The sequence below is a fragment of the Balaenoptera acutorostrata genome, chromosome 15, assembly GCF_949987535.1.
Source record: "Balaenoptera acutorostrata chromosome 15, mBalAcu1.1, whole genome shotgun sequence".
Taxonomy (NCBI): Eukaryota; Metazoa; Chordata; class Mammalia; order Artiodactyla; family Balaenopteridae; genus Balaenoptera; species Balaenoptera acutorostrata.
In genome coordinates, this window is record NC_080078.1 from 15,983,410 (window position 1) to 16,035,478 (window position 52,069).

At 54.4% G+C, this 52,069-nt stretch overlaps 3 protein-coding genes across 14 annotated transcripts; 1 reads left to right on the forward strand and 2 right to left on the reverse strand.

The window, feature by feature from the left end:
* Positions 1-5,419: 5,419 nt before the first annotated feature.
* Positions 5,420-24,349, forward strand: STX1B (syntaxin 1B). 2 transcript variants are annotated; one of them, XM_028167691.2, is made up of 10 exons: positions 5,420-5,716; positions 14,560-14,634; positions 14,833-14,932; positions 15,021-15,095; positions 17,600-17,673; positions 18,079-18,187; positions 18,381-18,454; positions 20,357-20,494; positions 20,596-20,706; positions 20,963-24,349. In XM_028167691.2, the coding sequence occupies exons 1-10, from the start codon at positions 5,687-5,689 to the stop codon at positions 21,041-21,043; spliced, it is 867 nt and encodes a 288-aa protein (XP_028023492.1). In that variant the 5' UTR covers positions 5,420-5,686; the 3' UTR covers positions 21,044-24,349. The 2 variants fall into 2 exon arrangements, with proteins under 2 accessions (XP_028023492.1, XP_057385048.1); XM_057529065.1 differs by having other exon boundaries at positions 23,418-24,349.
* A 90-nt stretch (positions 24,350-24,439) lies between these two features.
* HSD3B7 (hydroxy-delta-5-steroid dehydrogenase, 3 beta- and steroid delta-isomerase 7) lies at positions 24,440-28,159 on the reverse strand. Of its 6 annotated transcripts, none has more exons than XM_057529061.1 (7): positions 28,044-28,159; positions 27,496-27,615; positions 27,130-27,285; positions 26,723-26,831; positions 26,546-26,645; positions 26,028-26,190; positions 24,440-25,494 (listed from the first exon to the last, which is right to left on the reverse strand). In XM_057529061.1, exons 2-7 carry the CDS (start codon positions 27,578-27,580, stop codon positions 25,079-25,081), a joined length of 1,029 nt encoding a protein of 342 aa, XP_057385044.1. In that variant the 5' UTR covers positions 27,581-27,615; positions 28,044-28,159; the 3' UTR covers positions 24,440-25,078. The 6 variants fall into 6 exon arrangements, with proteins under 6 accessions (XP_057385044.1, XP_028023480.1, XP_007186498.1 ...); XM_028167679.2 differs by having other exon boundaries at positions 26,546-26,591; positions 27,496-27,663; XM_007186436.2 differs by having other exon boundaries at positions 27,496-27,663.
* Positions 28,160-28,697: 538 nt separating this feature from the next.
* SETD1A (SET domain containing 1A, histone lysine methyltransferase) lies at positions 28,698-51,678 on the reverse strand. 6 transcript variants are annotated; one of them, XM_057529442.1, is made up of 19 exons: positions 51,539-51,678; positions 50,592-50,756; positions 50,281-50,376; positions 48,242-48,512; positions 46,810-46,931; positions 46,348-46,577; positions 45,214-46,063; positions 44,280-45,065; positions 43,581-43,757; positions 43,359-43,446; positions 42,489-42,646; positions 42,245-42,332; positions 39,793-40,134; positions 32,392-33,426; positions 31,800-31,972; positions 31,597-31,707; positions 31,285-31,404; positions 29,600-29,737; positions 28,698-29,516 (listed from the first exon to the last, which is right to left on the reverse strand). In XM_057529442.1, the coding sequence occupies exons 2-19, from the start codon at positions 50,739-50,741 to the stop codon at positions 29,343-29,345; spliced, it is 5,109 nt and encodes a 1,702-aa protein (XP_057385425.1). In that variant the 5' UTR covers positions 50,742-50,756; positions 51,539-51,678; the 3' UTR covers positions 28,698-29,342. The 6 variants fall into 6 exon arrangements, with proteins under 6 accessions (XP_057385425.1, XP_057385424.1, XP_057385427.1 ...); XM_057529441.1 differs by having other exon boundaries at positions 51,500-51,637; XM_057529444.1 differs by lacking the exon at positions 51,539-51,678 and adding an exon at positions 51,334-51,466 and having other exon boundaries at positions 39,793-40,080.
* Positions 51,679-52,069: the final 391 nt, after the last annotated feature.

The window sequence follows — 52,069 nt, forward strand, 5'->3', positions numbered from 1 at the left end:
TGCCTGGTTTGAATCCTAGCTCCTGTCTCGAGTAAGTTACTTAAACTCTTTTACTTCAGTTTCCTTATCTGTAAATGGAGATAATAATAACAGTAATCCCAGATGGTTTTTGTGAAGATTAAATGAATTAACACATATAAGACACTTAAACAGGGACTCCCCTGGTGGCCCAGGGGTTAAGACTCCGCCCTTTCAATGCAGAGGGCATGGGTTCGATCCCTTGTCAGGGAACTAAAATCCTACATACTGTGTGGTGTAGCCAAAAAAATTAAAAAACAAACAAAAACACTTAAACAGAGCTTGACACATGATAAGCACTATGTAAGTTATTAACATTATATTCACTTTTGGGTTCAGGATGATTTTAACAGACAGTAGGAACAGTGTGGAGAGGGATGTGTGACTAAATTCCAGGGCCTTAATGAATATAACCTGAGCACTGGATTTGAGGGGTGGAGGAACAGGAAGGGGCACACACCAGAATAACAGTGCTTTTCCACATCTGCTTGAATTGAGATTTTTCAAGTTTATAAATGGCTTTCATGCTCGTTTTCTCAGTAAATCCTCATGCTGTGCCTGAAGGGTAAGGATTAGAGCCCATTTTACAGATTTGGAAACTAGGGCTTAGAGAAGTTAGATAAGTGACTCCATGGGGACAGGTTGACGTTTATTTTGCCCTCTTCTGTGTCTGTAGCCACAGAGCATAGTCCTGGCACAAAGAGCAGGGCCTCAATAAATACTGGTTAATGGATGAATAGGTCAAATGGGTATTCCTTCTTTTGTTCCTGAGCAAGCAGGTGTGATAGGTCCTGTGCCAGGTACCATGGGGAGGCAGAGATTAATCAGATGGGGTCCTTGAATATGAGGCACTCGGAGTCCAATGGGTTGTTAAGCTGCATTTAAATTTTGCTACCTGAAGCACTGAGTCTTCCTTGAAGGATAGGTGCTCTGGGAAGTAACCCAAGCCCATTACAAAAATAAACCTTTGTTGTATTAAATCACTGAGATTTGGGAGATACTTGTTATGTAGCATAACCTAGCGTTAGCCTTGCCTATCTGATATACTGTGGTTCCCAAACTTGACTGAAAATAAGAATTGCCAGAGGCAATTGCTAAAAACCCAGATCTACTGACTCAGAATTTCCAAGGAAGAGACCTGGTCATCTGTATTTGTAACAGGCTTGCCCTCCAGCTTCGGAAGGGTCTAGAAAGACTCCTGCAGCTCACCTTGAAAGGAAGAGTAGGAGTTGGACTTGGAGATGGGAGAGGGAAAGGTATTCCAAGGGTCAGGAACAACATGAAGAAAGGCATGGAGGTGGGGAGACGCAGGAACTACCTTGGGACCAGAATCTGGTACATGGGGAATGGTGGTACGTGCTAAAGTGGGAAGTCAGGTGAGAAAGTCTGAGTTTTATCTCATCAGCAGCGGGGAACTGGAGAGGTTTTCTGAGCAGGGGCTGACCTGGTGATATTGATGCTCTAGAAAGGCCACTCAGGCAGGGAGACTGCATAGGAGGCTGGTGTGTGGTCCAGGCAACCCACCTCACATTGTTATTGAGTGGACTTTAAGTGATCATGGATGTATTGAGCTCAAAATCACTGACCCGTGAGACGGATTACCATTGTCATCACATCGTGTGTGCCTATATGTGTCCTTAGAGCCGCAGCCAGATTTGAATTGTGCATCTTTCACACATTCACTCATTTAATGAATATTTACTTTTTTGTTTTGTTTTTTTTCATTTAACTAATATTTATTGAGCACCTACTATGTGCCAGATGCCATAGTGCCACTGGAGAACCAGCAATGGACAAAGCAAGCAAAAACCCCTGCCTTGAAGACCTGAATAAACACTTCTCCAAACAGGATATACAGATTGCCAACAGGCACATAAAAAGATGCTCAACATCACTATCATCAGGGAAACGCAAATCAAAACCACCATGAGATACCACCTCACACCTGTCAGAATGGCCATCATCAAAAAGAACACTAATAGCAAATGTTGGCGACGATGTGGAGAAAAGAGAACCCTCGTACACTGTTGGTGAGAATGTAAATTGCTGCAGTCACTGCAGAAAACGGTATGGAGGTTTCTCAAAAAACTAAAAATAGAACTACCATATGACCCAGCAATTCCACTCCTTGGTATATTTCCAAAAAACAACAACAACAACAATTTAAAAAAACTAATTCAAAAAGATAATTGCACCCCAATGTTCACAGCAGCATTGTTTACAATTACCAAGATATGGAAGCAACCTAAGTGTCCATCAACAAATGAGTGGATAAAGAATATGTGGTATACACACACACACACACACACACACACAACAGAATACTACTCAGCCATAAAAAATAATGAAATTTTATCATTTGCAAAAATATGGTTGGACTTGGAGGGTATTATGCTAAGTGAAATAAGTCGGGCAGAGGAAGACAAATACTGTATCACTTATATGTAGAATCTGGAAAAATACAACAAACTAGTGAATATAACAAAAAAGAAGCAGACTCACAGTTATAGAGAACAAACTAGTGATTACCAGTGGGGAGAGGGAGGGGGAGGGGCAATATAGGGGTAGGGGATTAAGAGGTACAAACTATTATGTATAAGATGACTAAGCTATGAGGATATATTGTACAACATAGGGAACATAGCCAATATTTTATAATGACTACAAATGGAGTATAACCTTTAAAAATTGTGAATCTCTATAGTGTACACCCGTAACTTATACTGTACATCAATTATATTTCAATTTTTAGAAAATCCCTGCTTTCATGGAACTTATTTTCTTTGTCTTTATGCTGGGATAAAGGTGTGAGGGAATATGCCATTCATTCATTCATCTCTTCATTCAGATTTTTAGTGAATGTCTACTTTGTGCCTCACCTGGTGTTAGTTGCTGGGGAGAAGCAGAAATGAGTCAGCCCCATGGGACTCCCATGGGACTCTAGTGGTTAGGACTCCATGCTTCCACTGCAGGGGGCACGGGTTCCATCCCTGGTGGGGGAAGTAAGATCCCACAAGTCGCGGGTCAGCCAAAAAAAAAAAAGGGAATGAGTCTAGTGTGGAAGCAGACTCAGCCCACGGCTCATGAGTCTGTCAGCTTGGACTGCTGGCAGAGGCTTGAACTGGGTCCTGAAGGATGAGAAGCCTGACTGTCAATGAAGGGACGAAACAGTGTACCGGGCGGAGGAAAAGACACAGCAAAAGACTCCAGGGTGTTTGGGGTCCATGATTCCTTGGTGTCGTTAAGGCCTGGGGTCCATGCAACAGGGAGGGAAGTGGTAGGAGAGATGAGGTGATGGTGACCAAATGCCAGAGCAGCTATTGAGTGTAATCCGGGAAGTTGTGGGGCGTTGACTTTGTTGATGTAGGGGACTGATATTATCTCATTTCTTTGGGGGGTAATCACACTAGCACCTGGGTAGAAAACTGGACGTGAAGGAAAAGGGCTGCAGGCGGGAAGACCAGAAAGGAGGCTGTTCTTTCTTTCTTTCTTTCTTTCTTTTTTGGCCATGCCGCACGGCTTGCAGAATCTTAGTTCCCCAATCAGGGATTGAACCCTGGGCCATGGCAGTGAAAGTGCCAAGTCCTAACCAACCACTGGACGGCCAGGGAATTCCCCAAAAGGAGGCTGTTCTGATGGCCCAGGTCAGTCACCCCTAGACTGACCAGGGGTGGTGGGGATGGAGGGGGCCCAGGAGACAGCTCTGGATTTGGCAGTTGAGGGAGGGGCTAGAACCTTGTGGTCTTACAAGAATGAGCTTTGTAATCAAAAGATGCAGGCAAGAGCCCCAGACCTGTCCTTTACTAACTGTTATTTAACCATTCCAAGCCTGTTTCCTGATCTGGACACTTGGGATAATAGCAGTAGCTGTCCTGAGGTTGGAAGGATTATGGGGGCTACTCAGTGGAGCACCAAGGACTTGGCGGATGCTCGGAACATGGTAGCATTCTTTGGATGGGGGAAGGAGCCAAGGACAGCTTTCTGTGTGCTTTGAGTGACTGGGTGGACGGAGATGCCCTCTTTGATGGAAAGCACTTTGGGGGAAGGCGAGGCCACCACAGTCTTTGTGGTCAACGTCAAAGCCCTGGCCTCGCTTACGATAGTTATGGATCCACACGTCTCCGAGTGCATCTTTGGTCTCTGTTCTTGGTGCTCAGCTCAGTGCTCAGGCATACAGCAGGTACTGCCCTTGAGGAGCAGGGCCTGGCTTGCAGGTAAAGATGTGGATATTGTAGGCATGTAGGCACGGCTGAACCTGGGGAGGTGACAGGGTAAAAAAAGAAGAGAAACTGGGAGGGGGCCCTGGAAACCCTGCTGCTGCGGGGAAGTGGAAGAAAGGGGGGTGGGCGGTCTGGAAGGAGGCTGGGAAACAACATCCAGAGTTTGGAGGGGGAGGCATGGGAGGCAGGAGGCAGGTGGAAGCCAAGGTGGGAAGGATTTCAAGAAGAGAGGGGTCATCAGTGTCATATATCCTCCAATCACGGAGGATAAGGCCTGGCAAGTGGTCCATGGATTCGGCATAGAGGAGGTCACTGGGTAACTTGGCAGAAGCAGGTTCAAGTCCTGTTGGAGGCCAAAGCCCCATTGCGGGGGTAGAGGACTTGATGTGACGTTAAGACGTGGAGATGGGAAGAGGTGAGGCAGGCATTAAGGAGAGGGATGCAGGGTACTTGGACCCTCGGGGGGACCAGAACTCCCCTCCCAATAAGGACAAATTTTGTTTTGACAGTCAGAGCCATCTAAAGATAGGCCAGGAGGTCCCCTGAGGTGGTGAGCACCCTGTCCCTGGAGGGAGACAAGCAGAGCTCTGTGACCCACACTGTCCGGGGACTCTCACACTTAGAGTGGAGAAGGCTGTGCAAAAAAACAAGCCCCGTGTCCTTCTCAGCTAGGCTTGGCTGATTCCTTGCATCACAAAAGCCACCTAGAGGGTCACTCTTGCTATTTCTACTGTCCAAAGAGCCTCCCGCAGGGACACACACACAGAGGTGGTCGTGCACAGACTCACACAGATACTCCCAAACACAAACTATAAAATCTATCTATATCTCCTGGTGTAAAGGGGTCCACAGCACCTCTCCCCAGGCTATTCCCTTAATTCATTCCCTTACCCCTTCTTTCTGCCATTCCACCGTCACCCCCGTCCCACAGCAGCATCTCTGTGCCTCCAGCCACATCTCCTCCGTCTCTCCGCATCTCTCCCTCTTTCTGTGGCTCTGCCCTCCCCCACCCCCTCTAGGCCTCTCCAGTCTCCCTCCCTCCTGGGTCCCCCTCCCCGGACTACAACCCCCAGGCGCCCCCAGCCCGGGGCGCTGCGCATGCCCCCTGCTCCCCGTCCCCTCCCGGTTCCCCCCTCCCTCCCTTCCTCCTTACCTCCCTCCTCCCCCCTCCCCCGCGCTTCAGCTCCCGCATCCCTCCATCCAAGCCTGTGCCGCAGCCGCATCGCCACCGCAGCCCCGGCAGAGCCGAGCCAGGCCCAGGCCCCTGCCCCTGCCCGGCCCTCAGCCCGCCGCCCCTCACCCCGCCCCCGCCCGCGGGCCCCCCTACAGCGGCCTCGGCGCCCCCCCGCCGGCGCCCCCAGACTCAGGACTCCAGCACCGAGGCAGGAGGCAGGGAGCAGCGGAGAGGCAGGAGAACGAGGAGGAGGAGGAGGAGGAGCCGTCGCAGGATGAAGGATCGGACTCAGGAGCTGCGGAGTGTGAGCTTGGGGGTGGGGAAAATGGGGGGGCGGGACCCCAGTATTTGGGGAGCGCGTGGGGGTGGAGTGGGGGAGGTGCTGGGACGTGGGGGCAAATGATGAGACTGGAGGTTGGTGGCAGGGGCACCCCAATATGTGAAGGCACCTGATGTCTCCAATGAACCTGCATTTTAGGGACAGTGGCTAGAAGGGTTTGGAGGCCATTAAGGCACAAGGGGGCAGGAGAGGTCTCAGGGGCCCTGGACACCCTACATTCCCAGGAGGACCCTGGGGTCTAATCTGGGGATGGGAAAGAGTGAGTGTGGGAGAGAATTGGAGGGTGCTGTCATCCGCTGGGCAGATTTGCTGAATTAGAAGGATGTGGGCAGTTCCTGGGCCAGGCTGAGCCCAGCGAGACCCAGATTTGGGGGCTGCTGTGGGGAAGGACACACGTTGGGACTGACTGAGATGCCAGCACCTGGCAGTGAATGAAGTGTGTGTGTGTTGCTCTCCGTAGGGAGGGGGCACCTCTCAGAGACTAGGAGGGAAGGAGTGGCCTCTGGAGGTAGCCAGAGGGCCGGGGCCTGAGATAGGGTGACCCCAGAGGTGGGAGAGGGGGTTGCAGGGGGACAGGAAGGAGGTTCCACGCACAGGGCCATGGAATTGGGCTGTATGACAGAGATCGTGCTCCACTGGGGAGAACTGGGGCATCCTAAACTGCCAGGGGCGGGCTGACGTGGGCCTCTGGTCTGCAGGCCTGAAGAGGCCCGGCTCCAGGAGTCGGGCCAGGCAGTTAGTTGTGTTTGGGTGACGGGGGAGGAGGGTGGCACTGGTGTCTGCAGTGAAGGCTGCCATTTGGAGGGGCTGGGGAGTGGGGGCTTGATAAGAGTGGCTTCTGGGCCTGGGGGGATGCGGTGGGGTGGAGGGTTGTAGACATGACCTGGGGCCCCGAGGAGGCAGAGCTGACAGCCTGCTGTGGGGTTATGTTAATAAAGTACTAGACCCAACTGATGTAGCCTGACACACTTCACCAGGAGCCTATTGGTTATTACCCTGGGGTTGTTATCCCATTTGACAGATGAGGAGATTGAGGTTCAGCAATGGGCAGGAACTTGCCCAAGGTCACCAAGCAAGTGGCTGGGAAGATCAGACAGGAATCTGGGTTTCCCGTCTGCCAAGTTGACATGCGTCTCTGCTTTTTTAGCCTTTGAAAGAGAAGTCTCAATACTGGGGGTAAAAAGCTCTGTCTTTGGAGAGCCCCCTGGATTTAGGGGTGGGTAACCTGCTTACAGAAAGACAAGAGGAAGGGCCTTAGAGGCAAGTGACTGTTGTCTCTGGGAGAGGTGGGTTGGCAGGTGGGAAGGAAGGAGGAACTGGTGGTTGGGGGAGGGAATTTTGAAGGTTTATTTTTTTTAATTAAACTTTGAGTGAATATACGCTTAGGCATCAGGAAAATGACGGTGATAAAAATAAGCAACACTCATGTGCCAGGCACTGTTCTAAGTGTTTTATACATATTAACTCATTTCGATCCTCACAGCAACCCTAGGAGACTGGTACTAGTATTATCCCATTTTATAGATAAGAAAACTGAGGCCCAGAGAGGTTAAGTAACTTGACCAAAATCACACAGCTAATTAAAGGCAGGCAGGCAGGCTGACTCCAGTGTTGGTGCTCTTAACTCCCCTTCTCTCCCCGTTTTCATCCAAAGCAGGTTGCCATCCATAATCTCATTAGACCCTCACCTGGTAAGGTAGGGAGACTGGGAGACTACTTCATTTTATAGTGAAGGAAACTGAGGCCCAGTGGTTGAAACTTGCCCAAGGTCACACAGCTAGCAAGTGAGTAGCCCGGATTTGAACCCAGATCCACTGCTGCCAAGACTATGCCATGACTCCAAAATCCCAAGAAATGGAAAGTGGGTCAGGGTGAGGTGGTGGTGGAATTGTGGTGTGATTAGAGAGAGGGGGAGGGAAAAGGCGAAGACAGGGGTACAGGGAAGGCAGGGGATGGGAGTCCTCATCTGAGTGGATCAGGGACCCCCTGCCCAGAGGGGAGGAATCCTGTCTGCTGGGGCTGCTGGGGGCAGCAGATGGGGGAGGTGGGAGGTGGGGTGGAGGGGCAGAGGGGGCTGAGTGAATGCTGATGGCTCTGGTGTTAGTCACGGCTCAGGGAAACTGGAGATTTGGGAGGGCATGTGTGGGGCGGAAAAAAAAGCTTCCAGATACAGGGAGTACGGGGATCTCCCTGCCAGAGTTGAGAATGAGGAAGCTGGGAGGCAGGAGAGACTGGGCAGGGTGTGGGAGGCCTGGGAAAGGGGTCTCTGAGAGGCTGAGAGGGATGGAAAGGCGGTGATGGGTGGGGATGTCAGCCCAGGGGGCCTGATTGTCTTTTTCCAACAGTACTTTGAGTTCCCGAGGGTTCTCACATCTGTTCATCACATAGCTGTCAAGGGCACAGATTTGGGAGTCAGACTGTCTGGGTTCAAATCCTAGCTTTGCTACTTCCTGTGTGACCTTGGGTAAGTTGCTTAACCTCTCTGGTCCTCACTTTCTTCATGTGTGTATTGAGAGTAATAACGGGACCTGCTTCAGAGGGCTGTCCTGAGGATTGAAATTATGCTGGAAGCGCCTAGAAGGAGGCCTGGTGCTCAGCATTGCTCCATGAGTGTTTTTTTATTCCACAGGTGACTCATTTATTTCTCTTGAGTCTCACATCAGCCCCCTGAGATGGGCAAGATGGGACCCCTAATTTATTGGAGTAAATTGAGGGCCACAGCGGTAACCTGACTTGCCTAAGGTCATACAGCTGTTAACGGCAGAGCCAGGGTTGAACCAGGGTTTTCTGTTTCCAGTTCACCAGGCACTTTTGGTTGGCAACTGGGAGGCACTGGGCTGGAGCAGAGGCTGCGGTGGGGAGTCAGTTGGCTGGATGGGTGTCCCAGGGTCCAAGAAATGGGTCCAGAGATGGGGCTGAAGAGGAGAGCAAGGGAGCAAGTGAGGTGGAGAGGAAGGTTGCGGAGAGAGAGAAGCCACAAGGGGACGCGTTGTGGGCTGGAGCCTGAGAGGCAGCTGTGGAGTGAGAAGGCGGGAGTGGGGGTGGATGGGAGACTGGGAAGTGGGTGGGGGGAGGCCTGAGGTGAGGGAGGCTGGAATTTGAGGGCGGGTGGAAATGGAGGCTGTTCTAGGACAAGTCATGCACCCTGAGGGCTGGGACTGGGTCCCAGGTGTAGCCCTCAGGTATAGGATAGGCACAATAGGCGCTTTAGAAATGCAGAAGGAAAGGGCAGCCTCGTGTTTGAGGAGAGCGGGCACGGACCAGGAGAACCCTGGTTGATGGGTTGGTATCCCCCAGCTGCGTGGGGCTTGTTTCTGCCATTCAGACACATCACGTTCCCCCTGCTTGAGGGCCTTTGCACTTGCTGGTCCCTCTGAAGGCTGTTCTCTCTGCCTGGACGCTGTTCCCTCTGCCTTGAATTCTATGTCCTCCAGACTGTGGTGCAGTTAACTCCTCAGGCCTTAGCTCAGATGTCAAGCCCCTCCCGAAAGGCCCTCCCTGATGCCCATTTCTCTCTATCACACCTCCTGCTTTATCTCCCTCTTGCTAAGTAGCACCATCTGAAATTGTCTTGTTCATTTTCCATTGTCTGTCTCGCTCCCCTGGAATGTCAGCTCCTTGGAGGCAGGACCCCTTCCTGTCTTGTTCACCACTGTATTCTCCGCAGCAGCCAGAAGAGAACTGGACACTGATCAGAGATATTTGTCAGATGACTGAAGGACTCAGTGGGGCAGAGGGAGGGTGAGGAAGGGAGTCGGTCGGGGAAGGCAGGGAAGGCGGAGGAGAGAGGTTGGGGTGGGAGGACTGGGCTGGATGCTGGGAGCGAGCAGAGGCCTGGGTCAGGGAGACAGATGGACAGAAGCAGGGGGTGCGGTGGAGAGAGGCTGCTGCCTCTAGATCAAAGGATGCTCATGCCCCTGAGAAGCAGGTGTGAGCACGTGTGTGTTGTCTGCGTGGGCATGCATGTGTGTTACACACACACACACACACACACACGCACACACACACACATGCGTGCACACACATACACATACACGCGCGCACACACACACATACACACGCATACACACACACATACACACGCACACACACACACATATATTCTGTGACTTTTTTTTTAAATTTTATTTATTTATTTGTTTATTTGTTTTTTGGCTGTGTTGGGTCTTAGTTTCTGTGCGAGGGCTTTCTCTAGTTGCGGCAAGCGGGGGCCACTCTTCATCGCGGTGCGGGGGCCTCTCACTGTTGCGGCCTCTCTTGTTGTGGAGCACAAGCTCCAGACGTGCAGGCTCAGTAGTTGTGGCTCATGGGCCTAGTTGCTCCGCGGCATGTGGGATCCTCCCAGACCAGGGCTCGAACCCGTGTCCCCTGCATTGGCAGGCAGACTCTCAACCACTGTGCCACCAGGGAAACCCTGTGACTTTCCTTTTTTTTTTTTTGACCGCACCACGCGGCATGCTGGGATCTTAGTTCCCCTACCAGGGATCAAACCCGCAGCCCCTGCATTGGAAGCATGGATTCCCAACCACTGGACCGCCAGGGAAGTCCCCACTCTCTGACTTTTCTATCACCCAATTCCAGTCTCTTTCCACCTCTGCTTTAGTCACCCTCTCGTTTGTCTCTGTTGATTTCCTGGCTCACGTTGTCCCGCTCCCTCCATCCACGCATCTGTCTATGTTGTCTCCCCGCCACTGACACTCCTATGAAGACCTCCGGTGTCTCTGATGGGGAAGGACTGAAGCTAGAGGCTTGAATCTGATGCCCCCTCTCCCCAGGGCGGTTCCAGAAGGTGCCCAGGGCCTCCACGGTCTCCCATTTCATCCTCCTGAGCGCTCGAGGAGCTGGCAAGCCGTAAAGAGCAGCGTGCCTGGGTTCCAATCCAGCACCATCGTGTCAGCACCCCATCAACTGTATGATCGTAGGCAAATTACTCAATCTCTCTCTGCCTCATCCATCAGAGGGGAATAAGAAGAGTATCTACTTCATGGAGTGAGTGGCTGTAAGGATTAAATGAGAAATGCAGAGCACTTGTAACAGAGCCTGACGCATGGTAATTGCTACCTACTTGTCGGGTATATATGATTCTTACTTTCTTCATTTCGCACAGGAGGAAACTGAGGCTTGAATTGTCCATAAAGTGGATGGGAGCACATTTGGTCATCTTTTCTGAGGTAGTCTCATATGCCCTCAGCCTGTTTTCTTTTAGGCTGGCCAGCTTCTTCCAGAAATGGAAGCCGTGTTCATTATGAAATACACACACCTCAGAGCAGGGAGGGCCCGCCCACTTCACAGATAAGCCGGGGCCCAGAGAGGGTCTGACAGTCACACAGCAAGTCAAATGGAGGCTAGAACAGCTGGCTTCCTGTCTGGGCTCTTCCTTGCAACCTGGCACGTCTTACTGGTATTCTGTCCCAGCCACAGGAGTTCAGTGGTACTGAGGGCACAGCAGAGCAGACTCTTTAGGGGCCAGGAAGGAATAGAGAGACAGAAGGGAAAGAGCCTGAGATTTAGCACCAGGACAATTCAGGTCCCACCTCTGGCCTTACTTCCTGTGAAGCCTTAGGCAGGGTCAGGCAACCTCTCTGAGCCTGTTTCCTCATCTGTAACATGGGAGAGGCAGTGGGTAACAGCCAAGCCTCCCTGAGCACTTATTCTCTCAGGCAGCATCAGGCATTTTTACTGCCTCGTCTCTCTGGCTCCTTCTGCCCACCATTTAGGGAGGACTTTCTCGCCGTTCAGCAAATGCAGAGACTGAAACTCAGAGGGAAGAAGGCGTGTGGCCTTCCAGCTGCTGACCTGGGCAAGCTCGTTAGCCTCTCTGTGACTCAGTTTCCCTATCTATAGAAGGCAGCTATTGTAAGAATGAAATGGATAAATAAACACAGTATGCTTTACAATGGTGCCCAGCACGTTATCAAATGCTGTGTAAATGTTTTCCACAATTATAGTTATGTTGACCAATGGTCCTTACAGAGTTTTAATGAAGATTAAATGAGATAACAAGAATGCAAGACCTAGGCCAAAGGTGCTATCACACGCTAGTATTTTGCTAGGTTTTCGGGGCGCAGAGCCTCGCCCAGATTGTGCCTTGTCAGGAGGGGACCTGAGAAGGGAAATCTCTGGTGGCAGAGTGGCCAGTAGGAGGCAGCCTGGTCTCAAGCCTCAGAAGGGGCTATGGGAGGGACTTCCCTGGTGGTCCAGTGGTTAAGATTCCACGCTCCCAATGCAGGGGGCACAGGTTTGTCCCTGGTCAGGGAACTAAGATCCCACATGCTGCACAGCGAGGCCAAAAAGAAAAAAAAAAAAAGAAAGAAAGAAAGGAGGGGCTATGGGAGGAGGCATGTCTTAGATGTCTTTGATTTCCTGGCCCCTTTCAGCCTGGGTGCCCTTGAGCAAGTCCATTTCCTCTTCCCCCTCAGACCTCCCGTTCCCCTCGTCTGTGAAATGGGGACAGCTTTTCTTGAGGGCTGTGGTAGTGAGGATCAGAAGAGATTATAGATGTAAAAGTGTCTGTCAACTGGAGAGGATTTTAGCTGTCAGCTGTCTGTAATTATTACACCAACTAAGTCATCCTTGGGCACTCTACCTTTCCTCCTCTCTCAAGGGCAAGTAAACAGGCAGCCAGGGATGCCCCAGGGCAGAATCAGGGATCTGGCCCTGGGAACCAAAGGAGAGAGGGAGAGAAATGAGACTTGAGGAAGTCTAAAGTCAGCCTGGGGAGGGGAAAGAGAGAACAGGAAAGTTCCCCGATACCTGGGCCAGCAAGAGGCCTCATGACCTGTGGGCAGCCAAGCTGAGGGCCAAGTGCTTGAAGGCAGAGAAGGGACAGAGGCGGTGGTGGCGGTGTGGGTGGGTAAATCCCTTGTGTGTCTCTGAGCCCTGGGGGGTGGAGGGCTGAGCAGCTGCAGGTTGGCTCTAGGGGAAGGGGAACCTCGTGAGGCACATGGGAGGCCGGTGGGTCCTCAGAGATGAGCCGAGCATCCCAGAGCCTCATGGAGCCAAGGTCTATTGGTGTGGTTCCAGAAGCCAGAGGTCCCATCAAGGTCCCCAAGCCCCACCTGGTACCGCCCCTCCTTCTGGGGGCAGCTCAAATGGAGGCTAGAACAGCTGGCTTCCTGTCTGGGCTCTTCCTTGCAGCCTGGCATGTCTTACTGGTGGGCAGAGAAAGAAGAGCCTCCCTTTCCTGGGAGATCTTTGGAGCTTAAATGGAAGTGCTGAAGGCATTCCCCAACATGGCGAGGGGAGGATCCCTGGGGACCATCTGAGCTTGGGTGGGAAGCTGGGGTACCTTCGAGAGGGTCCAGCTGGACGTCTGTGTGCTCACGGTTCCTCGGGGTGCTGTCGGGCCCCTCTGATTCCAAGTTCACTTGGCTGTCTAGGTCACATCTAGGTCCCATCTGGCTCTGTCTAGGTTCGATCTGAGCTGCCTCTGATCTGTCTGCGCGGAGTCTGGTCCAGTCTGAGCTGGCTGATTTCTGTCGGGTCCTGTCTGCGATCTGCTCAGACCCTGTCGAGGCCCTGTGCACGCTCTTCTCTTTAGATCCCAAATGGCAATACCCCCCGCTAGACGCTGTGTGGATCCTATCTTGATTTCATTCAGGCTCTGGTCATGAGATTCAGTCTGAGTTTTGGCTCGGTTTTTTCTGGAAATCAGGGTGAACTGTTTTAAATTTCCATGGAGGCTGATTAGGGCCCCAGATGTAATTAAGCTTGATGGGCTCAGCTTTTGCCCTCAGACTTCTGTCTCGAGCAGAGTCTTGAGACTGGAGTTTGGAGCACTGGGGACCCCTTCCTAACCCCCTTTCCTCCTTCCCAGCTCTGAGTGAGTGTGCAGACTGGATGCTCAGAGAGGCTGGGAGAAGAGCCCCAGAGGGCCCTCCCGAATGTCCCTGGGGGCAGAGGGGCCGCTGCACGTCTGTGTGTCCACATGTGTCGGCAGGCAGCTTTGCTGTGGGTCTGTGTGGGTGTCCGTGGGCCTATTTCTGTGTGCCTTGTGTGTCAGCCCTTCTGTCTATGTCACTGGCCTGTCTGGTGGCGGCAGTGGCGGTGTGGGTGGGTAAATCCCTTGTGTCTCTGAGCCCTGGGGGTGGAGGGCTGAGCAGCTGCAGGTTGCAACTGGGAAATCCAAGCAAGTGAGAGTAGGTGGGTGTGAAGTTGGAAGAGGCTGGATGAAAGCAAGTGAATACACGGAGGAGAGTGGGGGGAGGGGAAGAGAGTGGGTGGGAGGAGGGAGGTCGGGGTGCTGTGTCTCTCATCCAGCCCTCCCCTGGCCGACTGCTTGCTTAACTTGGCGCCTGCCGCTGGCAGTGAAGTGACCTTGCATAGGGGACGTGGCTGGTCGTGTTGGAGGCTGGAGGGGAAGAGAAGGGAGCAAATTGAAGCCTGGCAGGAGCGGCTGGGGGGATGGTGGAGGGGGGGTCAGGCTCCTGGGACGCTATTCCAGACCCCTTCTCGCAGCCCAGAGCCAATTACTGCAAGGCTGACATTTAGCTGGTTGTTACAATATCGAAATACTTCCATACTGGTTGGTTAAAGCATCTGTCCAGAGCTCCACCCGCCTCCAGGGTGACTGCACTCACAGGACCACTTCTACCCCTGAAACGGTGCCTTTGGCTAATTCCCTCCAAGGTGTCCTTTGGGCTGTCAGGTACCCGGCCTCCGGGACTCTGTGCCACAAGACACCCAGTGTTCGTTGTGACTGCTTGGTGCCCTGGCCCCCTGTATGTGACCCTTCCCAGGACCCCCGCTCTGAGCCCAGAGCTGGCAGCATCGGGATTGCACACAGACTGCCTTTCTTTGCCTCCCAGGCGAAAGACAGCGATGATGAGGAGGAGGTGGTCCATGTGGACCGGGACCACTTCATGGATGAGTTCTTTGAACAGGTAACAGAACCTGGCCCCCAGCCAACAACTTCCTTCTCCCCGGCCCCCGGCCCCCGCCCTGCTCTCTGCTCCTCCATCCCCTTGGCCTTTTACCAACCCCTCTGGGTCTGGCCCGTTTCCCTGAACCCTGACTGAGCCCCCTGAATCCCTTTGTCTGGCCCGACGACTTGGCTGGGTATAGCCGATTTGCTGCCCCAGGTGGAAGAGATCCGGGGCTGCATTGAGAAGCTGTCAGAGGATGTGGAACAAGTGAAAAAACAGCATAGTGCCATCCTGGCCGCCCCCAACCCGGATGAGAGTAAGTGCTGCTGCCGGGTGGCTGGGGGCTGCGGGCAGGAGTCTGGGGTCCCACCCAGACATCTCACCCGCCCCTCCCCTCCCCTCAGAGACCAAACAGGAGCTGGAGGACCTCACTGCAGACATCAAGAAGACGGCCAACAAGGTTCGATCCAAGTTGAAAGGTGAGGAATGCCATCCCCTGCCTAAGGAGGAAAAAAACTCTGCCCTCCGTTGGACTAAACAGGCCTCTCTATGAGGAATGTCTACAGACTTCCAGGAGCCAGATTCCTAAACACTGAGAAAGCATAAAACCCGAGATTTCCCAACTTGCTCCAGATGCCTTGGAGAAAGATACAGATATGACAGGGAAATGAGAGAGAGGAGGCTTTCTGTCCAAATTGCATCTGAGCTCTGCTGCTTCCATCAGCAGGAAGGTCCACCAGGAAAATACAGTCTTCCAGGTGGTTTTAGTTTCACGAAGGCCTCATTTCTCCAGAACAGTTGCCGGACATAGCGCTAAGCACCCAGTAGGTGGGCTCAGCAAATGCTTCTGAATTGGTATCCTTAGCTCAGGACAGATTGGACTGTGCGGCTGACATCAGGGGCTGGCAAACTTTCAGGAGGGACTTGCCAAATGCTCATGTATTCACTCTAATTTAAGGACTTGGGTGCTGGTAATAAGCACCTTCCCCCAAATCACTGTGGGTTGGGAACCTCCTTGTCTGCTGGTGCCAGGGGAATAGCAGTGTTACCGTGATGCTAATTTGTATGCTCATGGTAATTCAGCATCAGAAAACATTTGCCGAGCACCTTGAGGCACATTGCTGGGCTTTGGGGGAAAGGAGTCATGTCAGATGCCTGGCCCTGAGCACAATGACCTTGGTCCAGAGAGATGAGGACAGGGACTCCGTGCCCTCCTGGACTCAACGGGAGGCCATATGTGAGCCTCCAGTGCTGATCTGTAAGCCCTTTGCACTCAGGAGAGCGTGCTAGAAAGCAAAATGATCCAAACTGGGAGCACACTGATTGCAAATCCAGACAGAGGGAGCCCACTTGCATCACCAGCTCATTCTGGACAAGTACCCTACCCTCAGTTCCTCATCAGTACAGTAAGAACTACTAAAGCAATTTCAAAGCTAGATGTTTTTGTTGTTGTTGTTTGTTTTTGTTTTTTGGTAGCAAAATCTTTTTTTCCTAAGTGAAATCTTACCCCAAATTCCAATACATACAACACATAAACGTCAGGCTGTTCTGGCTGACCTGGGGTTGGGAGACCCAGAGCCCTACCTGCCTAGCCTCCTCATCACTCCCAGCAACAGACCCCTCTGAGGTTCCTTCTCAGAAGCAGGGTTCTGTGGGACACAAGTTTAAAAATCCCTGGGCTCAGCAATTTCTTTGAGCCCATTGAGCTCTGACATGAACAGTCTTTATAAGACCATGAGGAGGGCTGTATGGTTTAGGAGTTCAGGAATAGACCAAGAAAGAAGCTAGGAAAAGTGGCAGAGGCTTAGAGAAGCTGACCCTCCAGAGCTCCAGAAAAAGAGAGATCATCTCCATCTTTCTCCAGCTCTGTGGTGGCATGAGCTCCGGCATTGTGTGTGACCTTGAATGAGTTGTTTTCTCTATTTCAACCTCAGTTTCTAGTCTGAAACCTGGACTGCTATCACTGAACTCCCAGGATTACTGTAAGAAGTCAATAAGACCCTGTAAAAGATCCCTTCCTCCTGGGTTTGGCCCCAGCCCCAAGTCTGACAACAGGGTCCCCGTCTGGGCCACAAATTCCGACATTCCTGGGTGTGTGTTTCTGGACTTTTCCCATAATAGCTGGGCCAGAGCTGTCACTCACTCACTGGCCCGCCATCGCTGGCGGGGGAGCGTTGGGGTGCCATCCAGCACCGTACCTCCACCACTGCCAGGAACGGAGAAGCAATGTTCTTGGGAGTGGCCTGTAGGCTCTTCCAGGTCTGAGAGGGCCTGGTGATTCATCCCTGCTGCATTTTCCGAGCACAGTAGATCTTACCCTCAAGCTCTTTTTTAGAAAATCTGAATAAGTGTGGGGAGTGCATGTTCTAGAAGCAGTAATCCCAGTTAATCTGTGTGCTTTTCCAGAACATCCTTTAGAAGTGGGGATTCCTGGGACAGGGATCACTTTGTAAGGCAGGGGGGGAGCTATTTTCTCTGTTGGAACATCCATCCACTTACCCTAGAATTTTCCAAGGAAAGGGCGGCCACTAGAACCTGACCCACTTGAAAGTACTTGCCCTCAACCAGAAAATTCCCAGGGTGGGTTCCTGACCTTTTTCTGAGGCTGCAAAAAGCAGAGAGTTCTCCCGCCCCCCATACAGCGGATGTGGACTGTGGGGCTGGGCAGGAGTTACAGCTGTGGGACTTTCCAAGACGCAGTCCTTCCACCAGAACAAATAGCCCCCTTCTGTCTGGTGACCAACTGACCCTCAATGTCCCCTCCTACCTGGCTTCCAGACCCCCTCAAACATTGGTCCCTTTATTCGCTGGCCTCCTGCCTCCCCACCCTAGAGTCTTTACTGTCTGCCCTCGCCTGGGTATGACATCCGTTCACGGGCCTGGGGGGCCTGCCTCGGGGTGTCCACCCTTCATATGTCCCAGACCCCCGCCCCACATGCGCCGGGTCTCCTGCCCTCCCATCACTGCGTCCTCTCTCCCGCAGCGATCGAGCAAAGCATTGAACAGGAGGAGGGGCTGAATCGTTCCTCTGCGGACCTGCGCATCCGCAAGACCCAGGTAGGAGGCAGCGGCCAGGCACGGTCAGGGTCGGGGCCGGGACCAAACCGCACTGGACCGGACGGGGGAGGGGCCCAGGCTGGAGCCCTGCCTGTTGGGCGTGGGCGGGCCCAGAGCAGGCACTAGCGTGGGGCGTGGCCAAGGGGGGGGAGCCTGGGCAGGGGCGGGGCTTGGGGCGGGACTACAGCGGAGGTTGGAACCCGGATACATCCCAGAGCCCTAGCCCGGCCTTGGCTGGCTTGGGCGTAGGATGGGGGTGCTGGGGTACGGGACTGCACACTTGCGAGGGCTTGGGATCGTGGCACGAGCTGAAGAAGGGGCCGTAGGCTAACTCAGCCCCTCCCGCCCACTCCATCCCTCCACTCTGCTCCCTGCCTCCTGATGTGTCTGTACCCCCCACCGCAGCACTCCACACTCTCCCGGAAGTTCGTGGAGGTAATGACTGAATATAACGCGACCCAGTCCAAGTACCGGGACCGCTGCAAGGACCGGATCCAGAGGCAGCTGGAGATCAGTGCGTGTGACATCTCTCCCCCGCAAACTCCCCAGACCTGTCCCATACTCCTTCCAGGCCTTTCCCCTCCGTGGAGGGGACTCGTGGCCTGAGGCCGGATGGGAGGGTGGGCTCCTGGGTCCCTGCCACATCCCACCACCTTAGGTGTCCAGGCTGGCCCAGTCCCTGAGCAGGGAGTCCTTTCTCCCCACAGCTGGAAGGACCACGACCAACGAAGAACTGGAAGACATGCTGGAGAGTGGGAAGTTGGCCATCTTCACTGACGATGTGAGCCCCGCGTGGGGGTGGGGTCTGTTTTTGGAAAGCATTCGTCTTTCCTCCCCAAGCGTAGGCTGAACTCAAGGTCCTAAGTCCGCCCTGAAATAACAAACATCGGGAAGTCTGAACCTGGAACTGGGGAATTCCATGGGGGCAGAGCAGGAAGTACCCTCATAAAAATGGCAAACAGTAAGGTGCCAGGCACCGTTCTAAGCACTGAATGTATTCACATTTACCTACTAAACTCATTTAATCCTCACCACAAGCCTCTGAGGGAGTCGTGTTTCACAGATGAGGTAATCTGATCCAAAAAGGTTAAATGATTTGCCGAGGTCACACAGCTACAGGCAGAGCAAGGATCTGAATCTGCAGTCAGGACTCTTCAGTGCTAAGATACACTTCTCCCTAGTGATGCGGGTCATTTCACCAAGTGACTAATTTGCCTACATTTTGAAGGTTTTCTAAATAATCAGTTTTAGTTTTGCTGAAGTTTTGCACACTGCCCTGCGCTTGTCATCTTATATGTGAAAGAGATGGGCTTTCCCCAACTGTAGTTCTTCTTTCTCTTTCTTGACTTTTGCCCTGGCTGACAGGTTCTGTCTCCCTTTCTGCTTCTGGTGGCAAAATGACTCTGGTTTAGGTTTCTAGACCAGCATTAAAGTACCGTTCAGTGACTGTCTAGCAGTTTTCAGCAAATTGTTATTTAGAGAATTGATCTTTGTTAAATTAGCTTTGAGCAAATTTATAATGGGCCAGTTAGCCTGGAGCCCTCCCAAACAGCTCTGCCCAGGCTGTCAGTCTGTCTGAGAGTGGAGGGAAACCTGGTGAGTGGTTCTAAGGGGATAGAGCTGATCCCTGCCAGTTAACCCACCATCATTACAATGCAGGGTGGTCGGTACCTTGCCTGAGGGCTGAACAAGATGCAGACAGGCCCTAAGGTAGTAGTTAACTTCTAGGGTCGGGAAAGGCTTCCTGGGGGAGGTGGCATTGAGTTGTGTGCCTTAAGAGACAGGGAGCATTTGGACACGGGGAGATGGGTAAAGGGCATTCCAGACAAAGGGGACAGACTGAGCAAAAACAGGGAGAGTGGACCACTTGCCAAAGAGCCATTGGATGATTTGGGCTCTTAGGATTTAGGGAGATGAGGACAGAAAGGGAGATGGGGCCTTGACTGCTAAGGTAAAGGTGTGTAGCCTGTGGATGCGGGGGAGCCTTGGAGGGCTTTAGAGCAGAAGAGTGGCTGGATGTGGTCTAAACAGTGAGTGGTTTGGAAAGTGAGTGGTCTGGCTTCCGTGGGGAGGAGGTATATCTGACTGTGGGTTAGAGTCTCTCTCCCACTGACTCTTGAGGGCTGCAGAGCATTTCCTTATTATTTCTCCCCCGGCCCGTATCATGGGGGCTCCAGGGCACACTGCCTTCTCATCTGGGCCTCCTTTTCTGCTTGCCACTCTCTGCTGTGCCCCCTTCCATTATCCTGTCTGCCTTTGACCAGATGGTGACCCCCAATCCTGATAGGGGTCCAGGACCCCGTCTCCCTTCCCAGGGCCTCCCTGGTGTGTGTGATAGAGACAGCCCTGGGCTGAGATGGCGGACTCAGGGCAAGTTTTCCTTCTTGTAATTTAACAAATGTCTCTTTAGTGCTTCCTGTGTGCCAGGTACTATTCTAATTGATACACACATAATCATTCACTTAATCTTCACACAACCTTGTGAGGTGTGAAGTATCCGTATTTTCTAGGTGGGGAAACTGAGGCCTGAAGAGGTTAAACAATTTGCCCATGGTTACAGCTAGTAAACGCCAGCCAGGTTCGAACCCAGACGCTCTGGCTGCAGAACCCAAGCTCTTCTGGGAGTGAAGGGTGGTCTGTAGCTCTCCTCGCTCTTCCCCCCGCCCCTCCCCTTTCACCCTAGATCAAAATGGACTCACAGATGACAAAGCAGGCGCTGAACGAAATCGAGACGAGGCACAACGAGATCATCAAACTGGAAACCAGCATCCGTGAGCTGCACGACATGTTTGTGGACATGGCCATGCTCGTGGAGAGCCAGGTACTGCCTCTGCCACGGCCCTCGGGGAACCTCACCCGGGTCTCCGGGATCCCTTCTTCCAGCCCAGCTCCCACCCCGTCCTATGCGTGTGTCCTCCGCAGGGCGAAATGATTGACCGCATTGAGTACAACGTGGAACATTCCGTGGACTACGTGGAGCGAGCCGTGTCTGACACCAAGAAAGCTGTGAAATATCAGAGCAAGGCCCGGAGGGTGAGCCGGGGCAGGCGGGCCTGCGGAGTAGGTGGGCTGGAGCCGAGCGGGCGGGGCTGGGCTCAGGCCAGGGCTGAGGTGAGTGATGAAATCCCGCGAGAGGCCTTATCTCTGGTTCTGACCTCTTCCTTTTTCTGTTTTCTCTCCCCTCTTCTTTTTCCTCACATCCTCCTCCCCATCTGTCTGTCGGTTTGTCTGTCTCTTTACCTCTCTGTGTCTCCGTCTCCTCCCTCCCTATCGCCCTTCCTGCCTGCAGAAGAAAATCATGATCATCATTTGCTGTGTGGTGCTGGGGGTGGTCTTGGCGTCATCCATTGGGGGGACGCTGGGCTTGTAGGCCCCCCACCCCTATCCCTCCCAGACCCTTCCCCACCACATCGGGAGCAATACCCCCACCACCCCTTCACTCCATCCCCTGCTCCAGGCTCACCCTCAAGACAGACCCGGGCAGCACCCGCAACCTTTACCGCCCGTCAGACCCTGGAGTCCCTGGACCTCCCCCCGCCATGGACCACCCCCTGCCCCCGCACGTAGATAGCAGCAGGCGTGATTACACGTGCACACCAACATGCATGCCGCCGGCACATGCTCGAGATGTGTGGACACCCCAGCGTGTGTGTGTGTGTATGTGTGTAGATGTGTGTAGAAGCACCAAATCGCCCTTTCTGGCCCCCACCTCAAGTCTGTGTGTTGTCTGAGCTTTCCCCCTTCCCCTGGGTTGTTGTGTAGACTGTGGCCGGGTGTGACACAGCAGCCATCAAGCCCCACTCTTCTGTCTTCTGTGAATGGGGTGTGTGTGTGTGTGTGTGTGTGGCGCCACAGATCCGTGGACACACAGTTTGCGTACATGGAATTTTGTGTTTGAGTGTTCAAATCCAATGTAACAGCACCTCCTCCACTGACACCCCCCTCCCCCATGTCTGCTACAGATGGGGCAGGTTGTGAGTGTACAGAGGCTCACACTAACATTCCCAGAGGATCCAGGCACAATACACACACAGGCCATGGCAGACACCCCAGCGTGATGTTGAGCAAACCCTCCTGGCTTAGTCACCCTGGGACTGACATGTCCTGGGGAACATGTGTGTGTGTGTGTGGAGTTCACTCGAGGCGAGTGGAAGCATACACGTGTCAATAACCTAGCTCGGCCTGTATATCCATGTGCATTTCCCCCAACAGGTGATGTGAGGGACGTGTTTGTGTGTGTGTGTGTGTGTGTGTGTGTGTGTCTAGGATGTGCCTGAAGTGTCAGTAGGTCTTCTCCTGAGACAGAGCCCTCCACATTTTGCACTGGACACCTGTTTTGGGTGGGCACAGAAATCTATATTTCTACGCTATCTAGAGTACACCTGCGTGAGTGTGTGTGTGTGTGTAGAGGATTTCTGCGTAGTGTGTTTCTACCCTCCTGTGTATTATACACACACACGTTTACCTTCAAGGACCTGTGCCCCATCCAGGTTTGTCTGTCCAGATTATTTGCCTCCTCCCTTTCTCCCCGGAGCTGCCGGCCGCTATCTGATGTGGTCACACGCTGCTACGTCAACATCATGCAACTGCAGCTTCCTGCCCTGCGTGGTCGGATCCCCTGTGCATACATGCCCACATGCTTATCTTTCTCGGTCAAATAAGCCTGCACGTGTGGAAGCTGGGACACCTCAGTGTGCTCCCACCCGCCACGGCAGATGAGGCCACACCCAGGCACACACAAGCACACAGGAGCCTGGCGTATGCTGACGCTGGCACGGTGCCTGTTCAGGCGGGCACTCGTTTGCACATGAATGCCTCCCAGATGGGCTATTGATGGGAAACATTACTGATCACGGGAATGTCAAGGGCTGCCCCAGGCTCTCAGAAATGAGAACATTCTTGAGCACTAACCTCAGAACTGAGAGAGGCCAGCGATGGTCCCCACCGCCCCATCTGATGCTCTGGCCTTTGCCTCAGGAACCTTGGATTTAGGGAACTGTTTATTTCAGACGTACTGGAGTGGGCTAAGTCCTGGGGCCCATGCCCTGGACGCATCTCCTGCTGAAATGTCACCAGTAGCTGTTCCCCTGCAGGCTGAGACTGAGGGTGGGACACGGTCCTGAGTTTCTGATGGTGAGGAAGCGGCCGACTCCTCCCTTGCTACGTAGACAACATATGCATGCGTGGGTTTGTGTGTTGGGTGGCAGGTGGGAGGTATGTGGGCAAAGGACAGTGTTAGAAGCCTCCCACTCCACTGGCCCAGGAACATGGCCCCACATATACAGGATTGAACACACAAGTACAGGAATGCGCCCTGCCTTGGGGTCTGACATCCGTGTGCACAGGGTGGAGGACTTTGGTGTGTGTGCAGATCGTTTCCTGGAGTCCCTCTTCATGTGAAGCGTGTCTGTGTGAGAGAGAGACAGTGCAGATGTGACCTTCTGGAACATAGTACCCCACTGCCACCCCAGCTCAGATAGCCAGCCTCTTCCCTACCTGGCTGGGCCCTGCCTGTGTGTGGCCAATATATATATGTAACCGCCAAGGTGGGCTGTCCATTCCCACAGTGCCCTTTGTCAGGACAGGAAGTTTGCCCCCGTATCTGACTGCAGCCCTCCTGCTCCCACTCAGGCTTCTTTGGGGACGTCAGAGCAGGCCCCAGCACCCCCCCACCCCATCCTTTTTCCTTCCTGCCGTCCAGCCAGGGTACCCTTTCATACCAGGTGTTTCTGGAATTCCCACAGCCTTGGGGCCACAAGGAGAAGGGTGGAGCCATGGCTGGAGTGATGCAACTGCCTCCTTGACTGGTGTTAGGCCCGTAGCTGCCCATCTCCGGGCCTCAGATGGACCAGAGCATCCCTGAGGGTCTGTTCTGCCCCAGGTTCTCTAAGTCCCACACATCACATGATGTGTTTGCTTGTTGGCTGCCGTGTCTGTATGTGTCCTGGAATGTTGTCTGGGGGCTGATGTCTTTTGCATGTTCTCAGACAAGTGTGTGCTGCCCGCCCGCCAAGCACCTACAACCATCAAGCCCCTGTGTGCCCCGTGGGTGGTCCCGGACCTGGCCAGGGCTCGCTGCTTCCCCTCCCCCTTTCTCCCTCCCCCTGCCTCACGAAGCACACTGCGTGTCCGTCCCATGTGCCTGTGGGTTGATGCACGCTCTTGCCACGCCTTGAGCGTGCGTACATGATGTGTTCTATGCATTCACCCTGCCCCACCCCCAGCCTGCCCCGCAGAGGACGAGATGGGTGGCCCCCGGCTCCCTCCTCCCCCACCCGCCCCCTGCCTGCTGTGCAGCCGTGTGCGTTGGCGTGTGTTTCTGTGTCGCTGGCGTGTCACGTGATATAGCCGTGTTTGCTGACATGAGCCCCTGCCCCTTCTGTTTCTCCTTTGGTTTCTAGAGCTCTTTCCCTCTCCTCCCCAGAGGGAACAGGACTCCTGGGGCCTGGCTGTGGGCCCAGAGCCAGGCCACCCTCTCCTGTTAGCCCTCAGAGTCCCATTTCTCTCTATTGGTGACCAAGTTGCAAATGGATAAAACACAGGAAAATTCTGCCCCCCTCCCAGCCCTGCATGTCCTGTCCCCAGAGCCCCTCACCCCCACCCCGGGCCGGGTCGGGCCCCGTGGGACGGGAGAAATAGCAACCAATCCAACAGCGGGCGTGCTGTGTGCTCACTTCCTTCTGTCCCCGCACGGGACGGGCGCCGTGGGGAGTGGGAGGCATGGTGGGAGGCGGGTGTGGGAGCTGGACAGGTGGATGGACACGGGCTTGGAGAAGGAGTTTTAATCCAGGGCTTGGACTGGTACAGCATTACTGGGGCATCCTCAGGCAGAGATCAAACAGTGTTGCAGGAACTGATTTGGGTAGAGGGGTGGCAAGAGGTGAAAATACACAGATTTCCTCAGCCTTCGTTGAAGAGAATTAAAAGATAAATGTCCAAAGGTAATAAATGTTTTAAAATAATGGGACTATGACCCCCAAGGAGGGACAAAGGTGGTGGGAGGAGCCAGAAAGCATCTTCACTCTGAATCCGGGTCTGAGGATCACACCTGGATATCCGAGGTCCAGCACGAGGCCCTGTGGAACTTCTACCCACTTCCTGCTTGAAAAGCCAGAAATGGGATGGGACCGTTGAGAACGTCAGGGGAATCAGACCCTCGCCAACCAGCCGTCAGGCCTGGGTTGAGAGTGAAGACACACTTGCTCCAAAACCCTGCCCTAGAACTGAGGGGTATTAGGACACAGGCTCAAGGCTCATGAATTACAACGTGGAGAGCTCTAGGACAGCCAGTCTGGCACCAGACCCCTCCTCCGGCTCTAGAATGCAGTCTTCCCTCCCCACCAGGGTCTGAGGGCTCTGGACCTGGATGGCTGTGCCATGCTGGCCTCCAGGCCCAGCTCCACCGTCACTGGGCTGAGCCCTCCATGGCCTGCACCCAGCGGATGGTGCGGGTCCGGCTCTCCTCCCAGGAGAACGGGGGCTCATAGCCAAAATGGCGCCGAGCCTTGTCGGTGCTGACGGTGAAGGTGGTGTTGGCCATAGCCAGCGTGTAGGGGTTGAGCAGGGGCGCGTAGAGCAGCAGCGGCCGCAGCAGCCACTGCAGCAGGACATTGAGGGCAGCCAGAAACACCAGCAGCCAGTAGGGCAACAGTGGGCGGGTGCCCACCAGCCGGAGTCCACAGGGGCCCAGGAACTCCATGTTGAAGTCCTCATAGCTCTTGTAGGGTGAGTTGTCATAGCAGAAGTACACCTGGCCACCCATGAGCGCAGCTCGGTGCTCTAGCTCCCGGGCCACCAGCACGTGCATCCAGGCCACGTTACCTGTGGGTACGGGGGGGAGAGGGGGGTGCCGAGGAGAGAACCGGGGGCGGATATGTCCTTGAGTGCCCTTGCAACCATGTAGATACTGCTCTCTTCTGGGCCAAGGCATGGACAAGCCACCCTGTCCTTGGGCCCACGTAGATGCTGCCCACATAACTACGGCCCTGCTGAAGGCTGCTTTCTCCCAGGCCCCTGTAGCCATTTACCCTCCCAGGCCAGCCTATGTGGATGCTATTCCTTCTTCTGTTAGTCCTGGGCAGATGCTCCCCCTCTCCTCTCCTGGGAAGATGCTGCTCACAAAACTGCAGCCCTTTCCTCAGCCTATGACATGGTATTGACCTCAGCCTTCCCAGCTGGCACGGACACTGTTTTCTCTGTGGCCCCTGCAGACGAGGTCCACATATCAGAGTTTGCTCTGGCCCATGTACAGACCATCCTTTTTTAACCAGAGTACAGAACAAACCCTCGCCCCAGAACCATGTGGGTCCTGCCCTGTTTTTTTGGCCTCCCCCAACGCCTAGCCCCGGCCTCACCCACGTAGACCCGGCCGTGCTCCACAGAGGCTGGAATGGCCCGGAAGAGCCGACCCCCCAGGCGCAGGCCCTGGTGGTAGAAGTCCCTCATGATCTGGTGGCCTTCGCCGTAGATACCGGTGGGACGCAGGGCACATGTCACGAGGGGCAACCCCCCGAGGACCTGGGGGCAAAAGGCAGGCACTGCTAAGACCTAGGACCTGGTGGTTTGCCCTCTGCCCTGATCTCCTCAAGCTGGAGATGGAAGGAATCCAGGGCAGGATGCAGAGGAGCCCACAGTAAGAAACAAATGAACAAACAAAAAACCAGGGGCTGCCCTGGTGGTCCCGTGGTTAAGACTCTGCCCTTCCACCGCAGGGGGCTGGGTTCGATTCCCTGGTGGGGGAACTAAGATCCCGCATGCCGTGCAGTGCGGCCAAAAGGGAAAAAAAAAGAAGGAGCCCACAGGCCCTGGCTCTGCCTCTGCCTGGCAGCCCTTTCCACCCCCGTCTCCTACATCTCATCTTCTCCAGTCTCACCTTCCTCCCATTGGCTTCCAGGACGAGCTGCTCAGCTAGGGCCTTGCTGCAAGGATAGGGGTGTCTGTGTACTGCTTCGTATGGGGTATTCTCATTGCCCCTAGTCGGGGGAGAGGGAAGATTCTTAATGCTGAGGGGAGATGGGGCCCTTGAAGTATTGGGGGAACCTCAGCTCACCTGTAAAAGGGCTGGCCTTTGATGTTGGGACCCACAACTTCCATGCTGCTTGTGTAGACCAGGAAGCGTGTTCCGGTCTGCACACAAGCCTCAATCACATTCCTCGTGCCTGGGGGAAGGCGGGGGTGTATCCAAGCTGAAGCTTCCTCCCCCTCTGCGTCTTTCCCCTCCCCATCCCAAAGCTGGATGAGGACACGTGCCTTCTTTCCCCAGGCCCAGGGAGAACCACAGCAGGTCAGTGAGGGCCGGCCTGCCATGACAGGGGCAGAAGTGTCCACAGGACAGATTGTCACAGGAGAATCACAGAGGTCAAGGTCAAAGAGGGGGGCAGGAAACAAACAGCCAAGATCAGGCCATGTGCCAGGGAGTATTGAGGACATTGTCAGAACAGGTAAGGAGCATCTCACCCTGCACGTTGACCTCATGGATGGTCTCAGGACTGGTTTTCCCAAACACATCCACCAGCCCAGCTGTGTGGATGACCACGTGGGCTCCGGCCACAGCTGCTGCCACCTCGTGGGCCTGGGTCACGTCCCCCTGGATGGCAGTCACCTGCACGGGCCCTGGGAGTGGGTAGGGGCAGCCAGAGGCAATGTCAGAGCTGAGGCTGTCAGCCAGCTGCTGGGTTCGGCCCACACCCTTGGGAGCCACATTTTCCCAGTGTGACTCATTCATCCTATCCATTCGCACTGGAGAACATAACAGGCATCATCTTTTCCACAAGGAAGGGAGTCCACACCCTCCCCCGCCCCCACCCCGTCCCCACCAGTCACCTGTCTTCAGCTCCTCCAGCCAGGGACCCAGGTGTAGGTCAAAGATGCGCAGCTCACGGAGCTGGGGTTCCTGCTGCAGCAGCATGCGGACCACATGTTCCCCCAGGAAGCCACAGCCACCTGTGACCAGGTACACCAGCTTCTGGGCTTGTGCAGAGTCTGCCATGCCTGGCTGGGGAAAGAGACACTGGCGCGCCTGGGTTGTCAGCCGCCAACTGCCCCAGCACCAGCGGCCCCGTTACTCCTAGGAGGGGCCCCTGGCTTAGTGGCCTGGAGCAGTGACCCAGGGGCCAGAGCTGTTTCTGGAGGCTGTAGCTGTCGCTGCAGTGGCCAGGCTACCTGCCCTCTGACCCTGCCAGCTGCAGTTACCGAGATAAGGGGGAGAGCTTGGCGTGCAGGAAGGGGTCAGGGTTTGAGGTGGAGGGAGAGGTTCTGGGACAAAAAACGAAGGGTGGTTGGCAGGGAGCTGGGGAGGCAGTGTAGAGGAAGGCGAAAAGGGCTGGGACTGGGGGAAGGGACCCCCGGGCCCTGGCATCACCACTGCCTACCTGCAGCCACGGTCCCAGGCCGCCCAAACCGGCCAGGCCACCGGAGGCCGTCTTCTATAGTCTCCTGGGCCAGCGACACACCGTCCCCTTCCGCTTGCTCCTCCTCCCTCCTGGCCCATTCCAGGAACAGAGGCCAGCCCAGCCTCCACCTCTCCGCCCCCCACACTCTTGCCACAGGGCACCCTCTGGTGGCCGCTCCGGGCTGCACTGGCATCTGGTTCCAGCAAAACTTGGGCAAGGGGGATGGGGGAGCCAGAACCTGCCGGGTGGGTGCTGAGTAGGGGTTTCAGCCACAGAATGGAGCAGGCAGGGGGACCTCACTCCCGGTGCATGATATCAGCCTTTCCCTCTTGCTGGATTTCCCAGGAGGCCAGAAGCCCAGCAGCAGCTGTGGTTTTGGGAAGGGAAGGGAGGCCTGACCTTGGCCCCACACTGGCTGGCCTTGGCGGGGGATTTCTGGATGGCTCTCGCAGCCTGTCTGCTGGCCCAGAGTGATGGTGGCTGAGTCTGCAGGTCTGGGATCTTGCCTGAAAGCCCCTCTAGCCACCCCAAACTTCAGGCCACCTATTTCCCTGTCTTCACCTGCCCCACCCTCTGTCCTCAACTCCCATCCCACCCTGCTCTTCCCCAAAGATACTGACAAAGCACTTTTGTACAATAAAGTTTAATCACAATTATAAAAATGTGGCGTTGGGTTCGCGCTATTAACATATGTACAGTCCAGCCCAACAGGAAGGGCCCGCCCCCCACCATCCTGGCCTGGCAAAGCCGGAGCTTCCAGACACCAGGGTGGGAGGGTGACCCACAGGGTCTGGCAGGAACAGAAGACGAGGCAGGGTTCCAGGCACAGAGTCCCCAGGACTGGGGGCGCAGGGCCCCCCCCAGGGGGAGAACATGGCCACTGCCCCTAGAGACCCCTAAACTGGGGAGGGGTGCACGCAGGGCACAGAGGGGAAGTCCCCATTAACACAAAGCAAGGGGGCTATGCAGCCCCCCGAAGAACAGGATCTGTACAGGCCGGCACCCCAGGTTTCCACAGGAAACAGCTGCTGGCAGCTACAAAACATTTACAGCTTCTTCTCCGCAAAGAAAAAAAATCGGGGTGGGTGGGCAGGGGCAAGAAGGGAAGCGGATGTTGCCTCAAGGGACTGAGGCTCCCTCGCGAGGCTCGGGGCCCCCCAACCCCACATTTGGAGATGGGGCATGTGGGCCCTGCTGAGCCCACTAAGGCTGGGTGGGCTGGGAGCTCAGGGCACCAAGGGGAATAAATAGGGGTGAGGGCACCAGTCCTGCCCCACCTCAGTTGAGGGAGCCGCGGCAGCTCTCGGTGCCGCATAGACACGGGATCTTGTTGTCCTCCAGCGGGAACTTGTAGTCATAGGTGATCTCCTCATCCACGCCGATGGGCTGCTTGGAGTAGATCACGATCTTCTTCTGGGACTCGATGGTGATCACCTTGGCATAGCAGTTGGGCTATAGGAAGAGGGCAGCGTGAGTCACGGCCGCCCCCTCGGCTCCTGCCCCGTCCGCTCCCCCCCACCCGGTCCCCTGCGCACCGTGCAGCAGTGGTTGATGAACCTCGCCAGGTTGCCACACTTGGTGGCGTCGATGATGGTGTCGTGGTCCACCCGGAACAGGTAGCTGCTGCCAATGCCCTCTTGCACGTAGCGCTTCTCCCGCATGTCGGCCACCATCTAATAGAGGACAGGGTGCGATGATCAGGGGGCTTCCCCTCAGCTTCCTGCCGGGCTAGGCCTGACCCCACTGGCCCCTGTGATGGGGGGTCCAGACAGTCTCCCAGCTGCCACCCCGGGAGCCGCACTGGCCTGTCCTGGATCCACAGCTCTCCCTCTGGCACCCGCTACCCCAAGGCGCTGACTCCTGACTTTGCTTCCAGGACCCCCACCTCCCAATACCTTTGGCTGCCGTTATGACAAGGTCACCCACAGGACCCCAGGGAAGTCTGCACTGGCCACTGGGCAGGAGAAGCAGTCACTGTCTCCTCCTGGAGTGTCTGCCTGGCCCACGGGAGAGCCCCCAGACTCCTGGGGACTGGGTCGGTTCCTGAGATGACAGTGGCCGTTTCACGGACTGAATCCTACTCATCCCTTCTCCCAGGACCCTCTCTCTGAAACAGGCACCCACGGCTACTGCTGTCCACGCCAGGGCCCACATTCTTGGGTGAGAAGGAGTACCTCATTTCCCAGAAAACAGGACGATAAACCCTCTGCACACTCCCCTTGGGTGAACTCACTCTCTTCCAGGGCTTCAACTGCCAGCTAAGTTGGGGGAACTCCTCCCAAACTTCCATCTCCAGCCAAATCCACCTCAGTGGAACTGCTGGGCGACACCTGGTAGATGTCCCCCGGTCACTGCAACTTCACATGTGCTGACAGGAGCTCATCTTGACCACACATCCGCTCCTCCTCGCTCCCTATCTCACTGGCAGCCCTACCTACTCCCAGCTGCTAAAGCAGCACCAAGAAACCATCTTGCCTCGGCCCTCGCCCTCATTCCCCAGAACCAACTCGTTGCCTGGTCCTGCCAGCTACCTTGGACCCACAGACTCCTGCTACCTTGGACCCACTGCCTAGCCCAAGCCTTCAGCCGGGATCTCTGCAACAGCCCCACCCCGCCGTCTCAGCCTCCAGTTCTCTCTGCATGCTGCAGTCAGATGGAGCTTACTAACCTCCAAAGTCCTCTCCTGCTTAACGCTTCGCAGCAACTTTTCTCCTCTCACCATCGGTCCAAACTCATTAACGTAGCTCCCAAGCTCTGCGGCGTCTGGCCTCCACCAGCCCCCTCCAGCCTCACACTGCTGCCACTGGCCCTAGTTTTTCCAAGTGGCCATACTGACCTCCTTGCCCTAAGACCATCCTGCCTCCAGGCCTCTGCATGTGCCGTCCTACAGTGGAGAGCACCCTTCCCCTCACCCGGGCCTGGGAGTTGCTCAGCGTCCTTCAGCCCCTGGTTTAAACATCACTGTGCTCCCACCTCCCCTGCCTCCCTGAACACCACCCCCTTTCGTATCAACCCAACACCATCCTTATGTTTTTTGCTGGATCATCAACATCTAGTTTACTAGTACCCATTTCTAGTTGTTGAAGGAAGGAAGGGAAAAAAAAGAAAAGCAGGTTTCACTGGCTAAGTCTCAGAGCCAGGAGGGACCCCGAGGGCCAGATGGTTCTCGTGTTGGCAGCCCAGGCTGCCGTCAGGTCAGGGGCTGGGCGTGGGGCCTCACCTGGCGGATGTTCTGACCCACGTATTCGATGACCATCTCGTCAGCTGCGATGGGTTCCATGGCAAAGAGCCCCCACTCATGGATCCGGCTCCGGCCGAATCGGAGCTTCTTCTTCCGAAACTAGAGGGCAGAAGGCAGACTGTGCTGCTGGACGTCCCCCTCAACCTAGCTGCTGCTTGCCTCTCCTCAGACCTCCGGGGCAGGAGGGTGTTCTGGCCACTCGCCGCCGGCCCACCCCTGGCGGGGTGGTGGGGGGCTCCAAGACGCTGTCTTCCAGTGGCGCCCCTTCCCTCCTCAGTCCCCACTCCTCACCTTGAGCTGGTTTAACTTCAGCAGGTCGCTGTCCATGATGGCGGAGGTGCCGATGGCGCTCAGGAGCCGCCGCTGCTCAGAACGGCGCTCCGAAAGCACACGGTTAGTCCCCTGTGAGGTGCAGGCCAGGGAGGAGGTAAGTGACAGGATAACTAACAGGAAGAAGATGCCGCCAGTGGGCAGGTACCAGGGCAGAGCCTCACCTGAGTGTCCGCTCCTTCCAGCTGCCGGGCCGAGACGGGGCACACGTCCAAGTACCTGTCCTTCTCCTTCTTGCTGATGGGGTAGTAGCCTTCGCTGCGGGCCGAGCCTGTCTGGTGCTCGCGGGGCCCATCCTGGGGCCGCCGCTTGCGTTTCGGAGTGCTCAGGTTGGTGAGTGCGGGGTGTTAAGGAAGAGAACGGGGTCCTCACCAGCCAGATCCCTGGGGCTCCACTCCTCTCTCCCCCGCAGTCCCAGCCCAAGGAGACCTTAGCTGGAGGTCCTGAGCATACTCAGTGTGAGGACAGAAAGACGGAGAGAAATAAATCTTAGACCCCACCTTTCCTGCCACAAAATCTCTGGGAGGCAGAAAAGAGGCACGAAACAGACAGCAATGGTGGCTTGGTAGCCAGGGGAGAAATAAATACCCAAGCTGAACGTGGCAGAGAACTGGACAGGGAAGGAGGCCAATGCAGACCCTAGGAACGATCTCAGGAGGACAGTGCCTGGCTGAGTGACCGCAGGGAAGCCCCCCCCCCGCCCCCCCGGGCCTGCCTCCCTGTCCTGAGAAGGCCAGCCTCCGGGGCTCAGGATATTGGTGTGATGGACCCAGTGGGTGTCGTTAAGCCAATCAGCCCCACTAGTCTGCTGCAGCAGCCGCTCGTATGTGAGCCGCAGGAAGCCCATGTCCTCCAAGTCCAGGCCCGAGTTCCAAATGTCATACAGGATGGTCATCTGCTCAAACTCGCTGCGGGGCTCGAAGGTGGGGGGCGGCGGGGGCGGGGGGGGAGGCGGCGGCCGCCGGCGCCGCGTGTGGGAGCGGAGGCTGCGCCGCCGGGTGGCGCCCTCGCCGTCGCTGCTGCTGCTGCTGCTGCTCTCCGACGACTCCGACTCCTCCTCCTCCTCCTCCTCCCCATCCTCCTGCCGCTGCTGCTGCTGCTTTGGCTCCTCTGCCTCAGCCACCACCACCTCAGGGGCCTCCAGGACCTCGTCTGCCGGGGAGCTGAAGAGGGCCGCAGGGGCAGGAACTGGCTCCAGAGGCCGAGGGGCCGGCGTGGAGGGCGGCGGCTTGACGGCCAGGGCGTAGTTGTGCTCCAGGAGGATGTGGCTGAGCAGGGGGCCCGGGCGGTCCGCCTCGTCCAATGTCTCTGTGGCCTCTGAGTCGTCGCCAGTGGGCAGGGCGGGCAGCCCGCGTCGGGCTGGGGTCAGAGCCAGGTCGGCCAGCACGGCCAGGTCCACTTCTGTCCCTGGCTCAGCCTCCTCTTCCTCGGTGGAGCGGCATCGGCCTCCAGCCCGGCTCCGGCCTCCTCGGGACACCTCCTCGGGCCAACTCTTGACCAGAGACGCGTGGTCCAGGGGCAGGTTGCGAATGGTCCGCTCCACGGCCCGGGGGACTTTGCGGGAGGCGGGGCCGGGAGACTTGACCTGCGGTGGGGCAGCGGGGGGAGGCTCTGGGGCCGGTACCTCCTCCACTGCAGAGAAGGAGACGGTTTTCCGGCGTTTCTTGGGTGGGGGCAGGAGGGGGATGGGAGAGGAGGGGCGCTCATCGGGGCGGGGGGCGGGGGCCGGGGGCCCAGCCGGTGGCTCTGGGGTTGGCTGGGGCACACTGGGGGGCGGCTCCTCCGTGGAACCTGGGGAGGGAAGCACACAGGGAAAGGGAGAGGGTCAGCTTCTCGGCCGACCGTCATCACAGATTCGCTACCGGCAAGAACCCGGCCAGCCTCCCTGGGGAGTCCGCACCCCAGCTGCCTTCACTCCTCAGCTCCCCACAGACACTCCTGCCCTCACAGAACTTCTGGTGTGATGGAGACAATCACATGAAACACATGTGCAGCCCGATCTCTGAAGGGCGGGGGTAGGGGCTCAAAGGAAACAAACACTTGGACTCTAGTCTTTTTACCAAGACTGGCGGTGACAGAACCACATCCAAAAACTAGACACAGAGATCAGACGACTTTCTCTCAGCTGCATTTTATAACCAGGATGCAGTTGTCCAGATCTGAATTAAAGCATCCATTATTTTGACTACAAACAATATTCTTTGTTCAGTGAGGTGAAAAAGATACAATGTAAGAAACAATCTTTTTATTAAACTATTTTATAAAATTGCACTGTGGACCTGCCCAAGTGAGAAAGGGGTCAGGAAGTCTCCCCTCAAGAAGCTGAGGGTGGGGCTTCCCTGGTGGCGCAGTGGTTGAGAGTCTGCCTGCTAATGCAGGGGACACGGGTTCGAGCCCTGGTCTGGGAAGATCCCACATGCCGCGGAGCAACTGGGCCCGTGAGCCACAACTACTGAGCCTGTGCGTCTGGAGCCTGTGCTCCGCAACAAGAGAGGTTGCGATAGTGAGAGGCCCGTGCACAGCGATGAAGAGTGGCCCCCGCTCGCCGCAACTAGAGAAAGCCCTCGCACAGAAACGAAGACCCAACACAGCCAAAAATAAATAAATAAATAAATAAAAAATTAAACTATTTTATAAAATTGCACTGTGGACCTGCCCAAGTGAGAAAGGGGTCAGGAAGTCTCCCCTCAAGAAGCTGAGGGTGGGGCTTCCCTGGTGGCGCAGTGGATAAGAATCCGCCTGCCAATGCAGGGGTCATGGGTTCAATCCCTGGTCCAGCAAGATCCCACATGCCGCGGAGCAACTAAGCCCGTGCGCCACAAAGACTGAGCCCGCACTCTAGAGCTCACGAGCCACAACTACTGAGCCAGCGTGCCGCAACTACTGAAGCCTGCGCACCTAGAGCACGTGCTCTGCAACAAGAGAAGCCACCACAATGAGAAGCCCACGCACCACAACGAAGAGTAGCCTCTGCTCGCCGCAACTAGAGAAAGCCCGTGCGCAGCAAAGAAGACCCAATGCAGCCAAAAATAAATAAATTAAAAAAAAGAAGCTGAGGGTGAAGCTGAGGTCCCAAGGATGAGGAGCAGGCGGTGCTGTCTCTCCCCAGCTAACAGGGACAGGGAGCACATCCTCCCTCTGCGGACACCCCCAAGCCTGCTGCTGAGTGCTGGGGTCTGAACATTGCTCAAGGCATGCATACCATAGCCCTTTCCCCAGGGCCCAACCCTATCCTGCAGACCTGACCCATCCCCATGACCGGTCCACAGACTTGCCCTCTCATCCTAGGTTTTAGCCAGTCAAGCAGGCATGGCCTTTCAGGCCCCCGGCCCTTTGTTCACATGGTTCCCTTTGTTCGGAATGCCTCTCTCCTTTCGCCCATCCAGAAAGCCCACACGCAGCTTTTGGACCCAGCTCAATGACACCACCTTTGTAAAGACTTGCCCAGTTTCCTCAGACATTGGTAACATCTTCCTCTCAGAACCAGAAGGCTGGTGGTTCTCAACTGCCATCTTCAAATTGTCTGCAGCAGATTAATAGCTAGAATTTTGTGCCAAGCACCAATCCAAGTCTTTCGCATACAGTAAGTACTCATTTAATTCTCACAACGACCCTATGAGGTGAGTACTATATTAATGCCTTCTTACAGATACGAAAGTCAAGGCAGAGAGAGGCTGATAACCTGCCCAAAGTCACCCAGCTAGCAAGTGACAGAACAAGACCTGCATCCCAGGGCAGCCTGGGTTGAGTTTGGGGTCTTACCTACTGCCCCGCACTGCTCTGGACCTCCTAGCCTAGGACTCAGCGGCTACAGGTCTGGCCCTACCACCCACAGAGCTAAAGGGCAGCCAGCACCAGGCCTGGCCTGAGCAAGCAGGCAGTGATCAACATGTATCCACTGCCTCAACCGACACGCCCTCAGCCTCCTGTCTCCCGAGGGTCTGGACACCCCTGGGCTCTCAGCCAGGAGTAACCCACGCTCTGAAGCTAGTGAGGCCCCAGGTGCTGGTCCCCGGTCCCCCAGGTCCTACGAGTCCTCTCACATCCTCTCCTCTCCAGCGCTTTGGGGCGGGCCTCTCCTCTGATCCATCCTCCCAACCTAGCCCACTGGGCCCTCTGGAAGCCTGGCCCTTGAGAACAAATTCCACCCCGCCACCCCCAACTCAGCTTCTTCCCACAGATTTCCCTTTTGATCCCCGTCCTGAAGGAAAGCTGGCAGGGCCTTTCATCATTTAGGGAGGCAACTTTCAGGTTACCTGCCCAGTCTACACAACTCCCAGAAGCCACTGTTTCTATGGCATGACCTACCCCACTCCCTCCCTGCCCCCGGCCATCATTAACTGATGGCTAAATGACCCAAGCCAGCCCAACCAGAAACTTCCCTGAGGATAAGGTTCTAAGATAGGAGGGGGTGGGACTTCCCTGGTGGTCCAGTGGGTAAGACTCCACACTCCCAGTGCAGGGGGCCCGGGTTCGAACCCTGGTCGGGGAACTAGATCCCACACACATGCCGCAACTAAGAGTCCACATGCTGCAACTAAGAAGCCCTCATGCCACAACTAAGAAGACCGCATGCCACAAGTAAAAGATCCCGCATGCCGCAATGAAGATCCCACGTGCCGCAACTAAGACCCAGTGCAGCCTAAATAAATAAATAAATACAAATAAATCTTAAAAAAAAAGAAAGACAGGAGGAAGTCTGTCTGTGGGGGCAGACATCCTCTGATGGAATGGAGAAGCAGAGGAAGACCATTTGCAGGACAGCGCGATGAATCAGAGGGGAAGACAGAAGAAAAAGCAAGTCCTAAAGGTGTCCAGGCCCCTGTCCCTGGGATCCACCAGACAAGCCCTCTCCTAGGCTCCTGCCATCGGGCCACACAGGCCTCTATCCAGTTGTGTCCTTGGTAGCTCGGTTTTCCCTACCATTCTCTAAAAGCCAAGGGATCGGCCTTAATTTTCCTCTCCTCTCCCACCTCTGCCATCTACCTAAGGGACTCTGAGAGCCCACCTGTTTGCCAGATTCTCACATTCACTCATCCTCAGCTACCCTCCACCAGTCACACACCCGACCTTGTCACCCCCCTCCACGTTGGACGGTGACACTCTGACCCCTACCCTCTGACCACAGTTCCCCAGGTCCTTTCAGTTCACCCCACTGCACCTGTTCAATTTTCCATCCTCTATTGCCCCGCCCTCTAGCCCATCACCCTGCCCTTAAATTAACTTCATTCTTTGTCGTGCACAGACCACAGCGGCCCTTGCTTTGTCCTCTCCTTTCATGCTACTTTCCGCAGCCTTCCACCACTTCCACCCTGTAGACCCCTAACCCAGAATCCACCGAACCACCTGCCTTCTCTCCTCCTTCACCCCAACCCCCGGCCTCAGCAGGGCTTCTGAGTTGCTGGCTTTCATCCTCACTCCCCACCCTCCTCATACTCCAGGCTTCTACTCCACTCATGCCCCCTCATGCTCAGAAATGTCCTGCCTTCCTACTGAAGAGAGGAAAAGGAGGCCTTCGGCTGAAACGCCACAACTCCCTGCTTCCCCATTTACGGAGAGATCTGCATCCGACCTAGAGCGTCCATCCCCCCCAGGTGTGCTGCTCCAGCAAGTGCTCTTCTCTCTCCTGGTCCATCCACCAGCTCCCTCGTCCCTTCAGTCTCATGTACTCGGAAAAGCTAACCCTCCACCAACCCTGCATTTTCTTGCTGTCTCTCCAATTCCAGTTGGGTAACCTTGAACAACTCACTAAGCCTCAAATTCCTCACCTGTAAAATGGGAGTAGCAGAGATGTTGTGAGGAGTAAATGAGAAAGTGAAATTTGCAACGTGCTAGGCCTGGCACATGGGATCTACTCAATTAACATTAACTAATATTATTAAGTACCACCCCTCAACTGTCTTCTTTCGCAAGAGTAGCTTACCCTTCCAAAAGACTGGTTATCTATCACCTGCCCTCACTCCTTAACACCCCCTAACTTGAGCCATGCTACTGAAATTGATAAGGTCACCAATGACCTCCTAACTGACAAATCCAACAGACGCTTTTCCTTTTGTGGCCTTCCAATATAGGCCACTCCCTCCTTCTGAAAACCCGAGCTCACTGGTTTCCTTCCCACCTCTCTGATCACTCCTTTTCAGCCTCCTCTGGCTCCACTCTGCCCCCCTATCTCTTGTAAGACAATTAAGTCTCTGGCCCCCTTCTCTCATTCCATACATCCTTCCAAGGTATACACAAGTGTATTCACACCCATACTTTCAAATACCTATCGCATTTCCAGCCTACTGTTTTCTAGAGCTTCAGATCTTTTTTTTTTTTAAACTTTTTATATTGGAATATAGTTGATTAACAATGTTGTGGTAGTTTCAGGTGTATAGCTTCAGATCTATTGATCCAACAGCCCACTGACTGTTTCTACTTGGAGGTCCCAGAGGGACATGAAACTTAACCCCAATTAAATGCATCAGCCTTCTTCCTAGTTCTGGTTCTCGAGTTTCCTTTCCTGGTAAGTAGTTTAACCAAGTGGTTCTAAATTTCTCTGAAACCCTCATCCCCACTTCCACTCCCTGCACCTCACTGTAACCACCCTGGCTTTGGTTCAGGCCCTTCGCTTACCTGCATCCTTTCAAACCGTCTCATGAGCTGCCCCACCTCCCTCCTCACCTCTTCCAAATCCCTCCCCCTCCTGTGAGAATGATCTTTCTGAAATGCAAATCTGATCACATCCCACTTTTTCTTCCTACTCTGAAAATGAAAGAGTACTGATATTGCTGCCCCCGACCTACGATTCCATCGGCTCTTCTGCCACCGACGGACTTCGGAGAGACTGAGAGGCGTCTTAGGATTAATCAGAACCTCAGCTCCTTCTCTCATGGGTTCTGGGCCAGAACAGAGCGCCTCAGTGCTAGGAGGTCTTCCTGTGCTCACTGCCTATCTCAGACCACGGATTCTCAATAATGTTCGAGAGAGATCTCTGGAAGGCCACATGCATCTTTGAAGCATAACTTGAAAACTGAGTTAATTCCACCATAAGAGCAACCTACTCCAAGTTACCACCATTGCTTGCCTTACTTCCTGCAATAGCCTCTTAATCTCCCTGCACGAACTCTGGCCCCTCTCCAAGTTTTCTCTGCACTGCATCTTTTCAAAACACAAATACAACCACGTCAGTCCTCTGATGGCATTCCACTGCCCTCAAGATAAAGCCCAAATTCCTAGTGTGGCCTACTCATTTTGCATGATCCAGCCCTCGCTCATCTCTCCAGTTTAGGCCACCCCAGCTCCCCCTCACTCTCGGCTCTCCAGAAGATTAGCTTTCTTTTTTGTCTTCCAACATGCCATTTACTCTGCCTTGGGGCCTTTGCACATGCTAATCACACCCTCCTGCCTGCTTTGGCTTGATTTCAGCCTAATGGTGCTTCAGCAGAGAAGACTTCCTCACAGATATGCCCAGGTTCTCAGAGTACCCTGTACTTTTCTTTCATGGCTCTTACAGTTTGTAGTCACAGATTTTCTTAAGTATTATCTTAAGTAGAGATTAAACTGTCTCTCCCTATAGACCGTAAGCTTCATGACAGTGAAAACAGTGCCTACTGTGCATACCATCACATCCCTTGCACCCACTGTAAGGATTCAATAAGTAAGTATCTACTACCTGAAGGAACAGTTCACTCAGCAAGACACATTACACGTGTGATATAAAATAACAACTGAATGTACAAATCCACAAAGGAAAGCAAAGACAGAATTAAGTTCTGGGTTTATGTTGTTAATAGTTATTATCTATCCAATTTGACCATTTAATCAGGCATATACTACACATTAAGGAAGAGGCTTAAGAAAAATTGGTAGGAGAAATTTACTAAGTTGGGAGTTCTCTCTTTTACTTATTTGGGAAAAGATCATTCTGTTTTACTTTAGTAGCCAAACACCCTGGTCTAACTCTGAAAACTGTACATGGCAGTGCAGTTTGAGTGTGTTAGGCCATAAATGTCTCCAAGGGAGGAGTGACAGGAGATAGTGACTTCCATCCAATTTTGTATGTTTTCCAACAAAGTCACACACTCGTATACAATTAATAAACGTCAACCACACTGTTCCCATGAAGACAGACACACACATACACAAAAACTACAACAACAGTTCCACACCACCTACCTGCAGGTCTTGCTGGAGACTTCTCCTGTTCGGGGAGAGGTGTGACTGGGGAGTCTGCAACCCTTTCTGGCTCAGGCTCCTCCGCAGGTGCTGACAGGGGCACAGGGACATCTCTGGGGGGCGATGATGCTGAGGGTATGGTTGCTGGCTGCTCCTCTTCCTCTTCTTCTTCAGAGGAGGACTCAGATGATGAGGAGGACGATGAGGAAGAAGATGAAGAAGATGAAGAAGATGCGGAGCTGGATGAGCTGCTGCTCTCTGAGTCCGATGCGCTATCATTCTCACCATCTGAGTCAGCATACAGAGAACATTTGGAGGACGAATCGCTCTCGTCGTCCTCGCCTGGAAATCCAGAAGGGGGAATCAGGCGAGGTGAGAAGACCCCTCGCTTGGTCAAGCCGTGGGTTCATTCACTGACTCACTACTAGGGATATGTTAGGCTCCATGCTAGGTGCTGGGGATTCCTACCCTCAAGGAGTTGGAGAAGCACCCAATCTGTCCACAGTGTGATAAAACTTCACTATGAAGGGCTAGTGGAGCAGGCAAAGGGAAGCCCTGGATTCTGCCTGGTTGATCGAGTCAGGGAAGGCATCCCTGTGAAGGAGATGCTGAAGTCAAGAAGGACAAGGAGTCCACCCAGCAGACGCGGGGGCTGAGTGGGGACGTCAAAGGTAAGAGAAGATGGTGCCCCTGGAGACTGGCAAGCAGCCTTGCCCTAACCACCAAAGCTTCTCCCAAAGTGGGTCTTATAGACACTGCCTGGACAACAGACTCTGAAAAAGGATTCCAGGGTAAAATAAGCTTAGAAAATGTTATATGGTCTATGCCTCTGGGAGTGGTAATACATTGGAAGGGCTCTAAGAAATTAAGAATTTCAGAGTCTTGGAGGAACATAATCAAATAGGGGTCTGGAGAATGGCAAGATGAAGCTGAACAGATAAGCAGGAGCTAGATCACAAATGGCCTAAGGCATCAGGCTGAGAAGTCACCTGTGGAAGACAGGGAGCCAGGAAGAGACTTAATGGGGGAGAGTAACAGGGTCAGGTGTGCATTTTAGGAAAGATTCCATCAGCAGGCTGGAAAATGGATTGAAATGAGAGGGATGGAAACAGAAATGGGGAAAACAGTCAAAACTGCTGCAGAAGGCTTCCCAGGTGGTGCAGTGGTTGAGAATCCGCCTGCCAATGCAGGGGACACGGGTTCGAGCCCTGGTCCGGGAAGATCCCACATGCCGTGGAGCAACTAAGCCTGTGCGCCACAACTACTAAGCCTGCGCTCTACAGCCCGCAAGCCACAACTACTGGAGCCCACGTGCCACAACTACTGAAGCCCGCACACCTAGAGCCCGTGCTCCGCAACAAGGGAAGCCACCACAGGATAGCCCGCTCGCCACAACTAGAGAAAGCCCGCGCGCAGCAACGAAGACCCAACACAGACAAAAATTAATTAATTAATTAAACAAACAAACAAAAAAAACTGCTGCAAACTCTGAGTGAGAAAGACAGGAGAGCAGGAACAAGGGAGGTGACAAATTCAAGAAACACTGAAGCGGTAAAACGGACAGGAATTGGTGACCAAGTGGATGTGTAGGGGTCTGCACCCCTCACTCTTAGCAGATGACCTTGCCCTCTGCTTTCCTGAGAGAGAGGCTCTCAGATCACCGTTCTCATGATTCTGGCCTCTGTTGAAATGGCACCTCTCGGAGGCATCCCTTCACCATCAGATGTAAAACAGTCCACCTTTCCCCTGTTCCCTGACACTGTCACTCCCTACCCCGTTACCCTAGTTCATCTTCTTCAAAGCAAGTATCTCTACTTGAGGTGCTACTATTTGTCCACTAGTATGTCAAGTCCCCGCCTCCCCACCTTGACCGATCGTAAGCTCCAAAAAGGCAGGGACCACATGTGTCTTGGTCGTTGATATGTCCCTAATACCTAGAACGGTGTCTGGCACACGGGAGGGGCTCGATATCTAATTCTGAGCAAAGGAATAAAAGAGAGACTGAACCGTGTACTCAAGCCTCAATAAATGTGGAGGAACAGACAGGTGTTCAACTGAAGAACAGAGGTGTGTCTGCTGCCAGCAGCTGCAGCGAGGGGAAGGAGGAGGCACAGCTCGGTGGCCGGGCCTTAACGGAAGAGCAGTGCCCCAAGGGGGAAAGGCACAGTGGGGCAGCAGGAGAATGCAGCCCCCTTATCTTGGGAAAATAAATGGGCTGTACTGGGTTGTCTTCAGGGGAGAGCATGGTTCAGAGGTAAGCAGGAGGGAGTGTTCTGGGTATTGTTTACAGTGGGCCAAGGGTTCCAAAGGATGGGGCTAAAAGGCAGTTGTTTGGGGGGAAGGCAAAGATGGCCAATCAATCCAGCAGGCAGGTTACGTGGGCTCAGAAAGGGCTGGACAGGTGGCTGGTCCCTCCTTCCCCAGAATTTGATGGTACTCTGTGCGTGCTTACCGTCTGATGCCTCTGTCTCCTTCTTCGCAGCATCCATGGCTTCTTCACGCTCTTCATCGTCCTCATCTTCCTCCTCGTCCTCCTCATCCTTAAGGAAAGGGACAAAGGGGAATTAATAGAAGAAGGACAACTGGTCCTCCAGGAAGCACAGCTACCAGGGCTCCAGCCCAGAGAGAAGCTGGCTACGGCGGCAGGAACTCAGGACGTAGGCTCTTGGCAGGGACCGGGTGCCTCAGCTCCTCACCTTCTCTGACGAGGACTCCTGGGATGCCTCCTCCCCCTCGCTGTCCAGAGCAAAGGACTTGCGGTGCTTGCCCTGGGTCTTGCTTCGCTCTTCATCTCGTTTTGGGGGCTTGGGCCCCGGACGTCCTGGCTCTCCAACCTCCTTCTCTCGCTCAGCGTCTAGGCCCAGATGAGTAGTGCAGTTTACCATCAGCAGTAGTAGCCCTACCCTGGGAAAGGAGCTCTGCACACACCATCACTGATCTTTCTCAGGGTCCCACAACACACACCTCATTTTACAGACAAGAAGGTGAAGCTCAGCAAAGAAACGTAAAAACTGCACATTTTACTTGACATTTTACAGTTTTAAACACATTGCACCCATTTTATCTTTCATCTTTTTCTGCGATGGGTGGAAGAGTGAGGCGATTTTGTTATGTCTGGCCCAAGAAAATAGTACTAAGGCCAATGGGTCTCCAGGGAAGCAGATCAGACTCAGTAAGGAAGTTTCCCGCCACGGAAGCTGTCAACCTATAGCTCAGACTTAGACAAACTGGTAGGAAGGGTGTTAAGAGCACTTAAGCATTAGATGGTAACCTTGGGTAGATAACCTCTTTTAACCTCGCGATTATTCCTCTCTTATGGGGAAAAAGTGAAACACAGAAAACTTACGTCAACATACCAGAAATAAAAACCACAGCTAAAATCCAGGGATAACCCTACCTGAAGCTTCTCACATCTCAAAGAACTGCTTTACTATAACCTGTTGCAATTCTTCACTTGGCTCCTTGCCCTCAAGATACCTTCACCCCTTCATCCCTGCCTCCTGCTTTCCTATCAGAATAGAAGCAGCTGTTTTCCTCCTTTCTGCTTCACCTGACCTCCCACTCACCATCTTCATCTTCCTCGGCTGGAGTAGAAGGCCGGGGCCTCTTTTCCTCACTGGCCTCTGAAATTTCCGAAGGCTCTTTTCGCTTTACCTGGGAGATGAAAAGAGATGATGCCCTTTAAAACCCAAACACTCATGGTTCCCAACCACCCTCACTCCAAGGAAGGGAAGCCCCCCTTCAACCCCTCTCCCCACGCAACTAGGCAAGATCACAATTCTGGGTACCTTGAAAGAAGGCAGCCGCAGGGCTCCTCGCAGTCCTGACCCAAAGGCGAAGGCTTCGATGCCGGTGGTGCCCCCACTCTTGGCCCAGTCTACCAGCGACAGCAGGCCTGGCTCTTTGAGCTTTGTCTTCTCTTTATCCTCTTCCTTGGCTTGCTGTTTAGCTGCATTCTGGAATGGCTGCAGGCAGTAGGGGGACCGAGCTCCAGAACCCAGGCGCTCCCTCCTGCCTCAGAACCACTCCCAGGCCCCAGGAATACAGAAATGCATCTACTCACTTCTCCATCTGACACACATCTATGCCACACCTCCCTCGCACCAGCCCCTGTACAGGCATTTTCTCGAAAGTCCACTCATTCAGTCCATCAATCTTATGAAGCTGCTACTATTATTCCCACGCTACAAATGGAGACCCTGCAGATTGATGCCCAGAGAGATTTAAGGGCTTCGTCCACCACAAGGAAGCAGTGGAACCAAGACAAAGCTCTTCTGACTCTCAGACTCCTGCTTCTTCTACTGTTCTGTGTGCCCCGCAACTCCCCTGGGCCCAGCTGTGTGTGCCACCAAGTGCCCACAGTCTCTCTCTCCACTTGCCCCAATCACCTCTCTTCTCTATTCTGAGCTGTGTAGCCTGAAAAGGCTGGAGGTCTATTCCCTCCAGTGGAGCCCCAGGTCTCCCCAGTCCCAGGCACTGGCCCTCACCTTGGCCTTCTCTTCCTTGCTCTCCCACCACTGGTCAAAGGCTCCAAAGGCCACATTCTCCACCATCTTGCGGTTGAGGTCTCGCTGCATGATGCTCTTCATCTCTTGGACTAGGGTGGCCAGCACACGGCCCACGGTGCCTGCCGATGGCAGGGCCTTGCCCTCTGCCAGCTCTGCGTCCTCCCTGGGAGGCAGCCTGGCCTCTTCTCCTGAGACTGAGGAGGAGGGCAGGGGCTCGGCTGCCATGGGCAAAGGCAGCTGGTAGGCCTCCCGGGAGTACGCCCCTCGGCCTTCTTGCCCTTGCGTGTACAGAGCATATGGTAGGCCATAGGCTGCCTCTTGTGGGGGTGGGAATGGGAGGAAGGCCTCCGCAAAAGCCCCACCAGGGGGACCAGCTGAGGCAGCGGTCAATCCTTTGCCCTGCCGCAGCTGGTGGAGCCGGGTTAACATCTGGGTCTGCATCTGGAAGGACATGGGCATTCCTCCCCACTGAGCCCCAAGTCGATCCATGAGCTCTAAGGAGTTCACAAAGTCATAGATGTGGGGGGGTGGCGGAGGAGGTGGGGGGTACTCGGGGGGCGGTGGCCCATCAGGTCGAGGTGGGAGGAGATAGGCAGGCTGGTGGGGAGGGTAAGCAAGCGGAAGGGAAGCCAGGTACGGAGGGGGAGGGGGAGGAGGAGGGGGAGGGGGGGGAGGTTGCTGGGGGGGTGTTGGGGCCGGAGGGGGTGAGCCGCCCCTGTCATCGTCGGAGATTTCCATGTCCTCTCCAGAAGAGCATGGAGAAGCCTGTAGGGGTGCAGAGGACGGTCACAGAAAGCTACTGCCTGTTCCTTGGGCTTTTCCTCAAATCTCTGTTCTCTTGCCTAGTTCCCTTCCTTCTCCCCACCCTGCCTCCTGGATCCCAGGGACTTCCCCTGGCTGAGCCCAACCTCACCTGGTTCTGTCCGTTGGCTTTGGGTGACTCCCGGGTAGCTCCTGGTTCCCCGCTCCCTGTAGGTGCCACATCCTCAAAATTCGCCGGGGCTGGAGGGGGTGTGCAGGGCCCGTGACCTGACCCAGAAGGAACCTCGCTCCCTGTGTCCCTAGCCCCAGGGCCCATGGTACTGTTCTCTTCCTCTTCCTCGGTGTCAGAAGCCAGGAAAGAAAACTTGGAACGCTGCTCCTTCAACAACATCTCAATGCGGGAATCCAGGCTGCTGTGCTGAGCGAAGGGCACACTCTCATTGGTGGTCTCTGGGGCCGGAGAGCCGGAACGGGCAGGTGAGGCTGGGCGGGGGGAGGTCCGAGCTTCTTCCCTCTCAGGGCTGGGCCCCCCACCACCCCCGCCTCCACCAGGTTCTGGAGGCTCTGGGGGTGGAGCTTCTGAGGCAGGAGGCCGGTAGTCCTGGTCAGCAGGCCGGTTGGGCTCAGGGGGCAAGTAGGAGGTATAGGAAGGTGGGAAGCGCTCAGCTGTATTTTCGGCAAAAGGTGCCCCAGGGGGCTCCTCCCGGGTTGCCCGGCGGGGTGGGTAGGAAGCATGGCGTTGGTAGCGATTCCAGCTTTCATAATATGCTGGGTAGTTTGAGTCAGAACCACGAAAATGAGAGGATGAGGAAGAAGAGGACGATGAAGAGGACGAGGCCAACGAGGAGGAAGAAGAGGAGGGTGCGGCGGTGGCTGCAGTGGTGGCGGAGACGGCTGCAGAGGTGGTCGTGGGGGCTGAAGACGCAGAGAAATGGCGGCGGGAGAAGGAATCTTGGTAGCTGTTCTCTGACCGCCGGGGCTTGAAGGAGGCTGAAGTGGTGCTGGAGAAAACGTGCAGAGGGGTTAGCTGGGTTCAGCTCCGCATGCCCCAACCCCAATGCTCCGCTGTCAGTACCCAAAACCCCTCTATGCTGCCCCCAAAGGAAGATCTACACGCTACTGGGTTCCTAGCTAGAGAGTAAATTCCCTGAGGACAGGGATTTGTTGGCTGGATCCAGAGAAACTAAGGCAAATTACTCCCAACTCCCTCTTAGAGACTCTAGGTTTCTTCTTCCCAGTGGCAGCTCCCAGAATCTGGGGGTCCCAGAGGGTGTTTCCGCTGTACCTGCTGGAGTAGGCAGAATCCTGAGAGTAGGGGGTGCTGCCCCGAGACGTGTAGGGGGTTCCTTGGGAGGACTGAGGGGTGAACTGGCCGAAGGAAGATGGGGTGTCTTGTCGGCTGCTGGAGAAGCTCGTGTCCTGGGAGCAGGGGGTGCCATTGCCAGGAGTGCCCACCACAGCAGTGCCTGCTGGGAAGGCAGCTGTGTCGGAGGAGGAGCGGCGGCGGGATTCAGTCTGGAGGGAGAGAGTGGAGCAGGGAAAAAGGAAAAGAGATCAAGCACCATTTGACAATATGCCCTTCACCAAACCAAGAACCCCAATTCCCTGCTTTTTGAAAAAAGCTAGGCCTCTTTTCCTTGGCTCTTCCTATACTTAACAATGAAGTCCAGAACCTCCCAAAGGCTGCTTCTGGCATCTGAGCACCGGGCCCATGTGGCTAGGACTAAAGCAACCACAAGCTTCTCACCGTCTCAGTGGCTGCACCAGAGCCTTGGAACTTCTCACTCAGGGCCTTGCCCCCAGTGGGCACTGTCTGAGGGGTGTAGGAGCCATTGACTATCAGTTCATAGTACTTCATTCGTTGTTGTCCTGGAGGGAGGAAAATGGGAACCAACAGAGTCAGATGGAGGAAACAACTCCTTTCTGATTTTGTGTCCCCACACTTCTTTCTCGGGCCTCAAGTTTCCTAAGATTTCTTGGAGTCTTGGGTTTGGGGCTTTCAGTCCTTCTACCTCATCTCTACCTAATAACTACTACAGATAATGTATTGGGTGACGTTTCACAGTTTACAAAAATACTTCTAACATGCGTTACTATGTTGGATGATCACCAGGAGAGAGAAGGATCCGTACCCCTATTTTATTTTATAGGCTTAAAGAAAACTAACCTGCACAAAGTGGTAAAACTAGAATTCAAACCCAGTCGTCTGATGCTACATCCCACCATCCTCTTCATCCTATAAACTAAAGTTGCAAAATGGCAGCCTGAAGGCTAAACGCAGCCCACCGTTGTGTTTTATTTGCCCTACACAATCACTTAAACTATTGGCAAGGGCAAGGGAGGAATGCAATATTTAAAACCCAGGAGATTTCACACAAGAACCTAGATTTCTGGCTTTAAGAAAAACTATCTATGTTAGTCCTCATTCCCACCTACAAACTGGCTAATGCCAACTAACAGCTGCCTCCTTCCGATGCCACTAGACAGTATGCCACAGTCCCCACCCCTCCCTACTGCTCCTTAGCACAGAAGCCCAGACTGCTTCACTCACCTATACAGGTCCCTAATTCTCAATCCAAAATTTCAAAACCTCGTGTTTTTAGAATTTGGTGTCAAAACCTGACATCAGGCTATTTACTATAGTTCTTATTCATCCTACCTAATGTGACCCTTCATACATTTTCTTGCAAATACAGTCATACATTAGACTAAAGGGTGCTGCCCCAACCCTGCCAAAGACAATACACAAAAAACCGTATCTGGGGACTTCTTTGGTGGTCCAGTGGTTAAGACTCCACGCTCCCAGTGCAGGGGGCCCGGGTTCGATCCGTGGTCAGGGAACTAGATCCCGCATGCTGCAACTAAGAGCCCGCCATGCCGCAACTAAAGATCCCGCATGCTGCAAGGAAGATCCCATGTGCTGTAACTAAGACCCGGCAGTAGCCAAAATGAATAAATAAGTAAGTAAATAAATAAATAAACGTTAAAAGAACAAAACAAAACAAAACCCGTATCTGTACCATAAACTCTCTGTAAAATTCTGATGTCAGAAACACACCTGGCCCAAAGGTTTCAGATGAGAAATCATGAACCTGATCACCTGCCTGGCCCCAATAGGCATTTGCGTGTACCATCTCTGCCAGAGCCCAACCGTGGGCAGCAGGCGACGGAGAACTCACCTTTGATGTCGAGCTGGGCATGGATGATGTTGCCCATGACGGAGGTAAGGTGGAGGTTTTTGACTGTTTCCTTGGCTCCCCGAGTGCTGGTGAAGAGCACACGGGCTAGGCCCAGGTGCTTGCGAGTACGGGGGTGAAGAAGGATCTCTACCTCTTCCACCTCGCCATACTTTCGGCACATGTCCTTCAGGAAGGTCTCCCGCACGTTGTCATTCAGTCTTGCGAAAGTCACTTCTTTCAGTGGGATCTGTCCGATATAGAATTCATCCAGCTGTGGAAAGGACAGTAGTTAAGTCCAGCATCTAAATACTGACCACTGCTCCTTTGCCCTTTGGGAAATTTTAGCGAGATCCATGAGGCCAAGAGAGATAAAACTGGGAAACTACGAGGCAAGGGAACGGGGAAGGGGGTCCCAACAAGGGATAGATCAGTCTTGACCCATCTCTTCCCTGAATTCTTCTCACCACAGAATAATGACAAGAACCAGGAAAAGAAACGCACAAACTGAAAACTAAACCTCCATGGAAATAACTAGTTATATAGAAATAATTCACCAGTTCAGCTCTTACTAAGTCATTACCAAGGACTGGGCACTAGGAATACAAAGATGTGAAAAAAAGAGATTCCTATTCAGAAAAGTAGACAACACAGACACACACAATCGCAACATGACAAAACAAGTGTCAGCAAAGGTGGAGACAGGGTGTTTGGGAGCCCAGAGAAGGAAACCTTTGTTCAGAGTGGAGGCCGGAAAGGATTCATAAAGTTGGTACCATTCAAACTGGGCTTTTCGGATAAACCGGAGTTCACCAAAATGACAGGACCCGCAGGGCAGAGAACTATAAAATAACATGACATTGCCTAGAAACTGCAAAGTGTGTGGTAGGACGGAACACAGGCATGCAGTATCGAGGCAGGAGATGAGGCTTCGCCAGATGAATAATCATACACACCAATGCACAAAAAACGTGGACTTGGCAGCAAAAGTAAAATAAAAGAACAGTAAAACCAGAGACAAATAACAGCAATTAAATAGAGAAGAGAACGGAGACGAGGAAACCAGGGGAAATGAATACGAGTCTGTATTAAAGGAGTGGCAACAGAAATAGAAAAATTAAGGTAAAAAGAGACGTGTTCAGAAAAAAGAGTCAGCACAACTTGGTGACACATTAAGGACAGAAGAATCATAAGATGACTCCCAGGTTTCTAGCTTGTGCAGCTGAGTAGATAGTGTTGCCATTCATCAGTAAAAGGAGAGTAGAAAGAAGAGCAGGACTAAGGGGGTGAAGATCATTGTTTTACATCTCTTGAGCTTGAGGTTTCTGTGGGGCCTCCAGATGGAGCTGTCCCTCCACCAAGCGTATAAGTCTGGGGTTCAAGAGACTGATCTTGGCTGGGATCAGAGATTTGGAAGTCATCAACATTTCAGTAATAGTCAAAGTTGTGGGTGGGAAAGAGATTGTCCAGGACAAGTGCACAAAGGGAAAAAAGTGGGATGAGAGAATCCCACAAGTGACTTATTTAAAAAGGAATAATAATAAAGAATTAGCGAAGGAGACTAAGAACCACCAGTTTCCTAGGACCAGTGCTCCAAGGCTTGATGAGTCTCCTGCCTGGACAGGGACATGGGAATCCTCTGAGGAAACGAGACGGAGAAGGGGCGAGGAACAGAGGACTCCAGGGGTGGAGTCCCTGGTGTTGTCACTCCCCTTAACTGAGAAACTGCAGCGACACACAGGGCACTGTTTTGCTATGCGCTGTCTACAAGTACACAGTGATAGGTGTAGCAGCTAGACCTGTCTTCATCCTTCAGAAAGTTAACACCCTTGCTTGAGACACCTCACCTATATCTTTCTAGAAAATAAACACATCTCCTGTCCAGAACAACTCAGTCTCACAGCCTCAGAGATTATTAGATCTGGCTGTGATCCTTTCATTGGAAAACCCCCTTTCATTACACTACACTTAGACTGGACTACCAGGATGGATCCTCCACACCCTCCAAGGGCCACCACACCAGGGGACTAGCAGACACGTACCTTAAACTTAGGGACTGGGAGGGAAAAGTCTCTGTTTTTGGACCTGACGTGGCAACGGGGGTCTTGGAGGTCTTCCACTGGTATATACTTTGAGTCCTAGGAAGAAAAGCAGAAACAGAAAGACAGCTCAAGGTGAAATCAGTGTTGAGCTCTAGAGCCCATTCGAAGACCCATATGCAAAAGAGCTGGGTGCTGGCTGCCCACTTTAAAGAAGGCAGGCTATGGGTATGGGAGTTCTAGGTGCTGAACAGAGGTAACAGAGAACGGGGCTTGAGTTCCCTAGATGGTAAGGAAAAGCCTGGGGCACTCACGTTGACACTGAAGTGGATTCCATCGTATCGGTACACCTTTTGAGAAGGCCTGCGCAGGGCAGGGTCCAAGGCAGGATCCACGATGAGCTTGTAGTTCCTCCACTGGAAGCTCGGGGCCTTCTGCCCATCTCCCCCACCTTCCTGATCCATCTTTGCTCATTTACACTGTCAGGAAAGAGGAATACGCAAGAGGGCTCAGGACTTAGGCCTGCCTCCCTTGCTGTCCCTCACCGACTAGCCCCGACTCCAGGTACCCTCATCACCCCAGTTTCCACACCTCACCATGACCCGAGGCTCCCCCAGATTTTCTCCCAAGTACCTTCTTTCACCGCAACACCCCATTCTCTCTCCACCTCCCAACTCTCTCCTCAAGGCCCCAGGCCCATCTCGCGCCCCCTTACCTTCCCGCTCTCCCTAGCGCGCGCCCCACTTGGCCTCGGCGCAAGACCCCTCCCCCGCCCCCTGGCAGGCCCCGCCCCCTCCCGCCTCCTCACCGGCCAGCGGCCCAGGCCAAGCCCGGCTCCCGCTCCCACACACCGGCTCCCGTCCCCGCGCCCCGATCCTCTGGCCAAGAGGTGGCACCTCTTCGGGGCGTTGGAAACACCGCGAGACCGAGCCCGAGACCCGGCTTCGGCCCCGAATCTGGGCGGGGGGTGGGGGAACGCGCGCCGCTGCCCTCTCCTCCCGCCCCGGCGCGTTCTGCCCCCCCACCTCCGCGCACGCGCGGCGCGGCCCCACTCACCCGCGAGCGGCGAGCGGCTCCCCCTCCCCCCACCCCGCGCGGCACCTTAGCGGCGCGAGGCGGTGGCGGCGGCGGCGACAGCGCGAGACCCGGCCCCGCAGCGGTGGCGGTGGCGGCGCCCCCCCACCACCACCTCCCCGGCGCGCGCACCAAACACCACCGCCACCTGCGCGAGGCCCAGCGGGCACAGCTTCTACATTCGCACTTTCGCCACGGGCGCCGCCGGGAGACCCACGGGGCCGAGGACAGCGGCTTCGCCTCGGCCAGCGCGCTGTAAGGCTCAAGAGTTGCGGCCCAGGGAGCCTGGAGATTGGCCGCATCCCCCGGAGAGTGGGCTTCACCACGGCTATCCAGCTGCTCTGGCCTGGGGTCCTTGACGAATCGGCGGCGACGAAAGCAGCGACTAATCCCTGAGGATAAGGGGGCGGGGCGGAGGGGAGGAGGCCAGCCAGAGCTGGGGAGATTTGAGTGGCGCGTTGAACAGGCGCAGATTCGTCAGGCGGGCGGGGCGAATCAGTAGACAGGATGCGCGCTCCTTTGCTCTTCTAACCTGCCGCTTCCTCATGCGGCCAAAGGTCTGGGAGGCTGCAGATTCGCCACAAGTCCTGGCCTCAGCTGTTGCCTCCCTTTAACCGCCTTGGTGGAGTCAAGAAAATAATGCCGTGGTTGGCCAAGCCCTGTTGGCAGAGTGGGCCACTTTTCCTGGATCTTCCTTACTAGCACAACTCAGAGGACT

Bases quoted from the DNA above. Each gene is read 5' to 3' on its own strand.
- SETD1A (XM_057529442.1), bottom strand. From the start codon at position 50,741: ATGGATCAGGAAGGTGGGGGAGATGGGCAGAAGGCCCCGAGCTTCCAG. The intron at 43,447-43,580 runs GTACCCAGAATT...TTCATCTCCCAG, and splicing joins TGCGGCTGCCTTCTTTCAAG to GTAAAGCGAAAAGAGCCTTC. The intron at 42,333-42,488 runs GTGAGGAGCTGA...CCTTTCCTTAAG, and splicing joins AGGAGTCCTCGTCAGAGAAG to GATGAGGAGGACGAGGAGGA.
- HSD3B7 (XM_007186436.2), bottom strand. From the start codon at position 27,661: ATGGCAGACTCTGCACAAGCCCAGAAGCTGGTGTACCTGGTCACAGGT. The intron at 26,646-26,722 runs GTGAGCTGAGGT...TCCCCCGACTAG, and splicing joins AAAGGCCAGCCCTTTTACAG to GGGCAATGAGAATACCCCAT. The intron at 25,495-26,027 runs GTGAGGCCGGGG...CCGTACCCACAG, and splicing joins GCACGGCCGGGTCTACGTGG to GTAACGTGGCCTGGATGCAC.
- STX1B (XM_028167691.2), top strand. From the start codon at position 5,687: ATGAAGGATCGGACTCAGGAGCTGCGGAGT. The intron at 5,717-14,559 runs GTGAGCTTGGGG...TTTGCCTCCCAG, and splicing joins GGACTCAGGAGCTGCGGAGT to GCGAAAGACAGCGATGATGA. The intron at 20,495-20,595 runs GTACTGCCTCTG...TGTCCTCCGCAG, and splicing joins CCATGCTCGTGGAGAGCCAG to GGCGAAATGATTGACCGCAT.